This window comes from Stegostoma tigrinum, chromosome 12 (genome assembly GCF_030684315.1).
Source record: "Stegostoma tigrinum isolate sSteTig4 chromosome 12, sSteTig4.hap1, whole genome shotgun sequence".
Classification (NCBI taxonomy): Eukaryota; Metazoa; Chordata; class Chondrichthyes; order Orectolobiformes; family Stegostomatidae; genus Stegostoma; species Stegostoma tigrinum.
In genome coordinates this window covers 51,270,156-51,342,244 of record NC_081365.1, presented here as the reverse complement: position 1 = coordinate 51,342,244, position 72,089 = coordinate 51,270,156, and positions in this window count along the sequence as shown.

The window sequence follows — 72,089 nt, the reverse complement described above, 5'->3', positions numbered from 1 at the left end:
TCATTTGGCTATGTAGCTTCTAGTATTTTCTCATAGCAATTTTACCTTAACTTTTGAATTTGATTATCCATGAACAAATTTATTTAATCACTTTACTCACTTTACAATTTACTCACTTTAAAATAAAAGATTTTCTATCTCCTCAGTTTTGTTTTGTCTGAAAGTCACTTTTCATTAAAAAAAAGACCATAAGATGTAGGAACAGAACTAGCTGAATCAGCCTATTGAGATTGCTCCACCATTCACTGAGATCATGGCTAATCTCGTAATCCTGAACCTATTTTTCCTGCCTTTTCCGTTTAACACTTGATTCTGCTTTACTGCTTAAAACTCCGTCTCAGCCTTGAACGGACTCAACATCTCAGCATTGGCATCACTCTGTGTAGAAAGAATTCCACAGGTTCACTGCCCTCTTTGTCTCTGTCTTAAATTGGTGACCCTTTATTCTGATTTTATGTCATCTGGGCATAGATTGTCTGACAAGGAGAAAGGACTTTTCAGCATCTACCCTGTCAAAGCATCAAAGAAACCTTCAGGCTTCAATAGGGTCTCTTCTCATTCTTCTAAATTCCAACAAGTAGAGAACCAATTGACCTCTCATGAAAGAATACCTCCTTGTGCAGAATCAACCTGGTGAACATTATCTGCACTGCCTTGAAGGCCAGTCTATCTTTTGATAAAGGAAATCAAAACACAGTATTACACTTGTGGTCTAACTAGTGTCTTGCATAGTTTTAGAAAAGCTTCTCATTTTTCAAAAACTCTATTCTCCTTTCAATAAAGACCATATTTCCTTTTGCCTTCCCTATTATCTGCATACCTCGGATTCTAGCTCTTTGTGTTGGTTTTTTTGGGGATTTATTCAGTAGGGCTCCCAAATTCCTTTATAGTCACTTTCTCCATTCCATAACGTTCAGCTCCTCCATTCCTCCCAAAGCTAAACTCACATTTTCCCCAGGTTATATTTCATTTGCATAGCTTTAACATTATTACTTAACTACTTCGGTCTTGCGATTGTTGTTCTATTCCTCATAGGACAGTCTTACCATCCCAGTTGAGTTTATTTGTCAGCAGATGTTTTGTGCATTGATAAAACATAATAGCACAAAATAAAAGGGTGCTGTAATTTGAGGCATGTTGTGTCTATTTACTTGGTGGTTAATTTTGGCACTGTGCCACCATGCTGCTTGTTAGATGCAGAATTTCTCTGACATGGACAGCAGTTCTAAACATAGGGGTAATTATTGTAAAAGAACAAACAATAATAGTGGGCTGCACCCATTTCTCACAGTCATGTTTTATTTTCCTCTCTGGCATAGTGTTAAGATGCTCTTTCTATTGGAAATGCACTTCAGTTACTTAAAGCATCATCTACATCATTCTAAGATGAAATAAGTTTTTGTGTCAGTAACAGTTAGAAACATATGTTCATTGCATAAATGGTTTACTAGAATTTCAATGCACTTTGGAAGTAGTACTTTTTGTTAGCACCTTAAAATTCATGAAAGTATTTAGTTTTGGCCAAATACTGGTTGTTTTCATGTCACAAATACTCTGCAAATGTGCCAAGATAAACTGTTTTGTATGCAATGCTTCTTCAGAACAGACTGTTGAGCAGTAACAGTGTGTAAGGAATTATTTGTTTAATTGACTGGGCTACATTTCAAAGAGTACCCAAAAAACTTGAAATTAATGTGGCAATATCACAAGAACAGTAAGAAATTGAAACAGTGACATTAAACTTGCATTTAAAGTTTTTCTAGCATTGTCATATAGGTAAATTACAGCAGCAAATGTTTCTTTGCACCATATTCTGTGAAAGAAATAGCCTGACTTATTTTACTATCTCTTCTCAATTTACTGTGGCTCAATTTCTTTTTGGAAGCAACACAATGAAAAAGGTGTTTGGCTGATTTACTATACTCTCTCGGCACTGCCATATTTCACTGTTTCATTTGTGCTAAGTTAATGAATCAGCTGTGACCTCTGTGGAACATTTAGCTGTGCAAGTATTAATTGATGAAATCCTTCCAGAAAAGCAACAGTGATTTTTGCATTTTGCACATTTTTCTTGTTTTTTTCCATGAGTGGAAAAATAAACTGGGTATTTGTCTAAAGTACAGAATCATTTGAAAATACAACCTCATATCACACTACTTCATTTTCTTATGCTGATGTGTTTTTCCAATTATATATAAACAATAATTCTTGAAGTGTTGTGAGAATAATATTTCTGGGTTTGTTTATTATGTCCAATTGTATTCCTTCTGGACAGTAAAATGTGCACTATCTTTGATGCCAAACTAAGTTCTTTCCTGTTACATCTTCCATATTTTGCTGCCTCGCAATGATGCACTCCTTCTTTAAGATTCTCCTTAAAACATCAGTCTTTCACCAATCATTTAGTTATCTAACCTAATATCTCCTCTTGTGGCTTAATGTCATGTTTTATTTTCGAATGTTCCTGTGAAGAGTTCAAGAATTTGTTTTTCTATTGTAAGGTGCTATGTATTTAGAATGCAGGGTGTAGAGCTGGATGAACACAGCAGGCCAAGCAGCCTCAGAGGAGCAGGAAAGCTGATGTTTTGGGCCTAGACCCTTCTTCAGAAGTAGGGGAGGGCAAGGGGGTTCTGAAATAAATAGGGAGAGAGGGGAGGTGGATAGAAGATGGATAGAGGAGAAGATACGTGGAGAGGAGACAGACAGATCAAAGACGTGTGGATGGATCCGGTAAAGGTGAGTGTAGGTGGACAAGTAGGGAGGAGATATGTCAATCCAGGGAGGACAGACAGGTCAAGGGGGCGGGAGAAGGTTAGTAAGTAGGAGATGGGGGTGGGGCTTGAGGTGGGAGGAAGGGAGAGGTGGGAGGAAGGACAGGTTAGGGAGGCGGGGACGAGCTGGGCTGGTTTTGGGATGCAGTTGGGGGAGGGGAAATTTTGAAGATTGTGAAGGCATAAGTGGCGGAGGATCCCGCATCGTCCTCCAACACTTCTGCCATCTGCAATCCGACCCCACCACCAAAAACACTTTTCCCTCCCCACCCTTATCTGCTTTCTGGAGGGAGCAAAATCTCCGTGACTCCCTTGTCCACTCCTCACTCCCCTCCAGCCCCAACATACCTGGCACTTTTCCCTGCAACTGCTGGAAGTGCTCCACCTACACCCCACACCCATCCCAGGCCCCAAGAAGACTTTCCACATCAAGCAGATGTTCACCTGTACATCTGTTAAGGTGGTATACCGCATGCACTGTTCCTGTTGTGGCCTCCTCTACATTGGGGAAACCAAGCCGAAGCTTGGGGATCGCTTTGCAGAACACCTATGCTCGGCTCGCACTAAACAACTGCACCTCCCAGTCGCTAACCATTTCAACTCCCTCTCCCATTCCTTAGACAACATGTCCATCCTGGGCCTCCTGCAGTGCCACAATGACGCCACCCGAAGGTTGCAGTAACAGCAACTCATATTCCGCTTGGGAATCCTGCAGCCCAATGGTATCAATGTGAACTTCAAGCTTCAAAATCTCCCCTTCCCCCACTGCATCCCAAAACCAGCCCAGCTTGTCCCCACCTCCTGAACTTGTCCTTCCTCCCATCTATCCCCTCCTTCCACTTCAAGCCCCACCCCCATCCCCTACCCACTAACCTCATCCCGCCCACTTGATCTGTCCGTCCTCCCTGGACTGACCTATCTCCTCCCCACTTCCCTACCTACACTCACCTTTACTGGCTCCATCTCCGCCTCTTTCACCTGTGTGTCTTCTGTCCACCTATTTTCTCCTCTAACCATCTTCTATCCGCCTCCCCCCTCCCTATTTATTTGAGAAACTCCTTCCCCTCCCCCATTTCTGAAGAAGGGTCTCGGCCTGAAATGTCAGCCTTCCTGGTCCTCTGATGCTGCTTGGCCTGCTGTGTTTATTCAGTCCTACACCTTGTTATCTCAGATTCAACAGCATCTGCAGTTCCTACTATCTATGTATTTAGAAGTTGTTCACTTTTACTGACAAGATCAAGAATTTTCTTATTGCAAGCTTTTATTGTCAACAGGCAGTGCTTTCGGTCATGGATAAAAAAAACGGTTCGTCACACAGTAAAGGTCTCTTTGCAATGAACTAACCACAACTTCAAAACATAAAAGAAAACTTGAAAACTTTACACTCCACAAATATGATGGTAGTTTTGATATTGCCTTCCAGAAATTTGGAATCAACATATTGCTGTAGATCTATTTATCACAAGAATCTTGTTGATATTGGTCAAACTCATTTCGTACAACCAAGACACAAACCAAACTTTGATGCTCGTTGCATAGATTAGATCAAAAACTCAGGCCGATACTAACAGATTAATTTCTTCTACTGGTGCGTCACCCGACCTTGCTGTTCCAGTCCTTGGAGAAATTTCACTTTGATTCATCCCCTCCTGTGCATTTTCTTTTTGAATAACTTTGTAAAAATAATTCAAAGTAAGTTTTAAAGAACCAACTGATGCCAGGGATTTTTTTCACTCACAGTTTGGTATTTTTACATAGAATATACAGTTCACAAACAGGTAATTTGATGCAAACAGTCCATGCTAGTGTTATTTAAGCTGCCCCCTATAATTTCTCATTAACATTTAATATTGTAATTATTGCACTTATCTTGCAATTACCTGTTCTTTTCTCCCTTAAATGATTGCCTAACTTGTTCATAAGTTTACATATATATACAAATAGTATTCCAAAGTGTTGGGGAACACCTAGTCCAGTGAGAGAGAGGAAGTGTAGGATATTAGTATTATTAGGGAAATTGTGTTGGGCAAATTGATGGGATTAAAGGCCAATAAATTCACAATGCTTAATAATTTAGATTGCAAGCATCTGGACACATGGGGAAAGAAATAGTAGATGCATTGGTGATCATCTTTCAAGATTCGACAGACTCTGGAACAGCTCATATGATTCAGATGATATCTCATGTAACTACCCCATTTTAAAAAGAAGGTGGAGAGGAGATAATAATTTATTGATTCGTTAAACTGACATCAGTAGTGGGCAGAATATTAGTGTCTATTATCAAAGTTTTAACAGCTGAGCACTTGAAAAATGGTGATGGGATTGGACAGTCAACATGATTTATAAAAGAGAAATCATGCTTAACAAATGTACAAGAAATTTTTTGAGGATTTAACTAGTAGACTTGATTGGGGGAGCCAGTGGATATAGTTTACTTGGACTTTCAGAAGGCTTTCAATAAGGTCATAAATAAGAGATTAGCATGTAAAATTAAAGCACATGAGATTAGGGATGGTGTACTGACAAGGACAGAGAATTGTTTCAGAGATAGTAGGAACTGCAGATGCTGGAAAATCTGAGATTAGAATCTGAAAAAGGGTCTAGACCCAAAATGTCAGCCTTCCTGCTCCTCTGATGCTACTTGGCCTGCTGTGTTCATCCAGCTCTACACCTTCTTATCTCAGGATAGAGAACTGGTTAGCTGGCAGCTAACAAGGAGTTGTAATAAATAGCTCTTTTTCTGAAAGTCAGGCAGTGATTATTTCGGTTGCTGTAGGGTTACATGCTCAGACCCCAGCTATTCACAATCTGTACTAATGATTTGGATGAAGGAACAAAATGTAATATCTCCAGTCTTTGATGACAGAAATTGGGTTGAGAGGGTGAGCTGTGAGGAGAATGCAGAGATGTTTCAGTGTGATTTGGACAACTTGAGTGAGTTGGAAAATGCATGGCTGAAGTATAATGTGGACTAATGGGATGTTATTCACTTTGGGCGGAAGCAACAGGTGGATTATCTGAATGACAGTAGATTTGGAAAGGGGTTGGTGCAATGATTACATCAGTCATTGAAGAGAAGCATTTAGGCATAGCAGGTAATGAAGAAGGCAAATATTATGTTGGCCTTCGTAATGAAAAGATTTGAGTACAGCAGCAGTACTGCTTTACAGCAATTGTATAGGTCCTTATTGACACCACCTCTGTCATATATTATGCAGCTTTACTCTCCTTATCTGAGCAAAGATATTTTGGCAATGGAGGGAGTGCAACAAAGATTTCCTGGACTGATTGTAAAGATGGCAGGACTGATGTATGAAAAGAGGCTGGATGAGTTCAGACTATATTTACTTGAGTTAAGAAAAGTGAGGGGTAGATTTCTCCAAAATATGTAAGAGGGTACATGTAGAAAGGAGTCCAGAATGAGCTGTCACAGTTTAAGGGTAAAGTGTAAGCCATATAGCACTGAGAAATTTCTTCACACAGAGAGCAGTCACCCTTTGGAATTTTACAGCAAAGTGGTCAAGGCCAAAATATTGAATGTTTTCAAGGAGGAGTTAGATAAAGCTCTTATGTCAAAAGGAATCAAAAGAGACATGGATAAAGGAGTAACATGGTCTGAATCAGATGATTGGCCATGATCGCATTAAGTGGTACAATAAGCTTGGAGTTACTCCTGGTCCAATTTTCTATGTTTTGACAGGGGAAGACATAATTTCTATTTCTGCTTGATCATGACCTGTGATAAATGAAAGATCTTTATTTGGTCACTTTTCAGCATTTTATGTTTTCACCAAAAAAAGAGACCCAGTGCAGCATTTTGTCGGTGGCCTGTTGTTGCTAATGGCAAAACTGGAAATGTGTAGTGCTGTCATTTTCTTGAATGCCTTCCAGTTTCCCACATGATTATAATTAAAATTTAAAGTACAGACAGTGTGTACAAGAAAATTGCGAGAATATAGTGGGAATGCTTTTCAGTGGTGAAACTCACAGTCTCCTGACAGTACTGTAGCAATGTGGGTGGGTTATGACAGAGCCTCTTGGTGAAATAGAGAGCTCTGTGTCATGGATGCACTTTCTCATCCAACTCCACTGCCGTCAGCTTGAGACTTACTGCAAATACAAAGATAGTATGGGCGTTTGATTTTTTAAAAGATATACATTTCCCTTAAAAATAATTCACATTACATTGGATTCACTTCATTCATGTGTGTATAATTGTTATTGAGAGTAGTTTAGACAGAGAGCAAAATATTCTGGCACATCTCATGGTTGACATGCGTTGATGGTTACAGGAGAGGTGAGGACATTTCTTTATTGTGGAAGCCACAATGATGTGTTTTTACATTCACTCATTATTGTGTATCCTGTTAGTGTCCCTTATTTTACTCACCGTTATGTAGGACATGAAATTGCAGGTTCAATTGACTGTCCTTTGCTAGCATAGTGAATGTCCAAGACTGCTCTAAGTGAAGATTATTGAAATATTGATGAATCCAAAGCTCTGCAGGGATTCTGCCAGCAGCACTCTATGTTGGACCCGCTTGAGGAATGTACTGACCCCACCATTAAGGGCCCTAATTTTCTGAGTGTGACAGACTATCGGCCTCAACATTCCACCATCACACCCAGGACATGAGGCCTATCACATTTGATTCTTTAATGCAGCCGACCTCACCTTTTGCCCCTCATTAGATCATCCTTCCACTCCTTCTGCCTCAAGCTTCTGCGCAAGCCAACGTTCTAATGCTGTCCTCCTTTGCACCATAGACTTCACTCACTGAAACCTGTGACCTTAGTCACACAGTACATAACCGTCTTGCGCTCACCACCTTTAAACAAGTGTGAGCAGAGTGCAACATGAGTCTTGTGTGCTGCTGACTTTTTTCTTGAAAGTAGGACTTTATTTTTAAAAAGTTTTTATTTTTGTTGTCATGCTAAGCAAATGTAGAGCCATAGAGTTTATACAGGCCTTACGTCCTGTCGTGTCCACATTAACATCCGACTGCTCTAATCCCATTTTACAGCATCTGACGTGTGGCTTTAAGTGCTTTAAAATACCTCTGAAATATTTTGAAGGTTACTGCCTCTACCCCTTTTAGGCAGTGAGTTCCAGATGCCCACAACAATCTAATGCCCATGAAAATCCTCAAATCCCTTTTAACCCATCTGCTTCTTAATTGAAATCTGTGCTCTCTGTTTATTGAATCCTCTAATAAAGGGAAAATTGTCTCCCTATCCATCCTGCCTGCCTCTCTCAGAAGTTTGTCCATCTCAATCAGATCCTTTCTCAGCCTTCTCTGTTAAGAAAATAACTCCAACTCATCTGGTCTATGTTCATAGCTGAATCTTCAGGCAGGGCAACATCTTGTTTAAAATTTTCTACACCCTCCATCACATCCTTCCTATAATGTGGTAACCAGAAATGTGCATAGTACTCCAGCTGTATTACAGGTGAAAACCTGCATCAGTCCAGCATAAAGCTCTTCATGCCTGTGTATTTTTTTGTTGCCAAGTTAACTTTTGCGATGCGTCAGGGAATAGTAGGCTTGATTTCACGTATACTACCCCTCTGAGGTATAACACTATGTCAACCCAACAAAGGAATTCCGAATCTCACATCCTGCCAATCCAGACACCTCACACATCACATTTCCTGCTTTTGTCAGATCCACAACCAATCCTAGATTCATAATTGTACCTAATATTCACATTTCTGGTAATATCCTTGCAAAACCTTCTGCAACCTTTCCAGTGCCTCTTTACTTATTTCATAAGAAGATCAAAAGTCACACAACGCCAGGTTATAATTCAACAGGTTTATTTGAAATCACAAGCTTTTGAAGCGCAGCACCTTTGCCAGGTGAAGTGAAGAGAGCACCCAGGCACAGACTTGATAATCTGGGAGATCTAAAGATCAGACAAATAGTGTGAGTGGAGTGGCAACCGGCCGAATAATAGGTCTTTGCAGGTAATAAAATGTGTGAGATGGTGTGAGTAAAGTGTCAATCACTGATTAACAAGTGAAGGGATGACCCGTTATCCAATTAATTGAGACAGAGAGATAATTACAAAAAAATTAAAAATAAGGTGGTGCTGGAGACATACCAATGACTGGAAATAACACCAGATACATCAACGACACTTTCTTCCGATGGACTCAGAACAAGGAATTACTGAAATGACGACACAACAGTATCAACATGTTTCATCCCACTGTGTCAGATTTACCCTGGACAACTCTTCAGAATTAGTCTTATTCTTAGACAGACACATCTCCATCAAAGTTGGATGCCTCAATACCGCACTCTACCACAAGCCCATGGATAACCTCATGAAGCTGCACTTCTCTAGCTTCCACCCTATCCATGTTAAAGAAGTCATCCCCTAAGGGCAAGCCCTGCATATACACAGGATTCATCAGATGAGAAGGAACATGAGGGATACCTAAAGATGCTGAAAAACACCCTCATAAAACACCCTCAACTCATCAGTCATCAGTTCCAACGTGCTACAGTGAAAAACCACAACGATCTTCTCAGAAAACAGACACAGGATATGATTGATAGAGTATTTTTTGTCATCCAGTATTTCCCTGGAGCAGAGGAACTACGCCATGTTCTTCATAGCCTTCAACATGTCATCAATGATGACAAACGTCTCACCAAGATCATCCCTACACCAAATTTGCGTCCCAATACGCAGACATTTTCATCCACAAGTTTGAGCAACACTTCTTTGCTGCACAGGACCTCCTTTCAAATCTTTGGCATGGCACATACTGATCATAACATTTGTGCACTGAAATCCCAGTGTTCCTCTAACCGCACAGAGGTGTAGCCTCCAAGTAATGTAACCTTCTTAATTTTTTCCTGCCCAGCTCAGAATTGTGCGTATTGAACTACATTTGCCAATTCTGCCAGTTTATCAATTTTTGCACGCCCGCCTGTAATTTGTTGCAGTCCTTCCTGGTATTGACAGTTTCCCCAGTTTGAAAATAGAACATTACAGCACAGTACAGGCCCTTCGGCCCTCGATGTTGTGCCGACCTGTCATACCGATCTCAAGCCCATCTAACCTACACTATTCCATCTACGTCCATATGCTTGTCCAATGATGACTTAAATGTACCTAAAGTTGGCGAATCTACTACCATTGCAGGCAAAGCATTCCATTCCCTTACTACTCTCTGAGTAAAGAATCTACCTGTGACAGCTGTCCTATATTTTTCACCCCTCAATTTAAAGCGATGTCCCCTCGTGCTCGCCGTCACCATCCTAGGAAAAAGGCTCTCCCTATCCACCCTATCTAACCCTCTGATTATTTTATATGTCTCAATTAAGTCACCTCTCAACCTTCTTCTCACTAATGAAAACAGCCTCAAGTTCCTCAGTCTTTCCTCGTAAGACCTTCCCTCCATACCAGGCAACATCCTAGTAAATCTCCTCTGCACCCTTTCCAAACCTTCCACATCCTTCTTATAATGCGGTGACCAGAACTGTACACAATACTCCAAGCGCAGCTGCACCAGAGTTTTGTACAGCTTCACCATAACCTCTTGGTTCCGGAACTCGTTCCCTCTATGAATAAAAGCTAAAACCCTGTATGCCTTCTTAACAGCCCTGTCAACCTGGGTAGCAACTTTCAAGGATCTGTGTACATGGACACTGAGATCTCTCTGCTCATCTACACTGCTAAGAATCTTACCATTAGCCCTGTACTTTGCCTTCCGGTTACTCCTACCAAAGTGCATCACCTCACACTTGTCTTCATTAAACTCCATTTGCCACCTCTCAGCCCAGCTCTGCAGTTTATCTATGTCTCTCTGCAACCTACAGCATCCTTTGTCACTATCTACAACTCCACCGACCTTAGTGTGATCGGCAAATTTACTAACCCATCCTTCCACGCCCTCATCCAGGTCATTCATAAAAATGACAAACAGCAGTGGACCCAACACCGACCCTTGCGGAACACCACTAGTAACTGGTCTCCAGGATGAACATTTCCCATCAACTACCACCCTCTGTCTTCTTTCAGCAAGCCAATTTCCGATCCAAACTGCTAGATCTCCCACAATCCCATTCCTCCGCATTTTGTACAATGGCCTAATGTGGGGAACCTTATTGAAGGCCTTGCTGAAATCCATATACACCACATCAACCAGTTTACTCTCATTGACCTGTTTGGTCACCTTCTCAAAGAACTCAATAAGGTTTGTGAGGCACGACCTTCCCTTCACAAAACCGTGCGGACTATCCCTAATCAATTTATTCTTTTCTAGATGATTATAAATCCTATCCCTTATAACCTTTTCCAACACTTTACCAACAACTGAGGTAAGGCTGACTGGTCTATAATTACCAGGGATGTCTCTACTCCCCTTCTTGAACAAGGGAACCACATTTGCTATCCTCCAGTCGTCTGGCAGTATTCCTGTAGACAATGATGATTTAAAAATCAATGCCAAAGGCTCGGCAATCTCCTCCCTGGCTTCCCAGAGGATCCGAGGATAAATCCCATCCGGCCCAGTGGACTTATCTATCTTCACCTTCTGAAGGATTTCTAATACCTCTTCCGTGTGAACCTCAATTCCACCTAGCCTAGTAGCCTGTATCTCAGTATTGTCCTCGACCACATTGTTGTTTTCTAGAGTGAATACCGTTGAAAAATATTCATTCAGCGCTTCCCCTATCTCACCTGACTCCACGCACAACTTACCACTACTATCCTTGATTGGGCCTAATCTTACTTTCGTCATTCTTTTATTCCTTAAATACCTATAGAAAGCCTTAGGGTTTACCCTGATCCTATCCACCAACAACTTCTCATGTCTCCTCCTGGCTCTTCTGAGCTCTCTCTTTAGGTCTTTCCTGGCTACCTTGTAGCCCTCAAGTGCCCTAACTGAGCCTTCACATCTCATCCTAACATAAGCCTTCTTCTTCCTCTTGACCAGAGATTCCACCTCCTTCGTAAACCACGGCTCCCGCACTCTACTGCTTCCTCCCTGCCTGACAGGTACATATTTATCTAGGACACACAGGAGCTTTTCCTTGAATAAGCTCCACATTTCTAATGTGCCCATCCCCTGCAGTTCCCTTCCCCATTCTATGCTCCCTAAATCTTGCCTAATCTCATTGTAATTGCCTTTCCCCCAGCTATAACTCTTGCCCAGTGGTATACACCTATCCCTTTCCATCACTAAAGTAAACATAACAGAATTGTGATCGCTATCACCAAAGTGCTCACCTACCTCCAAATCTAACACCTGGCCAGTCTCATTACCCAGTACCAAATCTAATGTGGCTTCGCCCCTTGTTGGCCTATCTACATACTGTGTCAGGAAGCCCTCCTGCACACTCTGGACAAAAACTGACCCATCTATAGTACTTGAACTCTAGTGTTCCCAGTCAATATCTGGAAAATTGAAATCCCCCATGACAACTACCCTGTTTCTCTCACTCCTATCAAGAATCATCTTTGCTATCCTTTCCTTTACATCTCTGGACCTATTCAGAGGCCTATAGAAAACTCCCAACAGGGTGACCTCTCCTTTCCTGTTTCTAACCTCAGCCCATACTACCTCAGTTGACGAGTCCCCAAACATCCTTTCTGCAACTGTAATACTGTCCTTGACCAACAATGCCACACCTTCGCCCCTTTTACCAGCTTCTCTGTTCTTACTGAAACATCTAAATCACAGAACCTGCAACAACCATTCCTGTCCCTGTTTGTTACCATCTCCAAATTTTAACACTGTATTTATGATTTTCAAAGTCCAAATCATTCACGTAAACTATAGACTTCAGTAGCCCTAGCATGGACCTTTGCAGAATACTAGTTGCAAACGTGCACCTGTAAAATTTGTGAATGTGACTCATCCACACAGGGGACTTTTATCATCTCTGTGTTAGATTAATGTATTCAGAATATATATTCGTAAATTCTAAATGGTCTTCTTTGCTCATTGCACAATTCAATGTCATTTCTCCCTGCTTAATGTCACCAACAAAAACCAAAATAAAATGTTTTTTACTGCTATCTCGCTACCATCAACCATGATATTATTCCGTCAATCTCTACATGGTCTTCCTTTTAGTCCCTTTCTTTGATGTACCTCTAAAATATTTTACTATCTTATTTTATGTTCCAGAAGAATTTAATTACATTGTTCTTTTATGCCTTTTTGTGTTTCTTTCGTCTTCTCACCTAAAGTCGTCTTAGTCTCTCTCATCATGTACTTCCCTGATGTTTGTGTCATTCATGTATGTATCTTTCCTAATGCTCATTTTTTTTTTCTTTTCTTCGATTGAGCCCTAACGTATGTTGCTTGTTTCTTCCTTTTAGTGGAATGTATTTTTGTGCACTCTGCTAAATGCTATTTTAAATGTTTCAAAGTGTTGTTTTACGTCCCCATTTCCAGAAATTCTTGTGTTTCGGTTTTCCAAGTTCTGTTCTCAGCCTCACAAAATCAGCTTTTCTCTAATGGATTCATCTGGTTGCATTGTACATATGAACTTCTATATCACCTTAAAGCATATTATATCACAGTTATTATCACCTATCACTATCACCGATCAGTTACTATCACTTGGACCAATAGCCTTTTCTGGGCAATTTTAAAAAAAGTTACATGAGAAAAGAGACCCATCAGATAATAAAATCTCCATTCCCTCATCACTTTTACCTGTATCGTCTGCCTAATTAACAACAGTGTTGTTGATATCCCCTCTGATTATTATTCTTTTGTATTCCTGTCCAAAACTGGATTGTACATTTCTTTCTGTGTCTTGTTTTCAGTATTTGATGATACACAGCAAAACCTACTTATTAATTCAATTTCTAATGGGTTTTCAAACACCCTAATTTGAATATGTGTACATTCAAGCTTCATCAGAACAAGCTATGCCATTACAAAAAACAGAAACCAATCTAATTCATGTTCAACCACTGCAACCCCTACATTATTGCTGTGTGTTGAGAACTGCCTGAACTTAAACACCAGGTTTAACTTATTTCAACTGGTGAGTGTGTATTTAACATGAGAATATGGGCATATTAAACTTGGTGTTTTATTTAATACAGCAGGCGTGATTCTTATTCAAACCTGGCATCAAACATTTGAGGCCAGTGTACAAGACAGGCAAGTTTGGCAAGTGTTCAGGACTTAATGAATCAGAAAGAGGGAATAGGATGGTAAGGGTTTGCATCTGGCTTTTAGAGGCTGTCCTCGCACGGCCAAAAGTAAGTGTAGAAAAAATAATTTCTGGCTCTATGATAACAAAGTGTGAAGCTGGATGAGCACAGCAGGCCAAGCAGCATCTTAGGAGCACAGAAGCTATTTGTGCTCCTAAGACGCCGCTTGGCCTCTTGTGTTCATCCAGCTCCACATTTTGTTATCTCAGACTCTCCAGCATCTGCCGTTCCCATTACTTCTGGCTCTAATTTTGGTTTTGCTGTTCTTGGCATCAAGTCTGTATTTTGGTGTTCAACTTTGAGTCTCTTTACATGGAGATGTGTCACCAAGTGGTCGTTTATGTGAGGAACCTTGTGTCAATATGTGCTGTTTCTTTAAAAGGTATGAACTTGGGAAAGAGAAGATGCATGTTTCTGTGAAGGAAATTAAGCAGCAGATTTAACTTTGACGAGCTTTTGCTAAGTGCCTGTCTACTCTATTCCTATATTTGGAAATGTGCTGCTTCATCGCCAACTACTCACATGATTCCTTCCTATTCCTTGTAAGTGTGAATAATTAAAGAAATTCAGAAGATTAAGAGCCTTATCAGTTTTACCATGGTAGTCTTTTCATGTGGCCATTGACTCAACTTCTAACTAATTTTACTTTATTCTTCTTAAGATATTCTATATTAGTGTGCTGTGATTAAAACGTATGTCTACAAATCTACAATGAAAATACTCATCTTCACACAATAGTTACAAGAGAAATGTGGGAAAAAGGACATACCTTTCTACGTTGCTTTTGTAGACCTTACAAAAGTATTAAAATGCTGAGTGTTTTTCAACAGTTACAAGATAATGATGGAGAGAAACAGGAATATGTCCCAGCACTGAATTTGTTTTGTCGTTCCCTACCTCCTTTTGACTCACCTTCCCTGCAGATGTGGAAGGGGTTTATCTGCATACGAGGTCTGGTGGGAAGTTTTACAACCTACCTGATTGAAAGTGAAGACAAAAACACATCACATTTTGATTGGAGAATTCCTGTACATTGATGGTGCCAAGCTCTGGTGAAGATTCAATTGCAAACCAATAGATTCTCTCCCCCATAGCCAAGCCAAGTTCTCCCTTACTATAAGCATCAAAGAAACTATGGGAGGGAACAGAGTCTCAAACCTCTGCCCTTGATCAAACAAAACAACAGACAGCTGAAAGTGATTTGCAAATTCCAGAACTTTGGGTACATGGTGAGGTAAGCTAACTCTTGGTGAAGGGTCTAGGCCCAAAACGTCAGCTTTTGTGCTCCTGAGATGCTGCTTGGCCTGCTGTGTTTATCCAGCTCCACACTTTGTTATCTTGGATTCTCCAGCATCTGCAGTTCCCATTATCTCTGATTGCATCCATGAATTCTATTTACACAGCTCATTGCTGCAAAAAGGCCACTAACAAGATAAACAAAACTTTTCACTGTACTCTGGTACACATGACAATCAATCAATCAAGGAATCTCAACAGTTTTCAACATTGATGTCTATGGCACATACTTGGTATCACAAATAAGGACAAAATATTAGTATGATGAGGAAAGCATATGCTAGGAATGTTGACATACATGATGATGCAATTCTGACATCTGGCTGAAATTCTAAAATAGTTTGCCACTACAACATTCACAGGAGGTGAATGAGGAAAGAGTTATTGCTAAAGAATGTAAGTATAGGGTTGCAGCAGACTCAACAGATGGAATCTAGCTTAGTAAAACAGCTTTATGAGTGCATCACAGACACCCAACATATAGACCCCTGTGGTTAGTAGGATCCATTCAGTATAAGGATGCAGGCTTGGGTCCATGAATGGAGCAGGCTCAGCACGAATCGAAAATCATGAATGTAACACCTCTGCCAAAAGCACATCTCCCAAATATGTCAGCTTTCATCCAGCAGAAGCACTGGCTCAAGTATTTACATCACATATTCTGTATGGATAGGTAGCTGGAACTTTTAAAGACTGAAGACCAAAACTCCACTTCAAGGATGCTTATAACTGTGAATTCAAGACCGTAAACATTAACTAACACATGGGAGACACTAGCTAAGAGCATAGGAAAATGCAGCATTACCTGTCAGCAGTTATGTGTCATCATAAGGATCAGTGAGTACAGTGGTTGAACAGGTGCCGATGCAGTGGCACTGCACAATAACACCCAATTACCATTTCGTATGGCTCACTGTTGAGGAACCTTTTACAAGTTTATCTTCTCAGTCATGATCCAAAATACATCATGTGAAAAGATCCCATTACCAACAAATTCATTGCATGTCCGTTATTACACGTGGTTGGGAGGATACTTAATGAGTACAGCACAGAACTGCAGCTGAAGAACTTTTCGACTTGGTGTTTGGTCAATACAACATTGTACAATGCAGAGTAGTTTGCAATACGGAGGAAACACAGTGTAGAGTTGGAAGAATAAAGCAGGCCAGCCAGCATCAGAGAGCAAGAAAGCTGATGTTTTGGGTCAGGGCACTTCTTCAGAAATGGGGGAGGGTGAAGGGAGTTCTGAAATGAATAGCAATAGGAGGGTTGGGGCTGGGGAAGGTAGGTGAGATGGTGACAGGCAAGTGCAGGTAGGCTGTGGTGGGGATTGGTCAGTGAGATGGGAGGAGCAGATAGGTGGGAGAGAAGATGGACAGGTCAAGGAGGTGGGGATGAGAGGGAGTGTTGGTCATGGAATGAGGCCAGGGGTGGGGAAATTTTGAAACGAGTAAAATGCACATTGACACTATTGGGTTGCAGCCTCCCAAGGTGGAATATGAGCTGCTGCTCCTCCAGTTTCCGGATGGCATCATTATGACACTGGAGGAGGCCCAGGATGGACCTGTTGTCCTGGGAGAGGGAGGGGGAGTCAAGGTAGTTAGCAACTGGAAGCTGTTTGTCACAAACCAAACGCAGGTGCTCTGTAAAGTGGTCTGTGAGCCTCTGCTTGGTCTTATCAATGTAGAGGAGGCCACATTGGGAGCAGTTGATGCAATAGACCACATTAATGGATGTGGCACTCAGTCTTTCTGTACTTCCTTGAAGTTTCTTTTGCTTTCAGACAAAATGCTATGACAGAAACGTTCTCGTGCACAAACTTGTTCAAGTTTGTTTACTGAATGCTTTGATCTGAATATTTTGTGAACACATTGATGTACAAAAGTCATTATTATGTTGCTGTTACATGACTAGTGGCCATATCATCCACAGTTTCTCCCCCCTCTATTTCTTGCCAAATTCAGAGTTTGTAAAATGCTGAATAGGTGCCTGACCATCCATTGTTTTTGCCATTCATCAGAGCAACACATCAAGGTTAATTAACACAAAAAAGGTACATATCTGGGCTAATAGTGAGAAATTACACGACATTAGGATAGTCCAGCAGTTTATTTGAAATCACAAGCTTTCACAGCGCTGCTCCTTGATCAGGTGAAAAAGGAGCACTTGCAAAGGAGTAGCGTCTCGAAAGCTTGTGATTTCAAATAAACTTGTTGGAGGAAAACCTGCTGTCATGTGACTTCCAACTTTGTCCACTGCAGTCCAACACTGGCACCTGCACATCATGGGTTAATAGTAGAAGCGAGCTTTTTGCCTCATTACTAACAATAACTGCGAGGTAAAAGAGCAATTGTTCTTGACTCATTGTTCACAAATTACCTGTAAGCTTCCTGGAGATTAACATTGTAAGATACACATTAGCCCTTCGAAATCTGTTGAGATTACAAGATGCAAACTCGTTCAGTTTTCCGAAATGAAAGGAAACAGAAATAAAGTATGAATTATATTATCATATTGCAACGTTGTGACATAGTTCAAATTTCAAATGTTTTCATCCAGTTAAATATCATTCAAAAGTTTATTGATGTGGATACATGCAGTTTTTGATCAAATAATGAGACAGTGGAAGGGAACATTAATTAAACTTACCAGCAATCATTTTGTCTTGAACAAATTGCATTTCTGGAATTCAGGTTTAGACGGCACAAATTAGTTTGACTGTTCCATTCTTGAATGAAGACTTTTATTTTTATCTTATTTTTAATTGATGGCTTGTTACAAATGGTGATTTTAACTGTCAAAACGCCATGGGGCTAATTTTCACTTTATGGAAAATGGAATTTTGCTGGATAATGCTTGTGTTATAGCTTTTACATTTTTAGAATCCCAAATAGACTTTTATGATATTCACTTTGGAAAATCTTCATAAGCATTTCAACCGATGTCAAAATTGTTTTCAGACAATTTTACAGATTATTAAAATGAGGAAATGCATGTTTAGTAGTTAAAATCTGTAACGGGGAGGAAATATATGTAAGAAGAATCAAGGCAAAATACTGCAGATGCTGGGAATCTAAAATGTGGAGAATGCTGGAGAAATTCAACAGGTCTGGCATCTGTGGAGGGAAAAACAGAGTTAACATTTCAAATCTGGCTCTGAAGATGATTCAGGCCAGTTCTGAAGAACAGTCATACTAAACTTGAAATTTTATCTGTCTTCACCGATGTTGTCACACCTGTTGAGTTTCTCCAACATTCTCTGTTTATTTTAAAGGCAATCAACATTTCCTTTGGCCAACCTAGGAAATGTCTATAATTCTTTTATGAAAAATATTGCTCAGTTGATAGAGAGATCTCTGCTATACAAGCATTGTTGGTTGAAATATTAGAGGTATTGTCAGATTTGCAATTTCCACCGAAATTACTTCCATGTCGTTTTCATTACTGGATGACAAACCTTGCCATGTTTCTTTTTTGAAGGCACAAAGTTAGTTAGGAGACATAAGAGTGCATTGCTCAAATTCAGTTATTACCTCAGGAGAAACAACATTGGCACACTGTGATTTGCTCCATTATGACATTAAAATTGATGGAATAGTACAAAGCACTCCTCACCACTGTGCTTTTGGTCTAACTAAATATTCTTTTGCTGTTCCTAACTAGCTTTACTCTTGAAAAGATTGACATTGAAGGAATTGAAGTGCTGCAGTCTCTTTAGGGGTTTTAGCATAATCTCTTTAGAAGTATAATATGATTGCATAAAAAATCAATTTTCTTTAGGAGAAGAATGTAACCAAGAGATTCCTTTCTCATTGTTGCAAAGCATAGAAGTGATGTCATATTCAGTATAAACCTAAATTGAGTAGGAAACTTTATTCCGTGGATTTCAGTGTCTCGGGTGTTATAAATTACTTTTGACCTTGCGAAGGTGAAGATGCTGTACGGTGTAATAAAATCTTATACCTGTGAAATTGCGGAACAGTGAGGCAAAAGGCACCTTGCTTAATTTAAGTATGCTAATGTAATCTAATTAGCATTTATGTATTATGTTAATTACAAATCGTAATTTTTTTTCCCCAATTACTTGAAGTCTCTTTGTTCTCTATGATGACTATCCAACTTTGAAGATTTCTCACTGATCAAATTTTGGGAAATGCATGATGAAATCTATTGGAAGAAATATTTGATTCTGTGTGAACTGCAATATTCTCAGATTAGTAGATTCTCTGCCTATGTCATGTCCTTTATATGAATGAGCTATCTTGTAGCTATGTATGCTGAACAATAGAGTGCTAAGCAGCCACGCATGGTTCAGTAAATTTGAGTGTGTCACAGTGATTTCTCCACTGACTTACAATACAAAGGTAATGGCGGTAGTCATTGTCAACAATCAGAGCTGGTCTCAGCACAAAAGAGACTGTAACAAAGCCAGTCCTGGAAACTTACTAAGTTTAAAGTTTCAACTGAGTTCACGTGACAGTTACATAAATAGCTCAGGCTTTGTACTTGCACTGTGTCGTGTCACCTGATGCATTCAATCAGGATGTACCAGCTTCCAGCTAAGCATTATTTTCTGTATGTAAATGCCAGATTAACACATCATTGTAATTTTCATCATTTTACACATTGCAATCACATTGCTGAAAAGATTTTCTAGCAACTGCAAACTCATGTAAATAATTATTTAAAGACGAGATGCAATAATACCACGATACTTAGATCTCATTATTAATTATAATAATTACGACTAATTTCAGATGACTAATTTAGTTTGCAATGTTTTGCCAATAATTCAAAGATAAATTAAATCAGAAAATCAGTTCTGGATTTCATGACTCTGAAATTTCTAAAGCAATTAAAAAAATTTAAGCACTTTGGACTACTATAAGTCTGAAGATAAAACAGGAATTTCTGTTTTGTACAGTTAAACATCATTCCCTAGGAGAAATTAAAATCTATTTTCCCACATAAATGTTGAATTGGGGTAATATTCACAACAGTAGTTTAGTCACAAATTTAAAAAAATTCTCTTCTACCTCAGAAGGTGAATGAAATTCAGCATGTCCATAAGGACCCTTACTAACTTTTACAAATACACCAGTATTCTGTCTGGAAGCATCACAGCTTGTACAGCAACTGCTGTGCCCAGGACCTTAAGCAACGACAGAAAGTTGTTAACACAGCCCAGACGATCACACAAGTTAACCTTGCATCCAGAAAGGCAGCCAACATCATCAAAGACGCCTCCCACCCCGGTTATAACCTCCTCCAACCTCTTCCGTCAGGCAGAAGATACAAAAGCTTAAACACACATACCACTGGGTTCAAGAATAGCCTCCTGCAGTGACCTCCTTTCATAGGGGCCTCCCAGTGTGGCATGGCAAGCTCCGGCCTGGCACAGCAGCCTCGTACGATGGGGCTTCCCAGTACGGTGACCTTCCAGCTTCCTGCAGCAACCTCCCATTGTGGTGTGTCACTGGCATGTTGTGGCACCGGGGCCTGCTGTGGACTGGAAGCTAGATGCCAGCACGGTCTGCTGTACTGACGTTTTGTTTCTGTAATGCTGGACATTTCATCTCTGCACTGTGTAAAATCTTGTAATTAAAGAATCCATGTCATGGCACATTTATGTCTAAGTTAGCGCTGTAATTGATGACATATAAACTTTTCACTATACTCATTGAGTATATATGACAATAAAGGCTATTCTACTATTCTGTTCAGTCCTTGTGCTAGACATTCCCAGGTGTCTGTGGAAATGCTGTACATTGCTGGTGGAACCTTGAGGGTATCACTGAAGCGCTTCCTCTGTCCACCTGGGCTGCCATTTTGAAGCTAGGAGTCACCTGCTTGGGAAGTCTCATGTCAGTCATGTGGCCAACATGCCCAGCCCATCACAGCCAATCATGGGTGGTCAATGCCTCAATTCTGGGGATATTGGACTGATGAAGGACACTGGTATTGATGTGTCTGTCTTCTCAGCAGATTCACAGGCTGTTGTGCAGGCAACGTTGGTAGTACTGCTCCAATACTCTGCAGTGTCTACTGTAGACTGGCTCTGAGATGTGGACTATCAAGAGAGTGGGAACCACTACAGCTCTGCAAACTATGAGCTTGGTGTCAGATCTGATTCAGCAACTAATGGCACTGTATAAATATTCGCCATTCATTTTGAGCAGTGCAAGTCAGTGAGATCAGCATGTTTTAGTTGTCACCTCTTACTCATCAGAACTGCATTCAGAAAGAAAAAAATAATTAAAAGGGTACAGTCACACAGAAGCAGGAAGCTGATTAGCTGGAGGGTATTGCATTCAGTGATGATATGTCAAAAACTGTCAGATGAAAAAGCAAATGAAAAATGTTAAGTATTGAGATTAAAAAACAAGTGCGTGTTGAGGTAGTATAAGATTCCCCGAACACATATCAATATTCAGTTCTAAATACAGAATAGAGTGATAGTTTAGCTGGAGGGTGCAGTCAAAGCCAAATCCATGGTAGCAAAACTGGTTCACCTGCATGGGGTATTTGGGGCAGCTGTGCACTGTATAAGGAAGGATGGTAGCCACAGTGATAGTGAGTATGATTTTTTGAGAAACAGAGATTCCTGTAGCTATAGTAATGAATCCAGGATGGTGTGCTACCTTCTTGGTGCCAGGGTCAAGGATGCCACCGAATGGCTGCAAACCAAACTGATAGGGGAGGGTGAGCGGTCAGTGCTCATGGCCTACATTGGAACTAACCACATAGAGTGGAAAAGTGATTGCTTTTAGTGCATTGTGGAAACGCTTATAGAAATGGGTGAATAAGACTGATGAATACCAAACTGGACAGTTGGTGCAGGAAGGAGGGCTCGAGATTGTTGAGACATTGGGACCAGCTGTCAGGGAGATGGGACTTTTGTATGCGGAATGATTTGCATGTAAACAGAGCATGGAATTGATTTCCTTGTGGGGTGCTGTGCAGTGATGTTGGGAAGGGATTGAAACATCAAAACAAGGGTGGAGAACCAGGAGATAATATTGGAGAGAAGTGTAAGGGCACACAAAATACTGTTTGAGAAAACTGGCATAAGTGTAGAGAATGATAATTTAATGGATGAAGTACAGTGAAAGGGAAAACGTAATGAAGTTAAATGACGGTTACTGTGCGTGTATATGAATGCATAGAGTAAGATTGGTGAGTTGCAGGTGCAGATTGCTAAGTGGAAATCTGATGTTGTGGAGGTACCAGAGACCTGAAGGCAAGAATCAAGGAAGGGCAAACAAAGAAACATGCTTTGTACATGCTTTGGAGCAGATGGAAGAGTTTCGCAGAAGATCCTTTGAAATGGTTTGAGTTCAGACTGCACTGTCATTGATTAAAATGCTCAGATGGAAAGGCAGTAGCCAAGCACTCTTGTCACCTCCAAGCAGAGCATTGCTTGATTTGCATTAAAACTCTAAATTCAAAAGCAACTGCTGCATGGGGTTTGCTCCAGTGCTGCCTTGCAGGCATCACACTCCAAAGTGACTTCATCATGAACTTTTTAGTTTTTCAGCACTGGCATGGTCATCAGCAGTTGTTTGATTCCAGTAACAAGTGCTTCTTTATCTGTGCCCTGCAACCTCTGAACATCCTTCACAGGGAACTTGTATTGAGGTTCAAACTTTGATGAAAACTTAGGCAAGAACTTTGCAAAATGAATCCAAAAAGTCTTTGCAATTGTTCACTATGTCTCTGCTACAACCCTTACCTTGTCAGGATCTGTGTCAAGTCCTTTTACTATCAGTGCAAGATGTATGTACTTGACTTCAGACACTTCAGTTTGTCCTGTTCAGATTTAGGATCATCCAGCAATTTCTCTCCAACAGTCACACTGGATTCTGAGCATGGTCTACAATGGTTTCTATCATTGTGTCTCCACATCCACAAAATTGCAGATTATTCACATTAATTCTTACTCAGGAAGGTCACTGACTATCTCATGCTGTCTTCATTCATATGCTTCTGGAGCAGGGGAATTGCCAAATTGCATACACAAACATCTGTAACTCCAAAATTGCATCCAGAATAATAGTTGAACAACTGCTCCTTTCATTTAGTTTCACCTGCCAATGATTGTGCTTCACATGGAATGGAACAGAGAGCTTTACCTTGGCAAGTTTCAACACATTTTTTTCAATGGTTAGTATATGGTTTATTGAGACCCTTTGGAAATATGCATGTTCGCCACTTTATAAGACTTTCTTTTTACTGCTACCATGATGTTAGTCTACTCTGTAGAAGTTGTCACTTTCTTGATTAGTCCCTTCTTTTCCAGTTCTTTTATCTTGTCTTTCCGGCTGGACCTGAAGGGTGCTAGAACTGTGCTAAGCAAATGATGAGCTGATCTCATACTTTAATCTGGTTGAAGAGGATACTCACAAGAAAGGCATCCATTACCTGTAAAACATCGGGTACCATTTGAGTTACTAATTCAGTTGAGATGAGTTTCTTTTGCCTAATATCTATTATTTAAATCTCCAGATTTAACAAATGGAATATAGAGTAATATGAAATTGTCCATTTTGGCAGGAAGATTATAAAAGAAGCATATTATATAAATGGTGAGAGATTGCAGATGGAAATCAGATGTAGAGGGATCTCTATTCTCTAGTGCATTAATTACAATAAATTAGTATACAGGAACAAAAACTAATTAGGAGAGTGGATAGAATTTTGTCAACCTTTGCAAGGTGAATTGCACAAGAAGAAAACAATATCTTTCAGCTTCACAAGGCATTGGTGGGTCAAAATCTGTATACAATGCTTGGACTCCTTATTTAGGAAACTATGTAAATGCTTTGCAAAAGAGATGTTCAGAGAAATTTTAATAAAATGTGAGGCTGGATGAACACAGCAGGCCCAGCAGCATCTCAGGAGCACAAAAGCTGATGTTTCGGGCCTAGACCCTTCATCAGAGAGCTCCCTGATGAAGGGTCTAGGCCTGAAACGTCAGCTTTTGTGCTCCTGAGATGTTGCTGGGCCTGCTGTATTCATCCAGCCTCACATTTTATTATCTTGGATTCTCCAGCATCTGCAGTTCCCGTTATCACAGAGAAATTTTAATAAGCTAATAGCTAGAAATGGTATGTTGGCTCCAGACTAAATGTTGGACAGGATAGGCGTGTTGAACCCGAGAATCTGACTGCTACAGTTGTTGACTGAACACAGATACTGTTCTTGACTCATTGTGTTGGGATCTCCCCTGACTGAAAATTGACTCTCTTGACCTGACTAAGAATACTGCATGGCACAGTCTTGTACAGCAACTTATCAATCCCCTTCACTGATGACTGCTGTCTTCATCTATCCTCTTTGTTACTTCTTCAAAAAACTAAAATTAGTGAGAACAATTTCTCATGCACAAAGTGTTGACTTTTGTTGACAATCCCTAATCAGTCCTTGCCTTTGCAAATGCATGTAAATCCCGTCGCGTAGATCCCCTACAACAACTTGCCCACCCCAATATCAGGTTCACTGGCCAAAGTTCCCTATTGCTCACCACCTTTCTTAACTGGTGGCACCATATTAGTCAACCTCCAATCTTCCGGCACCTCACCTGTGGCTTCCATGTCCTTCTCTACAGAAAACAATGATGCAAAATACTTGTTCAGTAACTCCCCCATTTCCTGTGGTTCCACACAAAGGCGGCCTTACTGACCTTTAAGGGGCTCAATTCTCTCCCTAGTCACACCTTTGTCCTTAACATATTTGTAGATTCCTTTTGGATTCTCCTTCATCCTATTTGCCAAAGCTATCTGAAGTCCCCTTTTTGCCATCCTGATTTCCCTTTTAAGTATACTTCTACTGCCTTTACACTCTTCCAGGGAAAATTTTCTTGTACATACTCAAAAAATTCCTCTCTATCTGAGCCTTTAACACTATGGCGTTCACAGGCTAAGTTTGGAAAGTTAAAAACCCTTACCATTACCACCCTATTATTCTTAAAGATAACAGATCTCTTCACAAATTTGCTTCTCAATTTCCAACTAAATATTGGGGGGGGTCTATAATATAAACCCAATGAGGTTATCATCCCTTTCTTATTTCTCAGTTTCACCCAAATAACCTCCCCGGACATACTCCCAGAACGATCTTCTTTAAGTACACTCGTAATGTTATCTCAAATCAAAAGCACCATTCCTCTTCGTCTCTTTCTTACCCTCTTTGCTATCCTTCCCGGAGCATCGATCCCCTCGAACATTATACTGCCAATCCTGTCCATCCCTGAGCCACATCTCCGTAATTGTTATGATACCTCAGTCCATGTTCCCAACCATGCTTTAAGTTCATCTGCCTTACCTGTTAGGCCTCTTGCATTGAAAGATATGCAGTTTAATTTATCAGCCCTGTCTTGTTCTCTGATTTGCCCTCACTATTTTCTTTGCTCCTTTCTCAACTGCACCAAACTCAGACTGATCTCTTTTCTCACTATCTCCCTGGTCCCCCCACAACTCTCCCCACTAGTTTAAATCCTCCCAAACCACTCCACTAATATATTTATCCCCTTCTGATTCAAATGCAATCATCGGTCTTTTCCAGGTCATTTCTACCCAAAAGAGATTCCAATGTTCCAGAAATGTGAATCTTTCTCCCCTGCATCAGTTTCTCAGCCACACATTCATGCTATATTGACCTATTCCAACTCTGACTAGCTCATTGCACTGGGAGTAATCCAGATTTTACTATTGTTGAGGACTCACTTTTTAGATTATTGCCTTATTTCCTGTATTATCAACTCAGTACCTCATCCTTTTCTCTTCCTATGTTGTTATTTCTACTTTATAGAAGTGCCTCCTGCTAGTCCTCTCCCCTTCCAGACTATTCTGCAACCTTTCCAAGATCACCTTGATCCTGGCATCAGGGAGGCGACACACCATTCTGTTGTCTTGTTGTCAACCGCAGAAATATCCATCTGTGCCTCAGACTAGACAGTCCTCTGTTGCAACTGATTGCTTGGAACCTGACGTATCCCTCATTACATTAGGGCCAATCTCCGTCCCAGGACCTGCCTGGCAGTGTTTTCCCCTGACAGTTCATCACCCCCTACATTTTTGAAAACAACATAATTGTTTAAGATAGAGATAGCCACAGGAGACTCCTGCACTATCTGCGTACCTCTCTTACCTTTCTGGAGGCAACTCATCTACTTGACTCTATCTGCAGTTTTTCCACATTCCTGTAACTGCCATGCAACCCACCTCCTAGCTCCTGTAAATTCATTGTTGCCTCTACCTGCTGCTCCAATTGATGCATGCAAACCAATAGGATTCACAACCAAACTCACTTCCTGCAGTCATAATTTTCAGGAACATGGAAACTCACCCTAATCTCCCACATCCGACAGGAAGATCACATTACTCTACTAAAGGCCACCTTTCTCCCTTCACAATTACAAACCCAGAAAATAGCACAATCTTACTGTTCTAAAAACACTACTCCAGGATAACTTAGTACCTATGCTTTACATTTTTAAAGTTTTATCAAAACACAGATCTCAATAAAATATTTTAATCCACTCTACTCACTGTTGTAGATTTACAAAAAAAGTGCAATAAGGTTACCATATAATTTTAAAAAAACCCACTAAGCTGATCCCCTTCTCTGAATTCCTCCACAAAGGTTTTTCCAAGGTTTGCAGTGAATTTCACTATTTGTTTATTTTTCTTACAATCTCTCTGGACATCAGAGTTTGTTCTAAGAACTGCAGATGCTGGAGTCAGAGATAGCATAACAGAGATAGCAGGCCAGGCAGCGTCAGAGGAGCAGGAAAGTTGATGTTTCAGATCACAGCCCTTCTTCAGAAGAAGGGTCCCAACCTGAAATGTCAATTTTCCTGCTCGTTTGATGCTGCCTGGCCGACTGTGTTCCTCCAGCTCCACTTTGAAGCCTAGAGATACTTGAAACGAAACAGCACGGCAGTTAGCAGTGATGGTTCACTGCCTCATCAGACATCTGTGTGCACGTTTACTATTTCGTTGTTTTAATCTCCCACTTGGTACCTGCACAATATAGTATCTTGCAATATAACATAACATTTTAAAGTTTTCCCACTATTGTTCTACATTATTGTTTATGCAGTGTTATATTATCTTCATTTTCTCTCAGTTCTCTACTCAGGCCATAAAATAATCTTTTCCTCTAATCTGTTATCTGAGTTTACATTGTACCTCAGTCCTTCTCTTCCTACTTAAAGAAGACTGTCCTATAATCATTGCTTAGATGTACCCTTGCTTTTATAATCTACTTTGCTTCATTTTTCATTCTGCATTCGAGAATAAAATTTTCTTTCTTGAACTTTTTTTTAATATATTTAATCAGAAAGGTGCTCTGTGCACCTTGAGGAATATCATTCCCGTATCCCATTGGACAATCTCTTCTGTCCAATTAATTTCATTTTCATTGAAATTCCCCGCAATTATAACACTTCACTTTTTATTCATTTCCCTGATTTTGTTTGTATTTACCTTCCCCTGCTTTGTTTCTGTGATTTGGTGATGAGAAGATGACACCTGTTAATGTGATTGATCTTTAACTTCATTGTATATGGATTCTATCTTTGGCTTGCTATCATTGTATCCTTTTCTTCTTGTTGACATTCTGTTATTCCTCATGGGTACAGTTATTTCATTTTTCTTTTCACCTCTATCAATTCTAATAATTTGTTGACTGCAGGAGTTCACTGTCTTTTTAGAAGTTTATCTTACAAAAATGAAAGTACGCAGGTTCAGTCCATAGATCACCTTTTGCTCTTCTGTTTTTTTAAATGTATTTTTAATGCTTACAATCAGAAATCACACAGACTGAAAGAAAAATTCAAGGTAAACTTCACTTTGTTGTAGAATCTTAAATTAATTATGAGCTAATCATCTGATGATTTTTCACTGGGCAGAAAATGTTTGCAGTTCAGAGAGAAGTATTCTATTAGTTGCACTGTATCATGGCAAAATGCTTGGGCAGAGTTGCTGATGAGAAACTATTTCTACTTCTGTATAAGTCCAGATGAGGCAGCACAAGTTAGTAAGAAATCACATTTAGGAATCTGGGGAGAATTTTGAAAATGAGGACATGAAATTCACTGTCAAAACAGAATTGCCAAACGTCAGTGTACATTCACTTTATCAATTAGTAGTAATATAAAAAGTTCTGCAGTGAATAACACGAAATCAACTTAGCGAATATGATTTTCCTGATGCAGAACATGAGTTTGAACATCAAAAAATTCTGTTACTGAAAAGAAAAGTAGACTAAAACAAAGAGGAATTAGTAATGTTGATTCAGGTGAAGTTCATGATTACCATTACCCAGTTTCAGTAGTCAATAATTCATAACAATTTTCTGATAGTTTATTGAGAAGCAGCAGTTTCGATGTACTATGCCACTTAATTCTGGAAATGAAGTATATATATGATCTATGACAAATGAGGATGCTTTATTAATCCAGGAGCCATTCTATTAAATGGAAGAGTAGAGACAGTCACTCCAATGTCCCAGTCACCCTGCGCTGTTTCGTGGTGGCCTTTGTTATACCAGCAGTCTTTATTCTTCCCTTAGTCTGATATGGTGGAATGACTGGTATGGCTCGTCTCCTTGCATTTCCTTGCGCCTTCCTCCTGTCCCAGCTAATGTACTATTTTAGGAGCTAGCCATTAATGCTATGTCAATCACCCATCCAGTCCCTCCTGGCCAGTGGCCATTGGACAACTACTCAATGTTGAATGACCATTGTTGTCTCGCCCACATTCACCTGAGGTTTAGATAACTGTTTTTCAAAAAAAAACTTCTTATTTTTCAAAGTAAGACAGTGAAAATAGGGTGTATTTGGTGCCAAACAAATAGTTCAATGCACATCATGACCTGAATGTTTTTGCAGTTCTTTGCTTTGTTTTCATTTGCTGGAATTATTGAAAGTTAATTGCTGCTGTCATAAGTGTTTATGAAATCTCATGCTACCCAGTAAACGTTTGGAAAATGCAGTTTTTATTGGAACCTGTTTTTGAACAGTGAGAAGCCAGTGGACAGATTGTGATGATATATGTTCACGACAAAACAGAAATTATTGTTTTAGAAACATATGGCGAACATAGCATGTGCAATGTGTGTGGTCTTCATCCAAATGTTTATGTGTGTGTGTTCATCCATATCCGTTTTCTACTGACTTGACAAATATCTGTTTAGTTCTCTCTTCATATGGATCCAAATCAGCCAGCTTTGTTTGGATTCATAATGTTGTTGATATAATAGCGTTCATCTCCCCAGAAGATTAGTGATATTTGAAGCACAAAATATATGATAAAACACAGCATAAATAAGGAAGGAATAGTTCTCTGTAAGTCAGCATTTTTTATGCAATAACTACCTCACCTGTAGAGCTGAAAGAGTCACAGATTTGATCCAAGGTCTGTGCCATTATCATCAATTTCTTTCTGAAAGTGATTGGGTAATTTGTTTGACCTCATGCTTCCAGGCTGATGAGGAGAAAACCAGCCAGGGTTCCTGGTACTGAGAACTTACCCAACAATGCTGTTGGAAGTGCTGATGTGTTATCTGCAAGATTGAGATAAGTTTATTCATTGGAAATTGAAGGAGAACCACTAACTGTGTTGCTGCATCCCAGCAAGTAGAATCATAATAGATTATTTGAACTGTGTTAGGAACTATATTGCTTTGCACTCATATGAATGTATTTCCAATGTACCACATCACTTCTCTGCTACAGTCAGTGCGTCAAAGCAACAATGGTATTAGTTGCAGCATTTGGTGAGCTGTGAGAAAAACATTCAACATCATCTGCTGCACCTGTGTAAAATAGTGGTTATCTTGAACTCTGTGAACCACAAGGCATAATATTTAGTCAATATATTTGGGAGCAAAGACAACAGAATTGTGGGGACACAATCTGGAGAGAAAATGACCACTTATTTTGATGTTTTAGATAAAGGCCAAACACACAGATTTGAGGAATAGAGAATAATTTGCACAGAATCTTCAAACAAAAATAACTCAAAGTTTGCAACAAATGAGTTGCAAATAAGACAGAGGAAGATTCATTCCTCCATGAAACCTTCCCTCTGCATTGAAAGCAAAAAATGGAGAAATTCAATCAGACCTACCAGCAACATATGGCTATGTTTACTTGGTGCCATAGCACCCTCTCTTGGTGGACATTCTAGCAAATCTTTTGGGTGATATTCACATGAAACATGGCATATTTCTGAAAGTGACTTGTTGGTCAAGCAAGCAGTGGGTGCAGAGGCTGAAAAAATGCATGTAATTTTGATGAAATATTATGAATATCCCTGATTTGCATTGCAGTGGCTGCTAATTATAGATTTTTTTTATCAAGCAAGACAGGAACACCTATGTACAAGCACTGACTGGTATAGAGATAAGATGAAAAAAGACTCAATAATATGCTGTTTTTGTTACTAGGAAAGCAGATATGATGTGTTAGTGCTTTTTAAAAAGAGACACACGCCATTAATAAAATTTATAAAAACGCATCTCATATCAGTTCACAGTTGACATTGTAGGACAGGCAAGAAAAGAAAGGACAGTTTCTTTTAATACAATTTGATGCACTCTGATGGGTCCTGCTGCACTTAGAATTAGAGATTATACTTACAATATTTATTTCCTGACATGCAGCGGTGTCTGGGATTTGACAGTTATCAACCCTTTGGTGTACAACAGCAGGAGGGCCGTAGACGAATCACCATTCCGCATTTTTGCAGCAGCTGTCCCATGGTTTGGTGCAACCCTCAGCATGTTTCCTTGTGACATAGCATGTGTTCACAGAAAGATGACTACTTGCAAATGATTCGACATTTTCAGAAATGTCCATTGGATGCATGTCACCATTACTTGCATTACAGATATTTAGATCTAGTAGTTGTCTTGCATTACAAAACTGAACCAGTAACATTAAAAATGTTTGCTTCACAGGCTGGTGTTTATTTGTGTAGGTAAGTTGGTTAGCGCATGTATCATTTTCTTTTTCAGCTGATTTGCATTTAAGCAAACAATAACCAAGATAGCTTGTCTCCTAAATGAAAGTTAATTGTACAGTTTGCACAAAAGAGCATGTTTTCATTATTTTTTAAAGTTAGATAAAGTAAGATGTTGACATTATTTGAAAGCTCATATATGTAGAGGATCGACATATACTTAAAAGAAAAACAATTTCCTCACATGGAGTAAAATATAATCAAGGTCTTTTGTGATTTTGCGAAAGCAAAGAAAGTACCACTACAATGGAAATATCAGTGTCGACATCTGTTCTGCTGAGGTTTGGCTGACTGGTTTGCTTCCTTTTTTTATGCTAAATCATCAGCTCTAATTAATTGACATAAATTGGTCATATCAGCTGTGAGGTTATGGGGAATCATGTGTTCTTTGACACATTATTCACTCATAAGCAACAGAGGCAAGTTGTCTTGGTTAATGCACTGAAAAATTAAACTGACATTTATTTGCCATATTCGATCATCAGAATGTTTAAAAGTTGGAAAATGCCATTTTGTGACTGAGATAATGCTGAAAAATATTATTAAAATAAGTTATAATGTATTAGATCAATCACAGGAAAGAAGCAAGATATAAAAGTGTTGCTGATTGCTATTGTCCATTTCGAACAAGTCATTTTATTTCAACCTTGACCTTTTATTTCATTTTCAATTTAACAGCAGTACAAATTGCAACAAATGAAAAAAGACTAAAGTATTGAAACCTATCGCATTTTAATCCATAAGTAAGAAATAAAGGGTCATGTTAGCTAAGCTTAAACTTGTTTAGTAACGAGGCAATGCAATTATGTAAGACGTTTCCCTTGCATGCTGTGCCATGCATTAGTCAAATATTTGTTGATTAATTAGTGAAGAAATTTTCCATCAGCAATTAACAGTAATATGCCTTAACATTTTACAACATTTGTTGAAAGACCATTTTTTAATGGACCAGTTGTTGTTGTCTGACAAGTCCATATCTAAGACTGAAATCTTTCTTGATGTATTTTTGTTCAAAAATTTAGCAAGATTTTTATTCACACCATGTTGCCAATCTGATTTTAATTACAAAACAAGTTTAGTATGCAAAAGAAATGCAAACAAAACAGAATATTCCAAACTATTTAATGAAAATGCATGTTTCAAGATTTCAAAACACTTGCAAAATATGATTCCATTAATCCCAATGTCATCTCTTTACACCAATGAAACACCAGACTGAATTCACTTACCTACCATAGCTACAGGGTTTAAGTTACCTGATGCTTTACTTTCAAATGTTGAGAATCTGATCACCTTTTCCCCAAGTCTTCATACAAAATAAGATGAGACTTCAAATAACTCCTTCAGGGTTAAACAAATTCTTCTTGTCTGGAACTTCCAAGCTAAGCTTCTTAATACTGAGGTAATATATTTCTTAACAATACTAAACAAGCTCCTCTCATAGGGAGAAGCTGTTTTGCTCAGTTAGCTTCAACAAGGAATTCTGCAAAACTGAAACAGGAAGGGCTTTATAGGCTAGAGGAATTCCTGTTATACTTATCACACAATATTTTTTTCTCATGAAATCACATAGTCCACAGTTGCTGCCAACTTTTAATGGGTTATTGTATCCTCACTCTACTTTCAGTGACTGTCTCCAGGTACTTTGCAAGGTTCCCTTCATTCACCACCATTTGTGATGCTGTTCCAATAACGATTGTTCCACAAGCCAACTCTCATTAAAAAGAAACCTCCCAGAATGTGAAGAAGGTTGCAGAAGAATCTCTTCAAAGACAGACTTTCTGCCTCTCACATTGCAGCTCACAAAATAAGGTTTTTATTGTCACTCTTTACACAGACATGCGTGCCTGTCTACTGTATTCATTGATTTATAGGGAAGTCAGTAACTTGACATCAAAAATGCCTTCTTCTGCCCTTTTCCCACGGCAGTCTGAGACACATTATCATTTCTCTGTTGTTTTAATGTTAAATAGTTGTCTATGATTCCTGCTCCCCTTTACCTTGTAAGTAAATGGATAACTTACTGCACGACTGTTGACAAGTCGGGAACATCAATACATTTCTGGGACTTTGGAAGACTCAAAGTCTGCTCATGGGAACCCCAGAAAATGCTGTGTTCTTTTCAATTTAACCTGTTTTTCTGACCAGCCTGTTTAGAGATGTTATTACACACCTCTGAAGCAGGTGGGTCTTGAATTCAGGCCTCCTGGTCTGGGGAAGGGATGTTAATGCTGGGACAAAAGAGTCTTCAAGCAGAAGTTGCTGTCATCAGATTCACAAGAAAACAAGTCTACCTTTAACAAAAACAAAGTTGCTGGAAAAGTTCAGCAGGCCTGGCAGCATCTGTGAAGGAAAAAACAGAGTCAACACTTTGGGTCTGCTGACCCTTCCTCAGAACAATCTTCCTGCTCTTCCTTTAAGGGCCCTATGTTTAAGTCAAGTTACGCAGGTTTGCTGTCAATCAGACTGCAGAACAAGTCACATGATGACTCATACACCCTAACATTAAAGCTGCAATCCAAAATAGAATAATCTTGTAAATTTCATAACTGCAACATTTTCTGTGAGCCATGTGTTGTTGTTGTTCAATATCAGTAAAGTAGCATCAATAGATATTGTGGTGTAGAAAATTACATAACACCGTTAAAAAGCAATGTGATATTTCAAAAGCTGATTGGAAAATAGGTGCTTTTTTTTTCAATCTGCAGCAGCAAAATCACAAAAAACTCACTTCCAAGGAATAGAATGAAATAACTCATACAGCATCTGTGAAGTGTGAAAAGTAGTAAGCATTTCTAGTGGACGAGTTTCCATCAAATCTACAGAATGTTTTCTGAGCTTTTTATTTCAGATTTCTAGAACTCATTTTTTAATGTTGTAAATGAGCAGGACACTGCCACAATTGGAGAGGACTTTCGAATGGTCTTCACCAGAATCATTACTGGGTCCACTTTTATTCTTGATACATGGAATGATTTGAACTTGGTCAGACAATATGTATTATTCTAATTTGCAAGTGATGCAAAAGTAGGATGTAAGATAAGCAAACTGTCGAGAACACTACAAACAAATAGCAAAGTATTAACAAGTTTTATAATAAAGGAAAGACTATGGCAGATGAAATTTATTGTGACCAACAGGGAGATGATATATTTTGAAAAAGTGTAGAAAAACCCATTCTATAGCTGGCAAACAGATAAGGAAGGCATCAAATGCTCAAATTTCTAAAGTGGATAAAACTGTGAACAAGCCAACAGGATTTGATTTTGTTTATGTATGTGGGAACAGAAGATCGCTGACTCAAATTAAAGTGTCACAAAATACTAATTATTCCAGAGTCACTGTACCGTTTGCTGTTTGATACTTTGAAGTGGGAATCATATTACAACATTCAAAAGTATGATGGTAGGTGCTATGTGTATGAAATCAGAGATGGTGAATGAAAGATTTAAGAAAACTCTTAAAATTAATCAGGGGTTTGATAGAGTAAGGAAAAATAAGCAGTTTCCTTAGCTAAGCGAGAAGGTGATATGGGATCTTTCATTCAAAATTATCACTTTGGTGAGGAGAAAATCTAGGCAGACTGTTGTTAGAAATTGGAATGTATTCGTACAGGAAATTGAATTCAGGACCATCACATTTTTGAAGTAAAATTGTGTAAGTTTGTCACGCAAACGTAAAAATAAACACTTGGAAAGTGGAGCCCTTCACGACATGGGCAGTTATCAGTCTTGAGTCTTAATCAGTCTCAATTCCATGAGATTTTCAAAAAATTCAAGTTCTGTATTTTACACTGAGCCTCTGCGCCATGTATTTCCTTTGCCCTCCTCTGTCAAAAGGATAAAAATACAAAGAAGAGTCGTACTGGACTCAAGTGTTAACTTTGCTTCTCTCTCCACAGGTGTAAACAGACCTGCTGAGTTTCTCCAGCTTTCACTGTGTTTGTTAAGAGAGGTCGTCTGGTACAGACCAGGAGAATACAGGTTACACGATGAAAGAGTTTTTCAAAACCCTGAGATTTTAGATTCTTAATTGATCTCAGATGACAGTTTAACAAAGGCAAAATAATGCAGAAGTTTGAATTCTGAAACAAACTCATTTCTGAAGAATTGTCATGCCAGACTTGAAACATCAATTGTTTCTTTCTCCACAGATGTTACCAGACCTGTGAGTTTCTCCAACATTTCTGTGTTTATGACTGTTCAAGAGTAGATTGTAGCCTCGGCAGTAGATAAAACACACAAGTTTTAGAGTAATAGTTCACAGGTCGTCTCCAAAATTTGCTTTTTAAATGGGCATTGTTTTCTGTGATAATGATAGAAATAAGTTGGCTTTGGGGGGTGGGTAGGGGCAGAAAATGCTCAAGCGCTTGTTGCAATTTTTCATCTTTTTCTTTGTGGTTTAGTTCTGCTGCTCAAAAGTAGCATTTGAAATATAGTTTGAGATCTTTTCTGAAGTCTAGCTCCATTGTCTTTCCGAGCTGGCTGACTGGCAGATGAGCCTTTCATTTTCCAGTCTGCAAAATTACTTAAATCTGTGTATTAAACAAGAAATCCGAATTTGTTGTTAGTGTTTGGTTTCCATATTTTAGATAAAATAGTCCTTTCAGTGCCACTGGTTTGGTTTATTTCACATGGATTTCCTGAAACTTGCATCAGTATGTGGTCAAATAATGCAGCAAGTTTAAGTCCACATTTCTTCCTTTTCAGAATTTTAGTCCATGAAAAGCCTTGGTGCTAAGAATCTATACATGTTAGAAGTTACAATTCAGTAATCTACATGTATCATGATTGTAACAATCTCCAAAATCCCAGAAATATGTTAGAATCTGAGATAATGGGAACTGCAGATGCTGGAGAATCCAAGATAATAAAGTGTGAAGCTGGATGAACACAGCAGGCCAAGCAGCATCTCAGGAGCTCCTGAGATGCTGCTTGGCCTGCAGTGTTCATCCAGCTTCACACTTTATTATGTTAGAATCTATTTGGTTAAGACTGCATGTACGTATGAATTAGGAGCAGAAGTAGAATATTTAGCATTTTTAAGCCTGCCGTGCCATTTAAGAAAATCATGGCTGATTTGTTTGTGTTTTGAATCCCACATTTAAATCTGTTCCCACTGACTTCTGATTTCCTTGCTGAATGAGAATCTATCCAACTCCACCTTAAAAACATTCATTGTCCCCACTTCTGCTGCTTTCCAAGTGTTTCGACATTGCAAAACCACCTGAGAGAAATTTGTCCCCAGTCTCTGCCCTAAAAGGGTGTGTTAAAAATTATAGTTGAGGTATGTTATGTTGGAAACAATGTTCCATAATGACCTGAGCGTCATGAGCACTGAGTCACACTCGTCAGCTAAGTTCAGACTTGTTTCATGTTTTTGTGCTGCACAGCTTTGGGGTAAGTCTCCCTGTTGGTTTGTAGCAAACAGCAACTTTATCTGTACTTTATTTCTGATTGGAGACTAGTAAGTGTCAAGTCCAGGATAGGGTTATCTCTAACATAAATACAGTGTCTCCTCATTCTGGACTCAGCCACAGAGTAAACATACCTCCAAGTCCAATTTGTTAAGACCATGCACCATTTTTTTAAACTTCGAGTCACCCCTTCCTGTCTAAACACTGGTGAAAGTAAGTCCCACCTTATCTTTCCTTATAAATCCACCTACTTCAGGCCAGTCTATTAAATCTACTCTGAACTGTCTCCAGGATATTTACATCTTTCCTTAATAAGGAGACCCAAATGGCACACAGTATTCAAGATGTGGTCTCACTAGTGCCCTGTATCCTCCTAATTTTTATGTTCAATTCCTATCACAATAAAAATTAGTTTTCTCTCAGCCTTCTTAATCACTTGATGTACCTGCATGTTAACTCTTGTGACTCACGCAATAGAAAATCTGGAACTCTCTGCATCTCCAAAATGTGTAGCCATTCATCATTTTAATAATTAAAAATTTTATTCTCCCTTCACAAAATAACACCTCACATTTTCCCATTTTAAACTGCAAAACATGTGTTTAAATATTCAACTTATTTCCAAGAAAAAAAATGAGACTTGAGGTCTCAAGGACAGCAGGTTAGCATTTTTACCTGGATGGAAGATCCATGTGATTCTTGTTGCCATGGCGATGAGCTTTGAAGTGGGAAAGGCCTAATATATCACTGAAAACAAACAGATAAGGTTGGTCTAGCAGGACTAGGAAAGAGAGAGAGAGCAGCTAGATGCTGTGGCTCATTGAGCAGGAACATGGGATTGACATGGTGCTCAGATTAGAGAGCTAAAGTTCGTGAGGAATTAAAATGAATCTTGAGATTTCACCTAGTTCTTTTGTGGTGTACAGTCTCTGAGGAAAATAATCTGCAGTGAAAGTCAGTTCTGAGATTGAGTTCCTAGGCTGAGAAAACCAAAGAACAAAAGCAAACCCTCAGAACCTAAGAATAATTTTGTTCTGAGCCTGGGAGCGAAAAAAAAAGTTATTCTTTGTACACAGGCATTACTGATGGGGCTGACATTTATTGCATATTCCTAATTTCCTTGAAGAAGTTAATGGTGAGCTTCCTCCTTCAATTACTGCTGTCTTTAGAGTGTAGGCAGTACCCAAAGTTCTGTTTGGATAGGAATTCAAGGATTCTGATTCAACTACAGTGAAGGACTAGTGGTATAATTCCAAATCAGGATAGTATGAGATTTGTAAGGGAATTGTTGGTACTCCCAGAAACTGTTACCCTTGCCCTTCTAAGTGGTAACAGGTTTGGAGGATATTGTCTGTGGAGCTTGTAGATCATACACACTGCTGTAACTATGCATCAGAGGTGAAGGGAGTAAATTTTGAAAATGACAGGAGATGGTGTTGTTGAAGCTGCACCGATTCAGGCATGTGATGATTATTGCATCACACTTAAAACATATGCCTTTTGGCACTGGGTGAGTGTTATAAAGATAGGAGGTCAGTCATCCATTGGTGAATTTCTTACCTGCTCTTGTAATCACAATGTTAAGTGGCTGGTCCAGTTCAGTTTCTGGTAACAGCAAGAATATTCCTAAAGGAGGAAATTCAGTGAGAGCATTACCATTGAATGTTAAGGAGGATGGACAGATTCTGTACTGTTGAAGAAGGTTGTGGTATGGCATAAATATTACATGTCAGTTACCAGCTCAAGCCTGGCAGTTATCTAGGTCCTGCTGCATATGAAGGTGTCCTGGGCCAGTATCTGAGGAATCACAAATGATATTGGACATTATGCAATCATCATTGAACAGTCCTACTTCTGACCTTATGTTGGAGGGAAGGCCATTGATGAAACATCTGAAGAAAGGTTTGGCCTAGGACATGATGCTGAGCAACTCCTGCAGAAATGTCTTGAATTGAGATGATTGACTGCCAATAACCACACCAACTTGCTATATATGATTCCAAGAGGCACAGAGCTTTCCCTTAATTCCAGTTGTCTGCAGCTTTGCTCGAGTTCATCGTGCCACACTTAGTCAAATCTGACTTGATATCAAAGACAGTCACTCTTGACTCGTGTCTGGAGTTTATCTCCCTGCTCATGCTTGAACCAAGGTTGTAATGAGCTCATGAGCTGAGTGACCCTCAAGGAATACAAATATAGCTTCATTGAGCAGGTTATGTCTTTGCAAATGTTAATTAATGGCATTTTTAACATCCCATCCAACATTTATTGATGATCGAGAGTAAACAAACCAGGGGCTATTGGCCGAGTTGGATTTGTCCTACCTTTGTTGTCAGGATATTCCTGCCCACCTGTCCAATTGAATAACTGCTTCAGTTACAATTGTTATGATAATGAGAAGTGTGGGTTATTGATGTCGCAGACTTGCTCGCTGAGCCAGTGTATTTGAGTGCAGATGTTTCATCATCCTGCTAGCTAACATCATCAATGTACCTCTGGTGAAGCATTGGTGTTCTGTCCTGCTTGTTGTTTATATGCCTCAGTTTGCTGGGGCAGTTATGATCACGTCTGGTTCTGTTTTTCAGTAATTTGCATATCGGGTTGAGTTCAATGTGTTTGTTGATGGAGTTCTGGTGGAATGCCGGGCTTTCAGAAATTAGCTGGCATGTCTCTGTTTGGCTTTTGCCATTGTGGATGTGTTGTCCCCCAGTTGAATATGTGTCCTTCTTTGTGTGTATTGAGACCAGTGAGAATTGGATGTATCTCTTGGTGGTGAGTTGGCATTTATGTATCCTTATTGTCAGTTTTTGTTCTGTTTGGCCTATGTAATATTTCTCAGAGACCTGGCATAGTATTTTGTATACTTTGTATATTTGTGTATTTGTATTAGTTTTATTGGTTGTGGGTATGGAATCCTTTATGTTCGTCATTAGCTGTCACAGGGTGATTGTTGGTTTTATGGCCTACCCTGATATTTAGGGGTCTGAGTAGTGTTGTGGTCATCTCTGATATGTCCCTGATATGCGGTAGGGTGACTAATGTGTCTGGCTGTATTGTGCCTTTTTGCTGTGGTTTGTCATGGAAGTAATGGCCCGTTGTGCATTTTGGGTATGCATTCCTTTTAAAAACTCCATATAAGTGGTCCTGTTCTGCTTTGTGCAATTCCAAGTTGTGTTGTGGCTCGTTTGAATAATGTCCTGATGCAGTTCCATTTCTGGGTGTCGGTGAGGTTGCTGGTGTAATTAAGTATGGGGTTCGTACGTGTTGTCTTTCCATGAACATTACTGTGGAGATCCCCGTTGTTCTGACATCCCACCGTTATGTCCAGGAATTGTAGGTGGAAGTATTTCTCTACTGCTTTTGTGAATTTTATTCCGATGAGGATGTTGTTTATGTGTTAGTGGGTTTCTTCTGGTCTTTGCATTTGATACGAAGGAGACACACTTTAAAAGGGGCTACAAAGTGGGGAACTGATTCTCCCCCCTAATTGGTTGTAACACAATGCAGAAAAAAATCTGTGAAGTCGATTCTTTTGTCATGTTAGAAGCAAAGGGAAACAATTGATAATTTAAAGAATACATTGTTCCCAGGACTTTGTTGATAAGGGTTTTAATTATATCAATAAAGGTATGCTAACATTTGAAATCTTGTTTCATCTTGCTTTGAGTCGTTAACTTTAAGTTTGTGTTTCTTTAAAAATTCAACAATTAATGTTTACAGAGATTGTAATACTAAATAATATTTACATACCTTCACCTTGTCTCTATCGTTGTTATAATACAGTGAGTGGAAGTGTACACTGTTCTCCAAGCGTAGTCTAGTCATGAATCAGTTAGGTTTTGGATAATTCCTTTCAGTTTCAATTTTATCCCTATTGAAATATACTTGACTGTTTGGTTTGCTCTTTTATCATGCTCTTATTAATTGGCATTGTTGCATTTCACAATTCATATGTTTGTACTCCTGACATCTTTGCTCCTGTACCCCAACTCGATCCTATTTTCCAAGTAATATTCAACCTCCTTATTTTTCTACGAAAACATAATATCATACTCTTATAAGATGTATTTGCCAAGTATTTTTTTCAAGTTCACTGCATCTTCTCATTTCTCTCTATCCTTTTTAATCTCTCCTCTCCAATTCTCCTCCCCTCTCTTTACAATTTAAGTCATCTGTATGTTTAAAAACCAGCTGGGTTTTTGGTTCTTAACTCAAAATCATTAATATAAATTGTGAACAGCAGTAGACCAAATAATGATTGGTTATGGGAGCCTACCTTTCTCCCTCTAATGGTTACCCTTTACTCATACATCCTTCTTTATGTCTTGCAGTCAGTGGCTGTCCATTCTGCTACATGACCTGTGACTTTATATACTCTGACCTTATACATTAACCTTATATTGGCACCTTATCAAAGGTTTTTGGAATTCTGGATAAATGATTTCTCTTGCATTTTCCTTGACTACTATTTTTGTTACATTTACCAAGACTTCAGTGAAAATGATCAAATAAGATGTTCTCAATTGAACTTAATGCTGACTGCTTCCCTTTGTTTTGAATGCTCAATGATTTTTTGTTTTCTTCTGTCATCAGGAAATCCATTATTTCACTTACCATCTGATGTTAAGATACCTTGACTATATGTCTTCAGACATGGAGCCTCTCCGTTATTAAATATAGGTATAATATGAGTTATCCACCAATCTTCTGCTGTTGTATATATTTTTTAACTTAGTCATTAAGCATGGGAATGAACGAAGTCGGAAAGAAATTTAACTTATGTCATCTCAAATAAAATATGGAAACAATTTTTTTCTGCTGGTTTCTGTACCTCAGCCCACTAAAAATAGCACAATCATCATCACTTATTTGTTGGACCTTGCTGTGAGCAAATTGATTGCCATATTTCCAACATTACATTCGTGGCTACAGCTCAAAAGTATTTAATTGTTTGCAGTGCACTTCAGAACACCCTCAGGTTGTGAAAGCCGTTATGTCAGTGAAGATATTTTCTTCTTTACATATTATTATTTAGCAGTTTCACTATATTAGAGCAAAAACATTTGGGAACAGTGTATCAGAGATAGTAGGAACTGCAGATGCTCGCTAATCTGAGATAACAAGGTGTAGAACTGGATGAACACAGCAGGCCAAGCAGCATCAGAGGAGCAGGAAAGCTGACATTTCAGGCTTAGACCCATCTTCATTTTCTGAAGAAGGATCGAGGCCCGAAATGTCAGCCTTCCTGCTCCTCTGATCCTGCTTAGCCTGCTGTTTTCATCCAGCTCTACACCTTTATCTGGGAACAGTGTATTTTTTTATAAAATGCAATTTTCTTAGCCATGAATTGAAACCCATTTCAGAATGATAAGATATATACTGTATATTTGAGTCTAGTGGTTATGCAGCGATAGTGGAGAGAACTGTCTTGGGTAAGTTAATAAGCTCAAAAATATGCAGAAGCAAATAAAAGATTCCAGCCTAATTAATTGGCCATGCCACTGCAATTGCATTTTTATCTGCCTCATGCTGTCGGACTCAGTAAGTCCCTTGAGCTTGTAATCTATCACAAAATGATCAGTATTCAATTTTAATTTGATATTGATATGAAAAGAAAGGAAAAAAATAGTCAACCATGCAAGAGGAAGAGCACTGATGGTTTTCCTCTGATTGGCTATATACTGTAAATTCTTTGTTTAATCAGGAAAATACTCTTTTAATAAATATACAGCTGACATTATAATTGTGAAGGGCCATTTGTTGAACCAATAAATGTCTAGTCTGCATTGCTGCAGGAGGATTTTTAACTCAGCATTCAATCAGCAATGCATTACAAGTAGTAGAATTTGGCACCGAGAACCTCAAAGCAAATGACAATATGCTGTGTTGTTTGCCAATTTAGTTAGATCTTTAAAAAAAAACACATTTCTGTCTTTAACAGGCATTGGCAATAATACAAGAGCATGAGTTTTCTGTTAATCCAATGATCTTGCATTTTTTGAATTGATTTTGACAGTATTTTATCATTCTGTTTCTGGAAACCCGACAATACTGATTTTTGGATATGCAGGACAGTGCAATACCTGAATGCAAACAACATAATAAATCAACCAGCCTGATTAAATACTCAATCACGTCACAGTTGCCATGGTATTTTATTTATCTTGATCATAAAGTAATTTGAAACATTAAGGTGAAGCTGTGTTGTTTTATTATAAATAAAACTACAACCACATACATCAGATTTCACTATCCAATGAGCCTTTTCTGGGTTATGGAACCTCGCACTAATATCCTCAAAGGAAGAAATGTTTAATTTTCACTTAATATTCAATGGTACTCCTGTGATGTACAACAACTCATGGAAAGGTATCAGATGCATTACCAGATAAAAGAGCAATTGTCTTTACACTGATGTTTCTGGGCAAGAAAATTATCAACAGTAGTACTTGTCTACAGCAGCTGTGACCATATGTTAATATTTTGATAAACTCAATTTAATTGAGGGATAGTGCAAAAAGCATTGAAAAAATGCATGTTTCCAGCAGAATGGAAGCCAACCACTAATTTTGGAAAGTATATCATACTTCGACATCAGCATATGTCAGCTTACAGAATCAAATGATGTTCAGAAAGGATATTGATTTATGACAGTAAAGGAAAAGAGAAAACAAGTAAATTGTGACTAAAGAGAGATCTTAAGTTTATTAAAGATATGTTTTCAAGAGGAAGAGTGACAGTTCTGGCAAAATTATTTTGTAGGTATTTAGATATGTAAAAGACCTTGACAAAAATTCAAATGAAAATTTCTCCTCATTTTCTTTTGATTTGAAATTTCTGGAAGAAAACTGTTGACAATTAAGTCACTTGTTCTCCAAGGTGAGTGTGAATCACATTGCTTTAAGACTCTGGCAGATGTTACAAGATATCAGAAGCCCATTGCATATCATCCCAAATCTATAATATTTTGAACAAGATGTATCAAACTTTTACAACAGGGAATCTCTTATCTTCACATATGAAAATAAGCCTTACATGCATAATTCCAGTGTGGTTTTGAACTCCTCATTTTACCATTTTTCCCCCTGTCAGTTGTTTTAAATAGAGAAATCAAAGTGATTATAATTTACCTGAATAATAGATAATAATAAAGCAGCATCTCAGGAGCACAAAAACTGCTCAGGACACTATTAACAGGTATAACTTTGAAAATTCAACTGAATTCTATCATGATTTTATCAAGGTCAGCCAGGTGAACCTACTAGAGTGGGTTCGCTGTTTGGGGTTATTAATCTGGCTCAATCAAGGAGCTCTGGCTGACAGAAATAAACAGGAGCATCAGAGATTGCGTTCAATCTGAGAGCTAGCTCTGAGGGACCTGGATCAGAGACAAGGACTTTCCATGTGTAAATAATGGGTGACTTAATGACAAAACGCCTGCCTGTGTGAAGTTGTCGTGATTCCTTGTTAAAATTGGGAGAAAAAAAGACAAAAATTATGACCCAGACATGACTTGCAAGACAAAGACAAACCAATCTCTAGTGATATTCTTCACAATTATCAGAACATGTGAGAAAACACTTAGAAAGCATAATTTGATGTAGTTTAATGATCTGCTTTTGTTTCTTCATATTAGAATAACACAAATATCCATTGAACAACTTGTGATATCTGAAGTACAAAAAATACAAAATGCATTCATGTATTTTTTTAAACAATGTATCTTCTTAATCTTGCACATTATTGCTTTAAGGATTTTCTCCTTCATGTTAGGTGCACAATAGTCTCTCCTAAAATAACCTGGTTTTTTCACTATGCACAACACCATTAGTGTAATTGGGACAGACTGTTAAGTCAGTAAGAAGATTTCTTTTGACAGTAGATCCTACAATTTGTTCGAGGCTGAATTATGAGATTGACAAATCATTCGAAAAGACTCCAACAGAACAATCAGAAGTAAATTTGTTACATTATTATTTTGAAGATTATTTTCCACTAATAGTAGTCCGAGATATTATGCACAATAAATCATTACGTAAACTGACCTTCTGTTTTTTGAAATATGATATTCATTAGTTTACCTCACATTGTGTGTTAGTCTTGGAAAGACAGATCAAATGTTTTGTTTTCTTTCTAAGGCAAAGCCTGCTTTACCAGAAATGCTGTATCAGAGTGGCAAGGAGATGAAACCTGAGTGGGAAGTCAAGAGTGAGGGAAGTAAAGATGGAAATGAAAGCTATTAAAGTAGAAAGCAGCTGTTGAACAGTGAGGAAATAAGGGCTGGCAGCATATACAGCTGTGGTTTAAAACAATGTCAGAAAAAAATGCCGAAAGATGTTTTCTTCAATCACACAGAGTATTCACAACTGAGTAGACAAATCAACCATGTAAATTATTGCAAACTGGAAATGAAAAGATTGCCATTGCAGAGAAATGATCATAGAGTGAACAGGGCTGAGAACTGAACATCCAAGGGAACTCAGCCTTTAGGCAGTACAGGGGAAAAATAAAAAGTGATGGAGTTTCATTGATAGTGAAAGAGGTAGTGAGTGCAATAAGGACAAAGAATATTGGCATCGAAAATCAAGACGTGAAATCTATCTGGTGGATCTAAGAAGTAATAAGGCATAGAAAACATTAATGATGGCTGTCTGTAGGCCTGCAAACAGTAGAACTTATGTAAGAAATTACAGTAAAAGGGATATTAGAGAGGCACGCAACAAAGATGCAATGGTAGTCATAGGTGACATCAATCCACAAATGGGATAGGCAAACCACATTAGCAAAAGGACTGTGTCTGATGAATTCCTGGTGTGGATACAAGGAGTCTTTTCAGACAGTATCCTGAAGAACCAATGAGGAAACAGAACACCCTAGATTTGATTTTGTTCAATGAATGAGGAGTTGGTTAATAATCTTGTTATGAGTGATTATTGAAGGGAGCAGAACATGATAGAATGTTGCAGTAGGATAGAAAGTGAAATAGTCCAACATGAACGAGAGTCTGCTATTATATAGATATTGGAACAGTTTTAGTTAATTGGAAATTGGCAAATGTAACTGTACTGTTTAAAATGGAGGGCGGGAGGAAACTGATACTGGTTAGTCTAACATGGATTGTTGGGAAAATCAGTGATAAATGATATTGTAGTACAGAAGACACTCATGCAATACCACTGGCTTTTCATAAAGTCAACTTGGATTTGTGAGAGAGAAGGTGAAGGGCAGCACGGTGGCTCAGTGGCTAGCACTGCTGCCTCACAATGCCAGAAATGCGGGTTCAATCCCAGCCTTGGGGAGCTGTCTGTGTGGAGTTTGCATGTTCTCCCCATGTCTGTGTGGATTTCTTCTGAGTGTTCTGGTTTCCTCCCACAGTCCAAAGATGTGTAGGGTAGGTGGATTGGCCATGCTAAATTGGCCATAGTGCCTGGGGATGTTTTGGGTGGGTTAGACCTGAGGAAATTAGCGTAATGGGCCTGGGTGGGGTGCTCTGCGGAGGGGTGGTGTGGACTTGTTGGACTGAATGGTCTGTTTCCACACTGTAGAGATTCAATGAAATCATGTTTGAAAAACCTATTGGAGTTTTTTGAGGATGTAGATCTTGCTTTGTTCTTCTGATATATAGCTGTCAGCAGTGAGGTTTGCATTTGTTGTCTATTCAGAATTGGCCTTGAAATGATTTGTTTGTTTGGCCATTTCAGAGTACAGCTAAGAGTCAGCTGCTTTGCTGTGATTAAAGTTTCAGCAAAGTTCTTCTGTAGCTCACGTTGAGGGCCAGGATGTTGACTTGCTGGCTGAGGTGGCTTGATTTCATTCAAACATTTCATCACCATGCTAGGTAACACAGTCAGTGGAGCCTTTGCTGAAGCAATGTTATTCTACTCCAACTTGGAATTTATACTGACTGGTCCATTATGGTGAGTAGTATTATTTCCAGTTTTGACCTGTATGGTTTGTACATTGGCTCCAATCCTGTATGTCTTTTGATTGCATTATGGGTAGAGAACTCTGCCTCTCAGAAGCCCTGTGCATGTCTATGCTTGACCTGGGCTATGATCCAGATAAATTGATGGCCTTCTCAGCTGGATAGAACTTCATAGAATCTCTATAGTGCGGAACCAGGACCTTCAGCCCAACGAGTCCACACCGATCCTCAGAGCATGCCACCCAGCCCCATCCCTCATAAACCCCCTAATCTACCCACCACTGAACATGATGGCCAATTTAGCATGGCAAATCCACCTACCTTACACATCTTTAGACTGTGGGAGGAAACCAGAGCACCCAGGGGAAACCCGAGCACCAGAGGAAACCCATGTAGACACAGGGAGAATTTGCAGACTCCACACAGACAGTCGCCCTAAGGTGGAATAAAACCTGGGCTGCTGGTGCTGTGAGGCTGCAGTGCTAACCACTGAGCCACCATGAAGATTTCTTAGGATTTATGCAGTTTAGCATGTACCATTTTTCTGTTCCAATTAATAATCAGATGCTAATCTTAAAAGACTAATTCTAGCCAGGAATTATCATTTTCCAGTGTAGTATGTTCCATCTCTCGCTGACTCCTGGGACTACTGTCTCTTTCAGCTACTTGCAATCAAGTTCTTCAAGTCTGACCTCATAGCACTGAAGTGGCAAGTTGCCAGACCAAATTGCAAAGTTATTCTTCACAGCTGATCGAAACAGAAAACTCTTCAGCAGAGACATGTTGTCAGCAATTTATGGATGTGACATCCCTTTTGAAAGCTTACTTGCTGGCAACATCAGGAGGACCAAGGGAAGCTAAAACCCTTTACTTAATAGGAAACAAACTGATCAGTAGCCATGTTTTCATTTAACATAGGACTTGGGCAACTGACTGTTCCTGTTCCTCTTCAAGCCTGCTCCATAACTTGATTAGCTCATGGCAGATCTGGTTGTGGTCTCAGCTGCACTTTCATCTTTGCACCCAAAACTTCTGATTCTCGTATGAACAAAAAAACACACATAAATAAGCCTTGAGCAAATTTAAAAACATAGGGTCCATGACCTTCTGGAGAAGAAATTTTTACTGACTAGCAATCATTTAAGAGAAAACACAATCACATCTTTGTCTTAAAATGGAGATCACTTATTCTTAATCCATGCTGATTAGTATTGGAACATGCTATCCACCCAATCCAGTCTGAAAAATGTGTTAAATGTTTAAATAACATCTCTTCTTATCCTGAAACATTCTAGTGTATGTAGGCCTAAACTGTTCAACCTTTTTTCACAAGTCACTCATCCAGAAAGCACGCCAACACCCCAATGTCCTCAGAGGCTACGGAAATTTGGCATGTCCACAAGGCCGCTTCACAATTTTTACAGGTGTACCATAGAAACCATTTGATCTGGATGCATCACAGCTTTGTATCACTGCTGTGCCCAAAACTGCAAGAAATTAAAGAGAGTTTTGTAAGCAGTCTAGTCCATCACAAAAACCAGCCTTCTATTGACTCAGTCAAGACTTCCCACAACCCTGGGAAAGCAGCCAACACAATCAAAGACCCCTCCCACAGTGGTTATATTCTCTTCTACCCTCTTCTGTCGGGCAGAAAAAACAAAAGTTTGAAAACACAGTACCTACAGATTTAAAATCAGAGATAATGGGAACTGCAGATGCTGGAGAATCCGAGATAACAAAGTGTGAAGCTGGATGAAAACAGCAGGCCAAGCAGCATCTTAGGAGCACAAAAGCTGACGTTTCAGGCTGCTGCTTGGCCTGCTGTGTTCATCCAGCTTCACACTTTGTTACCTACAGATTTAAGAACAGTTTCTTCCCCGCTGTGTTGAGATTTATGAACGGATCTCTCATATGTTGGAGTTGATCTTGCTCTGTACCTTATTTGTAGCTGCAACACTATATTCTGCATTCTGTTCTGTTATCCTGATGTACTTATGTAAGGTATGACTCGTCCAGTTAGCACACAAACCAATATTTTTCACTGTACTTTGGTACGTGTGATGATTATAAATCAAATCGAATCAAACCGCACCAATAAGTCATGTAAAACATTTATGAACTGATTTTAATCAAAACCTTTTCTAAAATAAGGAAACCAAATTGCATATAGTACTCCTCATGTACTCTCACCAATGCCGTATACAAGGGCAAGAGAAATAGAATATAAATGACAGCATTCGACTTGAATTTCTAAACACTTTCTATATCTAGATAGTGACTTCATGATTTGCCCATAAGGACACCTGGATTCTTCAAATGCAGTCCTGCAATCACTCTCCATTCAAATAGTATACTCCAATTTTAATCTTCTTTTCGAACTGAAGTTCATATTTACCCACATTATACCTCCCCGCTAAAATTTTGCCTACTCAAGTAACCTAACTATATCCTGTCTTGACCTCCTCTTGACAACTTAATTTCCTAACTATTTTGATGAAGTTGGCATTTTTTCTTATTATTTATTCAGATTCTCTTACGAATCATTGTTATAGATTAATAGTTGAGGATCTGGCACTGATCCCTGTGGCACTTCACTAATTGCAGCTTGTCAATCCAAAAAGGGTCATCCATCCCTACTCTCTACTCCTTGTTATCTCACCATCCCTTTATCCATATGAAATGATTACACCCTATATCATATGTTCTTATTTTGTGTGGCCACCTTTGATATGGCATTTTATCAAATGCTTTTTGGAAATCAAAATTCACAACATCCATCAGTATCGCTCTATCCACAATGAATATTACATTGTCAAAAAATTTAAAAGGATCAGTTAAACTTTCCATTTTCACAAAGGCATGACATGTTACTATCTGAGATAGTGGGAACTGCAGATGCTGGAGAATCTGAGATAACTGAAGAAGGGTCTCGACCCAAAACGTCAACTTTCCTGCTCCTCTGATGCTGCTTGGCCTGTTGTGTTCATCTAGCTCTACACCTTGTTATCTTACATGTTGCTATCTGTATAATTTTTGGCTTCTTCAAATAAATACTACCTTAATTTCTAGAGACATAAGGAATGCAAGATCTGCTTGGACTTTCCATTTTGTTTACTTTTACAATTACTGTTCATTTTAGTTAGCAAAGATGTTATTTACCTTTTGTAATGAGTGGTTGGTAAAATAGAACATAACTGCAACAGAGGTTCGTGGTCATTGTTTTGTTTTACAGATCTCTCTTTGAGTTAAGTTGTGGCAATGTGCATGTTTAAATGCACACAGTAGTGTAGAGTTATGGTAGTGATGGTAGAAGTTCCAACTTTCTTCACATCATGTGGCTGACCAGAAATCTCTCCCCTTCTTACTACCTGCTGTTGCTGTGTGCTGAAAAGAGTTGCATGTCGATAATCAATCTTTTCTTGGCCGTGTCATGAACAGATCTTGTTTTAACATAAGTCATTTAATATTCTTGCAATAATTTAAAGCTTTTTTTCTTTCTTCATTCATGGGATGAGGGCGTCGCTGACTGGGCAGTATTTATTGCCGATCCCTAATTGCCCAGATGGCAGTTAAGACTCAACCACATTGCTGTGGGTCTGGAGTCACATGTAGGCCAGACCAGGTAAGAATGGGAGTTTCCTTACCAAAAGGGCATTAGTGAACTAGATAGGTTTTTTCCTGACAATGGACATTGGATTCATGGTCATCATTAGACTCTTAATTCCAGATATTATTATTGAATTGAAATTCAGCCATCTTACCATTGCCTAGTGGTATTTTAATTATATTAAAATTAAACTTTTTTTAATCATCATTAATCCCCAAAATACACACTGACCAAAATACTGATCCTAACATGGCATTTAGGTTACACTTACCTATTAACCCCTTCCCTCCTCACTGTCCAAAAGCCAAACATTGCTTCCAGGTGAAGCAGCAATTTACTTGTACTTATTTCCATCCAGTGTACAGCATCCAATGCTTACAATGTGATCTCCTGTCCTGGGGAGATCAAAAGCAAACTGCGTCGCTACTTTGCAGAATACATCCATTCAGTCTGCAAATATCTGTGACAGCTTAAAATAGTTTGCCAACCTAATATATGATTCTGCTGTCAAGCTCTCATTAATGTCAGTTCCAACAGTGTTCAGAGAAGCCCCATGCAAGCTGAAAGAACAACACCTTGAGTTCCTTTACTCTTTATTCCTTTATTCATTCATGGGATGAGGGTGTTGTTGACCAGGCAACGTATATTACACATCCTTAATTGTCCAGGGAGCAGTTAAGAGTCAGCCACATTGCTGTGGATCTGGAGTCACATGTCGGCCAGACCAGGTAAGAATGGGAGTTTCCTTCCCGGAAGGGCAGTAGTGAACCAGATGGGTTTTTCCTGACAGTGGACACTGGATTCATGGTCATCATTAGACTCTTAATTCCAGACATTTATTGAATTCACTTTTCACCATTAGCAGTGGCGGCTTTCGAACCCTGGTCGCCAGAACATTATCTGGGTCTCTGGTTTAACAGTCCAGTGATCATAATACTAGGCCATCGTCCCCCTTCAACAATTTCAGATGAACTGTTCTCCATTTTGATTTCTCCATCCCCAAATCACACCCCAGTGTCTCTATCTTGCTATATGTGATTTTGCTTTCAGTCAGAGCTGATCTTTGTTTTGTTGTTAACACCGACTCTGGATTTCTGCCCTGTCTTTTCCATAGCCATTACCTTTGCCTTTCGTTGTACGGTACTTTTGTTCTCTAGTCTCCATAATTCTCTTTGACCTGTTAATCTGTTGAACTTGCCACTTATTGCTTTTCAACAGCATTAAAAAAAGAGCTTTCTGCCTCTCTTCAGTTTCACACAAGAGCAATGAGCTTGAAACATTAACTCTGTTTCTCTTATGACAGTTGATGCTTGACCTCTGAGTTTCTCCAGGATTTTCTGTTTTTATTCCAGATCCCTAACCTCTGCAGAATTTTAATTTTATGTTTGGCTCTTCCTTGTGTTTATTTATGTTAGATTAATCCCTACTTTTCAAAAAATTGAGCGACCAATGTTGATAATAGCTGACAATATGTGTACGTTTAACACTGAACAACATGACAAGCTGCTATACATACAATAAATGTGAAATTCAGATGAAAAGTCAGAGTTGAACGAACCCAAGGAGGAAAAAAAACAGAACAAACCAATCAAAAATTTTTACAGTTCATCCACTTCACCAACACCTTCCACCCCAACCTTCAGTTCACCTGGGCCATCTCCAGCACATCCCTCACCTTCCTGGACCTCTCAGTCTCCATCTCAGGCAACCAGCTTGTAACTGATGTCCATTTCAAGCCCACCGACTCCCACAGCTACCTAGAATACACCTCCTCCCACCCACCCTCCTGCAGAAATTCCATCCCCTATTCCCAATTCCTCCGCCTCTGCCACATCTGCTCCCACGATAAGACATTCCACTCCCGCACATCCCAGATGTCCAAGTTCTTTAAGGACCGCAACTTTCCCCCCACGGTGATCGAGAACGCCCTTGACCGCATCTCCCGCATTTCCCACGACACATCCCTCACACCCCGCCCCCGCCACAACCGCCCCAAGAGGATCCCCCTCGTTCTCACACACCACCCTACCAACCTCCGGATACAACGCATTATCCTCCGACACTTCCGCCATTTACAATCCGACCCCACCACCCAAGACATTTTTCCATCCCCTCCCCTGTCTGCTTTCCGGAGAGACCACTCTCTCCGTGACTCCCTTGTTCGCTCCACACTGCCCTCCAACCCCACCACACCCGGCACCTTCCCCTGCAACCGCAGGAAATGCTACACTTGTCCCCACACCTCCTCCCTCACCCCCATCCCAGGCCCCAAGATGACATTCCACATCAAGCAGAGGTTCACCTGCACATCTGCCAATGTGGTATACTGCATCCACTGTACCCGGTGCGGCTTCCTCTACATTGGGGAAACCAAGCAGAGGCTTGGGGACCGCTTTGCAGAACACCTCCGCTCAGTTCGCAACAAACAACTGCACCTCCCAGTCGCTAACCATTTCCACTCCTCCTCCCATTCTCTTGATGACATGTCCATCATGGGCCTCCTGCACTGCCACAATGATGCCACCCGAAGGTTGCAGGAACAGCAACTCATATTCCGCCTGGGAACCCTGCAGCCATATGGTATCAATGTGGACTTCACCAGTTTCAAAATCTCCCCTTCCCCTACTGCATCCCTAAACCAGCCCAGTTCGTCCCCTCCCCCCACTGCACCACACAACCAGCCCAGCTCTTCCCCCCCCACCCACTGCATCCCAATACCAGTCCAACCTGTCTCTGCCTCCCTAACCGGTTCTTCCTCTCACCCATCCCTTCCTCCCACCCCAAGCCGCACCCCCCGCTACCTACTAACCTCATCCCACCTCCTTGACCTGTCCGTCTTCCCTGGACTGACCTATCCCCTCCCTACCTTCCCACCTACACTCTCTCCACCTATCTTCTTTACTCTCCATCTTCGGTCCGCCTCCCCCTCTCTCCCTATTTATTCCAGTTCCCTCCCCCCATCCCCCTCTCTGATGAAGGGTCTAGGCCCGAAACGTCAGCTTTTGTGCTCCTGAGATGCTGCTTGGCCTGCTGTGTTCATCCAGCCTCACATTTTATTATCTTGGAATCTCCAGCATCTGCAGTTCCCATTATCTCTCTCTCCCAAAAATTTTTACATTTGGTTTAGAATCTTTGCAGATGTACCAATAGAATTTTTTTAACAGCTGCACTATGGAAACTGCAACAGTAGATCAAGATGCACCTCACAGCTAGGAACACTTTCCAAAACAAAAATTCCATTTTTGACCATTTGGTGACTAATTAATTTTAGATAGGTCATTACTTTTTCTTCTTGTTGGAAAATAGACACTGCGTCTCATGGTCCCAATAACTTTGTTTGACCTTTTCTGTTATGATTTATTTGTAATAATCTTGCATCGAGTTTATTGCTCTATTTTATGTTTCTTTTACACTGGTTCTCCTTACATTGTCCATCTATAGTGCTTTGATGAAGCTTTATCTGTTCCTTGCTTTCAAAGTATTTTATCTTGACTTGTTACTACTATAGAGGTTGCAAAGTTCTTGCCATTTTACTTCTGTCAAAATACTGCCTTTCTTGGTGAATGTTTCATTTAGAGGATGCAGTCCTTGGATTTAATATATTTGGTGCTTATATTTGTTTTGCTTGAGTGGTTGTGAAGCTCCTTTGATGACTTCTGCTTTGAGTGCTTGCTGAAGTGGGAAATGTACATTCTGTTCTATGGCATTTTAGTGAATTTGCTGCTGATCCTGTGCCCTTTCCAGGTGTTGTAATCAAAATGGTCTTGATGTGCACCTTTTTCTTTTGCTTGCTTCAAGATATTACAATTTTGAACAGCTTGCCTATTTGATTGTGATTATTTAGTCTGTTTGAATCCATAAGCTTTGCTGCAATTTTTTTCATGATCCACAATCTGAATTTTAGTATCATACAAATGTGAAATCACACCTTAAATATTGATATTGTTGACTTAATGAGGAGGATAGAGTGAAGTGGTGATTTGAATGAAAGTCTTTGCCTGAAAGTTCCAGTCACCAACAATTCCAAGTTAATTACTGTTCCCTGCAAAGACTTCCCTGACTAGACACTACTGGACATTTATTCCAGAATTTTCCAATCCTGGAATAGTTGGAACATGTTGGACATGTGGTTGGACTGGTAGTCGGGGACTTGCTGAGGTTTGGGGTGCAGTCATAATAAAAAGACTGATTGATTGTTGGGTATTGAGGTCAAGTTGAGTAGACAGGTGCAGATTATGAAGGTGAGTTGAGGAGCTCCCAGGTGTCAGGATACAATGGCTGTCAGGCCTGCTTTGCCATTTATTAAGACCATGGCTGACCAGTTACTCCTCAATCCTACCTATCCATGATAATCTTTCACTTCCTTAATAATCACAAATCTAACCAGCTCTGTCTTCAAAAGATTCAAAAAGTCTGCCTTCCACTACGTTTCACAGAAGAGCGTTCCAAAGACTCGATACCCAGAAAAAAATTATTTTAAATGAGCAAGGCTTTATTTTTAAGATGGAACAAATAGTTCTGCAGTCTCTCAAAGGAGGAAATATCCTTTCCGTATGTAATTTGTCACCACACTTTGGAATGCTGTATGTGTCAGTCTGGTCACTTCAAAGCTCCGAGGGTACCCCTCCCATTCCAGGTATCAGTGCGGTAAACCTTCTCTGTTCAGCTTCCAACATATGCTTCATTTAAAAAAAGACCAATCCTTCTGGTTAATAAAATGTGAGGCTGGATGAACACAGCAGGCCCAGCAACATCTCAAGAGCACAAAAGCTGATGTTTCGGGCCTAGACCCTTCATCAGAGAGGTCAGCTTTTGAGCTCCTGAGATGCTGCTGGGCCTGCTATGTTCATCCGGCCTCACATTTTATTATCTTGGATTCTCCAGCATCCGCAGTTCCCATTATCACCAATCCTCCTGGTGCAATATCATCAGTACCCTGTATAACTTCAGCATATTCTCTCTACTTTTGAATTCAATTCCCATTGCAATAAATGCTATTATTTGATTAACTTTCCTTATCATTTTCTGCATGCGCATACTTCATTTTTGTTGTTCATGCACTAGGACACCTGGATCCCTCTGGACCTTGGAGCTTGACATTCTTTGGCCATTTAGATGATAATTCTTTTTATCCTTCCTGCCAAAATTAACATGTTCACATATTTAATGCTATTTGCCAGATCTTTAATTAATCACATCACCCATCAATATCCTTTATGTCCTCCTGACAACTTACTTACCTGACTATCTTTGAGGCAAAGCAAACTTAGCAAACATACCTTCAGTTCTTTCATAGAATCCCCACAGTGTGGAAGCAGGCCATTCAGCCTACACCAACCCTCTGGAGAGCATCTCACCTAGACTCACCTTGTTCCCTATCTGTGTAACTTCACATTTCCCAAGGTCTATCCACCTCATCTACACATTTTTCATCTGAGGGAGGAAACTGGAGTACCTGATGGAAACCTTTTCAGACATAGGCAGAATATGCAAACTCCACACGGTCAGTCTCCCAAAGCTGGAATTGAACCCCGGTCCCTGTATGTATAAGGCAGCAGTGCTAACCACTGAGCCACCATGCTGCCACTTTCATCTAAGTCATTAGTATAATGACACGAAAGGTTGAGATCCCAGTACTGATCTCCTTGTGGTTACATCTTGCCAACTAAAAAATGAACTGTTTGTGCCTGTTTGCTGTTAGCTAGCCAATGTTCGATCCATGCCAATACTTTATCCACTGGACCATAGACTCTTTTGTTTTACACACTAGCTTAAGACCTGGTATGCACAGTATATACAGTGGTCTCTCTTTATTTGCAGCAAGTGTTTCTTCTTCAAAGGACTACAATATGTTGTGCTATGAATATTAATCCAAATTACCTTTGTCAAATCATGGTAGAAATTTTGTATTTAGGAACAAGTGTTGGACATTCAACCCTTTGACGCTTCTGCCATTCTGTAATCTAATAGCTGATCTGGTTGTGATCTCAGCTCTTCTTTCCTATCCATTTCCACAATCTTTGACTTGCTTGTCCATCAAAATTCACACTCAGCCTTGGCCGCCACTGTTTTCTGGAGAACAGAATAATGACCTTCTGAAAGAAAACAAAAATCTCTTCATCACTGTCTAAAAAGTGAGACTGTTTCTTCCTAAACTGTGTCCCTTGGTTCTAGTCTCTGCTGTAAGGGAAAACATCTTCAGAAAATGCGCCATGTCGAGTCCACTCATGATCTCCATGTTTCTTAAGATCACCTCTCATTCTTCTAAATTCCAAAGGCACAACCTTGTGAAACTCTTTTCATAGGATGCCGAGAGCAGCCAAGTGCTTCTGAATTGCTTCTGAGTTCAAATTGATAGCACTTTAACATTGAAGTTTACATCATTATTGGGACAGTTGTTAAAAGTTATCATTATGCTTCTCAGCGAATGCAATGCTTTGGGGATTGTTCCTGCCAACTCTAATTCTAAGTTCCAAAAAACAACCATTTGAAACCGGTTAAGTTCCTTGTTTAACACACTGGGCCGATTATGACAAATCCCATAACTTACATCATTAATGGATAACAAAGTCTGCAGCTGGATGAACACTGCAGGCCAAGCAACATCTCAGGAGCACAAAAGCTGACGTTTTGGGCCTAGACTCTGATGAAGGGTCTAGGCCTGAAACGTCAGCTTTTGTGCTCCTGAGATGCTGCTTGGCCTGCTGTGTTCATCCAGCCTCACACTTTGTTATCTTGGATTCTCCAGCATCTGCAGTTCACATTATTTCGATGGGTTGAAGGGCCTTTTTCTGTGCTGTTGATCTCTATGACTGTGTCTGTATGGAATAGAGGGTCTTGTATGACCGAGCTTAATGAATAATATTGAGAAATAATGATGGGTAGGTAAAGATAACTTAGTGAAAGTACTATTTTATATTTTCAAAAGGCCTTTGACAAAGTATCATTAAAATTGCAGTATGTGGAATCAATGATAGAACAAATTACAAGCTGTTTGAAAAAACAGAAAACAGCTTTTAAAAAAAAATTGTTTTAACTCCATGCTTACTCTGCTACATGGCAGAAAGCGGAAAATAGTGATCCATGAGGATTGTGCTGGGACCATTTTTTCACAATTTAAATTAACAAGTTAGACTGGGGAAATGATAAGAAAATGTTTAAAAGTTTAGATCGTGTAAAATTAAGGATAGCTGTAAGATGAGCAAAGGACTTGGCAAGGAAAATTGATCGAGGGAACGATCAACTTGTTATAGTTTGGGGGAATGTATTAAGTATATACACACCAGAAGCTTAACACTATCAAGGGTAAAGCGGCATAGCGTCCACAAGCATCCTCTCCCTCCACTAGTGACGCTCAGAAGCAGCAGTGTGTATTGTCTACAATATGTACTGCAGAAATTCACCTAAGGTGCTTGGACAGCACCTTCAAATCCATGACACTTCCATCTAGACGGAAGAGAGCAACTGATACATGGGAATACCAGCAAATTTCCCTCTAAGCCACTTAGGAATAGTTCAAAATCCTGAAATGCGCTCCCCAAGGACATTGTTGGTTAATCTAAAGCACGTGGATTGCAGCAGTTCAAGAAGACAGCTCACCACTAACTTCTAAAGGACAACTATGGATGGGCAATAAATAGTGACCAACCAGCAAAACCCATGTCCCATGTGTGAACATAAGAAAGGAATAAAACTTAATAAAACAGGCAGATCGTTGCAGGATTTACTTCCCAAGTTAACCTTAGGCATGGAGCATGCAACTTGACATGTGCCTCATTACTTCTTCTTATTGACTTGTTATAGTATCTTTGCAGGATTTACTTCCCAAGTTAACCTTAGGCATGGAGCATGCAACTTGACATGTGCCTCATTACTTCTTCTTATTGACTTGTTATAGTATCTTTGCATAGTTATGAAATGTTCAAAGGCACGGTTCTCTTTGGAAAGACTTTTATAGGATTTAGATATGTGCACAATTCATTTCAACCTGATATTGGTTCTATCAGCACAAAATAGTTCTGTGATTGCTCCAAATTAGTTTAGCTCTGTTCAATTGAGTATTACCTGAGAAATACAATGGGCACAACCACATATGACTTTTATATTTCGCTCTCTGGTTGCTTTAAATTGTTCTGCAATGTCATCAGTCCACGGTGTCCAAGGATACATTTCAAACATCCCCTTTAAACTTTGATTATCTTTGAATAAAATTTGCCTGTCTTAGCCTTCAATTTACTCGGCAACCGAGCCTCTGTGGTCAAGGGTTTCTGTGGTAAAGAATTCTGCAGATTCACTACCCTCCGATAGAAGGAATTCCTCCACATCAATGTCTTAAATTTTGTGACCACTTATTCTGAGATTGTGGCCAGTGGACCTACCACTTCATGACAAGGGATCAAATCCTGCCCACATCCTCCCTGTCAAGTCCCCTAAGAATCTTGTACGTTCAAGAAAGTTGCCATCATTCCTCTAAAATCCAACAAGTTAGAGGACAAAACTACTTGATATATCATCATTGGATGTAAAATGGCCCCTCCATACCTGGTATCAGCCTAGTGAGCCTTCCTTGGGCCGCTGCAATGCCACGATATTATTGCTTAGACAAGGGGACCAAAATGGTCCACAGTGTTCCAATCATGATCTGAGTTGTGATAACAAAGTGTGGAGCTGGATGAACACAGCAGGCCAAGCAGCATCTCAGGAGCACAAAAGCTGATGTTTCGGGCCTAGACCCTTCATCAGAGAAGGGGATGGGGAGAGGGAACTGGAATAAATAGGGAGAGAAGGGGAGGTGGACCGAAGATGGAGAGAAAACAAGATAGGGAGAGAGGAGAGTATAGGTGAGGAGGTAGGGAGGGGATAGGTCAGTCCAGGGAAGATGGACAGGTCCAGGAAGCGGGATGAGGTGGTAGGTAGGAAATGGAGGTGCGGCTTGAGGTGGGAGGAAGGGACGGGTGAGAGGAAGAACAGGTTAGGGAAGCAGAGACAGGCTGGGCTGGTTTTGGGATGTATTGGGGGGAGGGGACGGACTGGGCTGGTTTTGGGATGCAATGGGGGAAGGGGAGATTTTGAAGCTTGTGAAGTCCACATTGATACCATTGGGCTGCAGGATTCCCAAGTGGAATATGAGTTGCTGTTCCTGCAACCTTTGGGTGGCATCCTTGTGGCACTGCAGGAGGCCCATGATGGACATGTCATCTGAGGAATGGGAGGGCGAGTTGAAATGGTTCGCGACTGGGAGGTGCAGTTGTTTGTTGCGAACCGAGTGGAGGTGTTCTGCAAAGCGGTCCCCAAGCCTCCGCTTGGTTTCCCCAATGTAGAGGAAGCCACACCGGGTGCAATGGATACAATATACCACATTGGCAGATGTGCAGGTGAACATCTGCTTGATATGGAAGGTCATCCTGGGGCCTGGGATGGGGGTGAGGGAGGAGGTGTGGGGGCAAGTGTAGCACTTCCTGTGGTTGCAGGGCAAGGTGCCAGGTGAGGTGGGGTTGGAGGGGAGTGTGGAGCGGACAAGGGAGTTGCAGAGAGAGTGGTCTCTCGGGAAGGCAGACATGGGTGGGGATGGAAAAATGTCTTGGGTGGTGGGGTTGGATTGTAGATGGCGGAAGTGTCAGAGGATGATACGTTGTATCCGGAGGTTGGTGAGGTGGTATGTGAGGACGAGGGGCATCCTCTGGGGGCGGTTGTGACAGGGGAGGGGTGTGAAGGATGTGTTGCCAGAAATGCGGGAGACACGGTCAAGGGCGTTCTCGACCACTGCGGGGGAGGAAAGTTGCGGCCCTGGAAGAATGTGGACATCCTGGATGTGCGGGAGTGGAATGCCTCATCGTGGGAGCAGATGCGGCAGAGGCGGAGGAATTGGGAATAGGGGATGGAATTTTTGCAAGAGGGTGGGTGGGAGGAGGTGTATCCTAGGTAGCTGTGGGAGTCAGTGGGCTTGAAATGGACATCAGTTTCTAGCTGGTTACCTGAGATGGAGACTGAGAGGTCCAGGAAGGTGAGGGATGTGTTGGAGATGGCCCAGGTGAACTTGAGGTTGGGGTGGAAGGTGTTGGTAAAGTGGATGAACTGTTCAAGCTCCTCTGGGGAGCAAGAGGCGGTGCCAATACAGTCATCAATATAACGGAGGAAGAGATGGGGTTTGGGGCCTGTGTAGGTGCGGAAGAGGGACTGTTCCACGTAACCTACAAAGAGGCAGGCATAGCTGGGGCCCATGCGGGTACCCATGGCCACCCCCTTTGTCTGTAGGAAATGGGAGGAATCGAAAGAGAAGTTGTTGAGGGTGAGGACGAGTTCGGCTAGGCAGATGAGGGTGTCGGTGGAGGGGGTTTGGTTGGGCCTGTGGGACAGGAAGAAGCGGAGGGCCACGGCCGGTGACTCCACTGATGACGTCACTTCCGTGACCGTGTACGCGACCGCTGCTGCAGTCAACGCCTCCACTTCCAGATCCAACACCACACAAATCACCCTCACTGCTGCGGCTGCCGCCCACTCCGCTCCACCCACAGCCGATGCTGACAGAACCCCGCCCTCAGCCAACGCCGCCGACGGAACCCCGCCCTCAGCCGACGCCGCTGACGGAACCCTGCCCACAGCCTCCACAGCCAGCAACCCCAGAGTCGACAGCCACACTGAGCCCTGCGCATCTTCACCATCCCCCCAGACCTCCCACTGACTGAGGACGAACGTTCAGTCCTAAGCAAGGGGCTCACCTTTGTCCCCCTCCACCCACACATCAACGAATACCAGTCACGTTTGGACATCGATCAGTTTTTCTGCCACCTTCGCCTCCACGCTTACTTCACTGACTGGGAGCCTAACCCTCCCTCCACTGACCCCTTCACCCTCCTCCAACACAAGTCCTCCTCCTGGACACCACCCCCAGGCCTCCTAGCCTCCCTCGAACTCTTCATCTCCAACTGCCGTTGAGACATCAACCGCCTCAACCTCTCCACCCCTCTCACCCACTCCAACCTCTCCCCTGCAGAACCGGAAGCCCTCCACTCCCTCCACTCCAACCCCAACCTCACCATCAAACCCGCAGACAAGGGTGGCGCAGCGCTACAGTGGCGCACTGACCTCTACATCGCTAAGGCCAAACGCCAACTCTCCGACACCTCCTTCTACTGCCCACTTGATCATGACCCCACCCCCGAGCACCAAACCATCACCTCCAACACCATCCATGACCTCATCACCTCAGGGGACCTCCCTCCCACAGCCTCTCACCTCATTGTTCCCCAACCCCACACAGCCCACTTCTATCTCCTTTCCAAAATCCACAAACCTGCCTGCCCGGTCGACCCATTGTCTCAGCCTGTTCCTGCCCCACCGAACTCATCTCCACCTATCTAGACTCCATTTTCTCCCCTTTGGTCCAGGAACTCCCCACCTACGTCCGTGACACCACCCACGCCCTCCACCTCCTCCAGCACTTCAAATTCCCCAGCCCCCAACACCTCATTTTCACCATGGCCGTCCAGTCCCTATACACCTGTATTCCTCACGCAGATGGCCTCAAGGCCCTCCGCTTCTTCCTGTCCCGCAGGCCCGACCAATCCCCCTCCACCGACACCCTCATCCGCCTAGCCAAACTCGTCCTCACCCTCAACAACTTCTCTTTCGATTCCTCCCATTTCCTACAGACAAAGGGGGTGGCCATGGGTACCCGCATGGGCCCAAGCTCTGCCTGCCTCTTTGTAGGTTACGTGGAACAGTCCCTCTTCCGCACCGACACAGGCCCCAAACCCCACCTCTTCCTCCGTTATATTGATGACTGTATTGGCACCGCCTCTTGCACCCAGAGGAGCTTGAACAGTTCATCCACTTTACCAACACCTTCCACCCCAACCTCAAGTTCACCTGGGCCATCTCCAACACATCCCTCACCTTCCTGGACCTCTCAGTCTCCATCTCAGGTAACCAGCTAGAAACTGATGTCCATTTCAAGCCCACTGACTCCCACAGCTACCTAGGATACACCTCCTCCCACCCACCCTCCTGCAAAATTCCATCCCCTATTCCCAATTCCTCCGCCTCTGCCGCATCTGCTCCCACGATGAAGCATTCCACTCCTGCACATCCCAGATGTCCACGTTCTTCCAGGACCGCAACTTTCCCCCCCGCAGTGATCGAGAACACCCTTGACCGCATCTGCCGCATTTCCCGCAACACATCCCTCACACCCCGCCCACACCACAACCGCCCCCAGAGGATGCCCCTCGTCCTCACATACCACCCCACCAACCTCCGGATACAACGTACCATCCTCTGACACTTCCGCCATCTACAATCCAACCCCACCACCCAAGCCATTTTTCCATCCCCACCCTTGTCTGCCTTCCGGAGAGACCACTCTCTCCGCGACTCCCTTGTCCGCTCCACACTCCCCTCCAACCCCACCACACCCGGCACCTTGCCCTGCAACTGCAGTAAGTGCCACACTTGCCCCCACACCTCCTCCCTCAACCCCATCCCAGGCCCCAGGAAGACCTTCTATATCCAGCAGATGCTCACCTGCACATCCGCCAATGTGGTATATTGTATCCATTGCACCCAATGTGGCTTCCTCTACACTGGGGAAACCAAACGGAGGCTTGGGGACCGCTTTGCAGAACACCTCCACTCGGTTCGCAACAAACAACTGCACCTCCCAGTCGCGAACCATTTCAACTCCCCCTCCCATTCCTCAGACGACCTGTCCAGCATGGGCCTCCTGCAGTGCCACAAGGATGCCACCCGAAGGTTGCAGGAACAGCAACTCATATTCCACTTGGGAACCCTGCAGCCCAATGGTATCAACGTAGACTTCACAAGCTTCAAAATCTCCCCTTCCCCTCCTCCATCCCCAAACCAGCCCAATTCTTCCCCTCCCCCCACTGCATCCCAAAACCAGCCCAGCCTGCCTCTGCTTCTCTAACCTGTTCTTCCTCTCACCCATCCCTTCCTCCCACCTCAAGCCGCACCTCCGTTTCTTACCTACCCCCTCATCCCGTTTCCTTGACCTGTCCGTCTTCCCTGGACTGACCTATCCCCTCCCCACCTCCCCACCTATACTCTCTCCACCTATCTTCTTTTCTCTCCATCTTCGGTCCGCCTCCCCCTCTCTCCCTATTTATTCAAGTTCCCTCTCCCCATCCCCCTCTCTGATGAAGGGTCTAGGCCCAAAATGTCAGCTTTTGTGCACCTGAGATGCTGCTTGGCCTGCTGTGTTCATCCAGCTCCACACTTTGTTATCTTGGATTCTCCAGCATCTGCAGTTCCCTTTATCAATGATCTGAGTTGTGCCTTGTACATTTTGAACAAAACTCCCCTACTTTTACAATCCATTCCCTTTGAAATGAAGACCAGTATCCTATTTGTCTTCCCTCTTACTGGCTAGAATTGGATGTTAGTTTCTGAGGTTCATGGACAAGGACTCCCAAATGCCTTGTTTCATGACATTTTATAGTTCCTTTCCATTTAAATAATATTCATCTTCATTATGCTTCTTGTCTGAGTGCATAATGTTATGTTTTTCCATGTGATATTCCATCTGCCAAGTTTTGCCACTCATATAGCTCGTCCATATCCCTCAAGAAACTCTTTGTATCTTACTCCCCACCTTAATTCATCCTTCATCTGCAAGAATAGCTATTGTACATTCACTTTGCTCATGAAAGTCAGTCATGTATTTTTTAAATAATTCTGACCCCAGCATAGATCCCATTGATACACCTCTAGTTACAGGTTGCGATCCGAAAATGCACCCTTATCCTAACTTTCTGACTTCTACTAGTTAGCCTATCCTCTGTTCCTGTTAATGTACTAACACCAACATCGTGGGATCTTATTAAATTGTACAACCTGTGGTACCTTATCAATGTATTCGAAAATCCAACGTATTATATGGACTACTAACCTATTATCTACCCTGCTTCATTGCTCCTCATAAAATTTGAGGAACTTTGTCAGGGATGACTTTCTCTTCTTGAAGCAATGCTGATTCTGCTTAATTATAGAATATATTTCGAGATGTTCTGCCATGATATCTTCTATAATATACTCTAACATATTCTAAAAATAGATGTTTAGCTAATTGGTCTATAGTTACCTGCTTCTTTCAGTCTCTTTTACTTTTTAGATACATGTGTTAGATTGATTGTTTTCTTATCTTCTAGGACCTTTCTTGAATCTAATAATTCTTGGAAGATTACTACCTCTGTGGCTGCTTTCTTCATGATGGTAGCAAGCTTCTTGAGTGTCGTTAGAGCTACACTCATCCAGGATGTAGCTGACAAAGTGCAGCAACAATGAGTCCTAGCAAAACTGGAATTAATGAGAATCAGGAGAAAACTACTCCCTCTCTTGTATTTCATCCCACTCCTGACTTATGCCTTATAGACGGTGGACGGGTATAGGGAGTCACATGGTGAGGTACTCAATGAAGAATTCCTAACCTCTGACCTACTTTTCTAGCCACAGCACTTATATCGCAAGTCCAGTTCAACTTGTAGTCAATGGTAATCCCAGGATCTTTATTGTTGGCTGGGAGGTGGGTTCAGTGATCATGATGCCATTGATTATCCAGGGGTGATAATGGGAACTGCAGATGCTGGAGAATCCAACCTCACAAAGTGTGGAGCTGGATGAACACTGCAGGCCAAGCAGCATCTTGCTCCTGAGATGCTGCTTGGCCTGCTGTGTTCATCCAGCTCCACACTTGATTATCCAGGGGTGATGGTTTGATTCTGTCTTTGAGAATGGCCATTACCTGACATTTGTAGTGGTTTGAATATCATTTGCTGCTTGTCATCCTAGACCTAAGTGTTGTCGATGCCTTGCTGCATTTGAACATGGACTGCCTGACTGTCTGTGGAGTCACAAATTGTGTTGAACATTGTGCAATCTCCAGACAAAATCCCTATTTCCGATTTTATGATGGAAGGAAGATCATTGATAAAGTTGCTGAAGATGTTTGGGCCAAGGACACTTCCCTAATGAATTCTCACGGAACTACCCTGGAACTAAGATGACTGACCTGCAGCTATCGCACACATTTTCCTTTGTAGCACATATGTCTCTAATCAACGGAGAGTTTTCTTCTGATTCCCATTAATTCCAGTTTTGTTCGGACTTATTGTTGCTGCACTTCGTCAAGTACCTCCTAGATGTCAAGGGCCATCACTCCCACCTCTGGAATGCAACTCTCTTGTTCATATTTAAATAAAAGGCTTTCATCAGATTTCAAGCTGAATGGCTATGGAGGATGCCAAATTCTGCATTTGCAACAGGTTATTGATAAGCCACTGCAGTTTGACAGCATTGTTGATGACACTATCCATCATTTTCTGATAATGGAGAGTAGATTTGCTGGTTATATTTGTCTTCCCTTCTATATATAGGACATAGATGGGCAGTCTTCCACATTGTTGGGTACATGCCATTGAACTGGGACAATTTAGCTCAGGTGTGCAGCAAATTCTGAATCACAAGCCTCAAGTCTATTGCTAGAATGTTATCAGCGTCCATAGACTTTGAAATACCTAGTGCATCCAGCCTCACTTAGAATGAATTGATTTGGTTGAGAACTGGTATTTGTGTGATGCTGTGGATGGCTGGAGGAGGCCAAGGTGGATTGCCACCCAGCTCTTTCAGCTGAAGATTGTTACACATTTTTCAGTGTTATCTTCGACATTATTGTCCTGGGACCTTCCATTATTGAGTACATGGGTATTTTTACATTGTCCTCCTCCAATGAGTTGTTTGCCTGTCCACCCTATGAACAACTGGATATGACAGGATTTCAGAACTTGGATCTGATCTGATCTGGGATAATTTTGTTCTACCTTTCACTGCTTATGCTATTTAGCACATACATAGCCCTATTTTGTTGTTTCACCATTATTAGGTATGTCAGATGTCACTCCTGACTTGCATTCCTGGACTATTCATTAAAGTAGGGTTGATCTCTTAGCTTGCTGGTTAATAATAATGTGGAAGCGTTGCAATACATTGAGCGTTCAGAATATGTTGGAGCAAGATTCTGCTGCTGCTGATGGACTACTTGGATGTCCAGTCCTGAGCTGCTAGATCTGTGTGAATCCTATTGGAGTTGGCATGGTGATCATGGCAGACATCACATTGGAGAGTATTTTCACTGTGAACATGGGACTTCATCTCCACAAGAACTATGTGGTGGTCAGTCTTTTGATGCTGTCATGGCTGGGTGCATCAGTGGTAGGCAGATTGTTGAGGATGAGGTTAAGTACGTTTTACCCTCATGTTTGTTCACTCACTAGCTGCTGCAGACCCAGTTTAGCAGTTGTCTCCTTTAGGACTCAATCAGCTTGGTTCGTCGTGGCGCTCCAAGACACTCTCAGTGGAGGACTTTGAAATCCCATACCCAGAGTGCATTTTGTACCATTGCTATCCTCAGTCTTTCCTCAATGTGCTGCTCAACATGGAGGTGGACTGAATCATCAGACGAGGTGGGGCTTCGGAGGCAATACATGGTAATCAGAGGGAGATTTCTTTGCACCTTTGAACTGTTGTCATGAGACTTCATTGGTTCAAGAGTCAATGTTCAGGGCTCGTAAGCCAACTTCGTCTCAACTGTCTAGCGCTGTGCCACCAGTTCTGCTAGGTTGGACTTGCCATCATATTCAGGGATGGGAATGACATTGTTTGGGATGTTTCAAGGCTTGATTTGATGATAATAACAAAGTCGGGCTTTTGCCTGACTTGTCTGCAGGATAGCTCTCCCAATTTCGGCACCAGCTGTCAGATATTGTCAAGGAGGACGTTGCAGGGTCAACAGGGCTGTTGTTCTGGTGTGGTAGTTGATGCCATGTAATCCATTCAGTTTTTTTTGACATCCCGGAGTTTGATACAACTGAGTGGCTTGCTAAGTTGTTTAAGAAATCAGCCATACTGCTGTGAGTCTGGAGTCACAAGTTGGCCAGAACACGTAAGGACAGCTGTTTACTTCCTTTAAAATAGGGCATTAGTAAAACAGATTTTTTGTTTCTTGACAGCCAACAATGGTTTCTGGATCACTATTAGAATTTTCAATTCAGATTGGTTAGAATAATTGAATTCAACCTATGCTATCTTCCATGGTGGGATTCAAACGTGGGCCCCCAGAATATTATCTGGGTCTCTCGATTATAGTAACAATACCACTAGATTATTGCCTCCCATCGAGAAGAGGCATTAACCTAGCTGTGCCTATGTACAAATAGGCAGAAAAATGATATAGAGATGAGATAAATATTGTGGAGAACTTTCCCAGCCTATGAGAGGTGTGGAATTGAGAAATTACAGAATGATTGCATAAATCTGAATCTCAGTATTGGGGGTTAGCAAGTTTTAAGTGTTGCTGTTAAGCAACAATTTACTTATGCCCATGTACTTGCACTTCACTACTAGCAAATCGCGCCTCATTTCTATGCAGCTGAGATTCTGTCCTCCTCAGCCCAAAAAGTGATCAGCAAAATTAATCATTTAAAAGACAACCTCGGCAGCTGTAGCCTGCTGCTTGCTTCTCCAGGCTTTCATTTTAATGTCCTTTCATGAAGATGTCATTGCATGTTCAATGTTCCCAGTTCAACCTTTGCCCATTGGCGTTATAATTGGCAGCCTCACCACATTAACATAACAGGGCACATACCATGCAACTCCGTGAAAAAGAAACACAGCCTCAAAATGAGAAAACATTATTGTCTTTCTGCGATTTTTTTTTCCACAAGGGATCAGTCGGAGCTAGGCCCTGCACAACCCCAGATCCATGGCTGGCTTTAGCACTGATGTTGCAGAGGCTTCTGCGTGGTGGTGGAAGAGCACAGAGCCAGAATCTGGAGGAACATCGGAGGAGGAACAGGGAGGTGTGAGACCAGGCCCATGGGTGTAGCTCAGACGCAGTCTTTTGGGAGAGATGGTGGACGTGAGCCCATAACCATGACCCTGAAGCCCGTTATGGAGACCCTAGCTGATGTCAAGCAAAACAAATGGAGGAGTAACAGAGGGTAACAAGGAGAAGAGGGAAAGATGAACTCAATTGTAGTAAAATCTTGCATCATCTTAGAATCCCTACAGTGTGGAAACAGGCCCTTCAGCCCAACAAATCCACGTCAACCCTCAAAGCATCCCAACCAGACCCATCCCTCTATAACAGACCTAATCGAAACATCCCTGAACACTACGGGCAATTTCCCATGGCTAATCCACCTAGCCTGCACATCTTTGGACTGTGGGAGGAAACCCATGTCGTCAATGTGCAAATTCCGCATAGACAATTGCCTGAGGATGGAATCGAACCTGAGCCCCTGGCGCTGTGAGGCAGCAGTGCTAACCACTGCTGAGCCACCGTGCCACCAACATTCAGTGTCTCAAGATGGCACTGGAGGATGGCGACACTTGCATTTTTCACATGAGAAAACATTTTCACTGTACTTTTATATACCTGCAATAAATCTGAAATCTTATTACTTGTGTTGAAACTTTTGAGTTGCATGTTTATTTTTAACTAACCTGGTGTCATATTTCTCTATTATTATTTTTAAAAATATTTCAAAACCCAAATTCACAAAATTGGCTTTCACTATTCATGTATTGAAATTTTTTACTGCCTTGATTATTCGGAGAAACATTAGCTATACATCAGAATAATTTAATTTTCTTTAGCGCCTGACTATGTATTGTTTCTATTAGTTATAAACTGATATTTTATTTTTCCTGTTTCAAATGCTGTAAAAATCTACTCACTTGAGTAGATAATGCATATGGACAAATAGCTATTTTTAATTGATGGGAAGGACACTGTGTCAATTCCTGTTATCGAGGTTGCATGTTATTTTCTGCCAAACTATACCCTCATGTTTCCATAACTTCTGATTTCCAGGGGATGCAGGGGAAACATTTGGCCACTGTCACTCTACTTTCTATTGATTATCAACAACATTATACTGCTAACTGCAGCAAAACATTTACGCCAATGGCATGTGGTTATGCATAATGACCGAGCAAGGTTAATTTTCTGCACCTCTTTTTGTTACGTTAATAAATTTTGCATCAATTTTGTGAGCAACTCACCTTCTCATGGGAAGCAGCTAACATCAAGGACAATACTGAAATCTGCAAGTTTTAATTCAGAAGTGAAAGTTATAAATGAAATTAAGCATAAATTCATGACAGTAATGTGTCTTAGTTTCCTAGCATAATGTTTTTTTATTGAGATCGCAGTACTTCAGTAGCAGGAATAGGTCACTTAGCTGCAATTCCATTGTGAATGTAAAAAGATCATAAAATGTAAAAAGAGATCAGTTACTGCAATATTATTTTTGTCATAAAATGATAAAGTAAGAGCACAATAATCTATTTTTAGATTCTGGAATCCACTGGGGCCCAAGTTCAAAACTGCATCAGCTTTTTCGTATTAAATCATGAAATCAAAAACAGTTGTGGAAATTTCTGATAACAACTTTGTTTTGCAACTCATGGAACAACTATTTTTCTTAAAAATTACTTTTCTGTTTGTGACTCTGATGTAAATAGTTTACCATAAGATTCAAGACAGGAATATGCAAAATCAAGTTTAAAAAATTGCTAACGGCATCATGATCACAGAGAAAACTTTAAGGAATACTTTTAGGCATTTGAAAGAAATTGGAGAAATAGGTAGAGAATAAGAACAAAAAGCAGAACTCTGAACAAACAACAAAATAAACCTGAAGCACAAAACTGTGAAATTAAGTCAGTGCACGAATGTTAATTACATTCATGTGTAATGTTGAATATTCACATTAATGTTTCATATTTCTACCCACTGTTTCAGTTGATACATTAGTATTCAAAATAAATGGTCCTCAACAATTTCTTTAAAACAGCAATACATGCAATATCATATAGGAAAAGCAAATCAAATGCAGTGGAGAGCTCACATGGTTTGAGGATGAACAGATTTCCTGTTGACTGTTCAACCAGAATTTTGACATGCTTGGATTGTAAGATACTGTTTCTGTGCTAATATCCCAGTGCATTCAGCTCGACACACACAAAGCAGATATCTTAATATTAGTTTGCAAAATTATGGCAGTAGTCATTCTTTAATTACTAGCTAGAACTTGATCTTGAAAGAGTCTACTCTTCTGACTCAGACTGCGTTATCTTCCCGCAGATGACACAGCTGCAGAAGTGTAATCTTTATCCAGATGTTCCATGTTCTACATTAATTCTGGATTTCTATTTGATGACACCACGCTTCAATGTTTCTTGTGAATAATTTATATGTCACTTTAGTACAGTTAATCACTATATGCTTCATCCAGCTTTCCATTTTGAGTGGTCTTTCAAGGTTTCCTTGTGACAAGCACATAACCCAAGGCAATTGCTGCTCTACTATTTCTCTATTTCACTTTCAGCATGTCACTGTGATACCTACAACACCATTCTCTGTTACAAACTTTTTTGTGACTGACGTCCCTGTTTTTTATAGCCTGGTCTCACATGATATTATTTTATTCTTGTCTGATGTGGATGGAGCAGAGAAAGTAACAGGACATTAATGCTGTTAGAGATACCTTCTTTGACACTGGGAATAAATTGAGAGATTAGATGGATTGTATATGTAGTCAGATTAGATGAGATAGTTATTCAGAAGGACGTTGCAGTGGAGATACCAAAGACATGGAAAAACCTAAAATTTGATTACTGCAAAGTTAGTGGACTACTGCATCTTTATGTGAATCCAACAAATTAATTAAATACGATATCCTCTTTAGAAATTTGTACTGACTCTTTCTATTCATTTTGTCATTTTCCATGTGTTTACTGATTCTATCCCAAATAATTATTTCCAGATGTTTCCCCATTACTGAAGTTAAACTAAGGTTCTTGAGTAGATTTCTAGCTCGGATCATAGATGCTGTGGTTGGTTTGCTTGCTGAGCTGTTTTGTTAGTTTGCAGATGTTTTGTTACCCTGTTGGGTAACGTCATCAGTGCAGCCTCCGATGAATCACTGTTGTGTTCTCCTGCTTGGCATTTAAACTCTGGGGTCCGTTGGAATTAGTTACCTCATTTCGGATTTTCTTCGCGGTAGTGTGTATGAAGAGTCTAATTCTATGTGTCGAATTCATGGCCGTTTTGATGGAGAACCAGGCCTCTAGAAATTCCCGTGCTTGTCTCTTTTTGGCCTGCCGTAGCATCCTGATGTTGTCCCAACTCAACTGGTGATTCTCCCTGTCCGTGTGAATGGACATGAGTGAGCATTGGTCTTATCTTTTTGTTGCTAGTTGGTGTTCATGTATCCTTGTGGCCAGTTTACTTCCTGTCCATCCTATGCAATGTTTGTCACTGTCCTTGCATGGAATCTTGTATATCACATTGGTTCTGTCCATAGTGGGTTAAACTATCTGTGCTATAATTGCTTATATTATCCTCAGACCTTTCTCAAGCAAGATAGTAATTTTTTGCAATTCTCTAGTCTTATAGCACCTCCACAAGTCTGGGGAAACACTGATAGATTATGGCTAGTGCCCCCACACAATTTCAGCGCTCACTTCCTTCCTTCAAAATCTTCAGATGTATCTGATCTAATTCTGGTGCCTAGTCGACACTAAAAGTGCTTAATATATCCTAGACATTTGACTATTTATTTTGAAAATTCTAATGACAGAGATTGGCCAGCATCCTATTCTTGAACAAAAATGACACAAAACATTAATTAACATTTGCCATGGCCTTGCCTCCATGTATAAATCCCCTTTTTGGTCTCGAAGCTAATACACTCTTGCTTTATCCATTGTGGAAGTTCTGTTTCTGTCATCTGCTAGTCTTCTCACATAGTTCCTCTTTGCCACTCGTGTT